This window comes from Zootoca vivipara, chromosome 14, assembly GCF_963506605.1.
Source record: "Zootoca vivipara chromosome 14, rZooViv1.1, whole genome shotgun sequence".
Lineage (NCBI taxonomy): Eukaryota > Metazoa > Chordata > Lepidosauria > Squamata > Lacertidae > Zootoca > Zootoca vivipara.
Genome location: NC_083289.1, coordinates 33,629,523 through 33,701,611, shown reverse-complemented (window position 1 = coordinate 33,701,611; position 72,089 = coordinate 33,629,523).

The window sequence follows — 72,089 nt, the reverse complement described above, 5'->3', positions numbered from 1 at the left end:
GCTGGAGTCAGGAAAATTGAGTAAAACGGCATAAAACAGTTTACCTGTCAACTCGGGACTCATTTTACTCAAGACATTAGGCTTGTCTGGAGGTCTGATCTGTTGCTGACCTTTAATAAATAGCAAGACAATAAACACAACCAAAGTTTCACCGGGAGAGGGAGAGAAGGATAAAGAGATTTTTGTCCCTTTTATATTCAGGCAGGGGGTGAGAAACCTTTTTCAGGCGGAGGGCTGTATTTTCTTCAGGGCAACCTCATGAGAGCCACAGTGCCAGTGGTGGAGGCAAAAGTGGGTGGCAGAATTAATGCAGATTTCACTACCAGGAGTTTACCAAGTGGGGCAAAGTTGCTATGCTAGCATTCCGGCATATAGGCTACTGTAGCTTACTGGGAGTGAGAGGTGCTAGTTGGTCAGGAGGTTGGCGTGGTGTAGACAAAGTAGTCTGATCAACAGACTGGTTCTGCTATTGCATTTGCCCGACACCAACCTCCCATTACCTTCCACTCTCCCTTCCGGTAAGCAAGAGTCACCCACTTGCCAGGAAGCTGGTGTTAGCTGCTCTCCCATACTCTGTGAGCTGCTTCTGTCTGTCATCTCACATCATTTCTCCTGAGAGGAGGGCACTGAATCCCTAAGTAACATCAGCAAACTTTATTTCTGATACCCAAACTGCAACACATTTTCATTCTTTCCCTCCCCACCTTTTTCTCCCTCTCCCTTTCTCTCCCTCCCCCCATATACATACCACTTTTCTTGGGTATCTCACCTTCCTAAAATTCTCATGGCTTTCCCACACTCGTGATATCTCTCTATTGCATGTCCCTATGGATGAACCATAACCCAACCATTCTGGGTCAGTAAACCCTCCCAACAAAGGAAGGCCAGTCTGATAAAAGTAGCATTATTTGTGGTGGTGGTTGTTGTATGTTATGAATTGGACTTAATAAGATACCACTGTATGATACCATTTTAAGTGATGCCCATGACTTGGTTTGCCTGTTGTTAGTCTGTGCAAATTACCACTTCTCAGACTCACAGTTGGTGTTTAAATCCATGCACATGACACTAGTCGCAGTCCTTATCCTGTAATTTCATTAAGAAATACTACTGTTTCTTGTAAAGGTAAAGGTAAAGGGACCCCTGACCATTAGGTCCAGCCGTGACCGACTCTGGGGTTGCGCGCTTATCTCGCATTATTGGCTGAGGGAGCCGGCGTACAGCTTCCAGGTCATGTGGCCAGCATGACAAAGCCGCTTCTGGCAAACCAGAGCAGCACATGGAAACGCCGTTTACCTTCCCGCTGTAGCGGTTCCTATTTATCTACTTGCATTTTGACGTGCTTTCGAACTGCTAGGTTGGCAGGAGCTGGGACCAAGCAACGGGAGCTTACCCCGTCACAGGGATTCGAACTGCCGACCTTCTGATAAGCAAGCCCTAGGCTCAGTGGTTTAACCACAGCGCCACCTGGGTCCCTGATACTGTTTCTTGTATTTCCCCTCAAACCAGCATCCATCTAATTTTGAAAATACAAGTCACACTCACTGCTCAGTAAAGCTGAGGTATGTACATTTGAGACAGCCATTACATATGCTCAGATGACAGCACTTGTGCAGGTGGCAGCTTTGTGAATCAGGGCTCAGGAGGCTGCGGGTACTGGAAAACCAAACAGGGAATGCCCATCAGGTGAAGTCATTCCCACCCACCTCTCTAGTGTGTACATCAATGTGTAAATGTGGCTTGAAACACAGTGTGTGGGGGTGTGTGACCTCACTGCATTTTAACAAAACAATGTGAACATATCCTTAATGTGTATCCCAGGCATCCTCAGACTTCGGCCCTCCAGATGTTTTGGCCTACAGTTCCCATCATCCCTGACCACTGGTTCTGTTAGCTAGGGATCATGGGAGTTGTAGGCCAAAACATCTGGAGGGCCGCAGTTTGGGGATGCCCGGTGTATCCTTTTACAACCAGAGGGGGTTTCCTTGCTCAAATTAGAACAAACAAACCATCAGAACCATCAGAACCTGTGAAGTGAAAGCTATTATGTTCCCAGCAAGAAGATGATTCCCACTGCACCCCCTGCAAACTGAAGTCCTTCCCTAAAGCCCTTACAGGTGAATGCATCAAAGTGCTAATGGGCGGTGAGTCAGAACTTGGATCTCCAACCAAAGAAAATCCTTTGCTTTCCAAAGATGATTTTAACCTTCAAGGCCAAATGTAACGGAGCCATATTAAACACACCACACACATTCCACATTCCACCCCCACATGAAATGGATTATTCAGATTAGAGAAGTTGGACTACATTTTGGCTAATATTTATGTAGTAATTTCTATCCCACCGTGAACAGCTCATGAGAGAGAGAGAGAGAGAGAGAGAGAGAGAGAGAGAGAGAGAGAGAGAGAGAGAGAGACCCTTATGCAACTCCTGACAGGAAACCATTTTTTAAAGTAATGTGGAACATTTTGTTTGTTTGTTTGTTTTTAATGTAGATTAATTTAATAGCAATAATAAAATGTTCTTTTTAAACGATGTGGCACAAGCCTGTCCAATTGAATAGGACATCATTAGGAAAGGGATTGAAAATAAAAACTGTTGATTTCATGCATACATACCAGAAAATGAAGACTTCCATCCTTCCGCCTTCTGCTGCTTCAAGAGTTTGATATTTCTGTTATGTTAATGTTACCTCTTATGCTAATCACTGAAAGCAATACATGGCTTAGTGATTCACTGCATCCATCCAGGATCCAAAACAGGCTTGTCTGGGGAGTTATTTAATGTTTTTTTTTAAAAAAAATAAAATAAATAATAAGAATAATAAAAATTGTGCCATTAAGCACTGAGAACTTTATGGCAAATATAAAAGCTTACAATTGTGTTAGAAGAACAGAAATAAAAAGGCAAGACATGAAGTACAGTATAGTAAACTAGGGCCACTTTATTAATTACAGCTTACTTAAGAACAATAGAATTTAAGAACTTCTAAACTTAAAAGCTGTGTAAGAGGAATGAGACCATGTGTGGGAAGCCCTTCTGATACTCTATCAGGCCCCTGTGCCTGTTGTGAATGGGCAAGTCTACCAGCAGGGAGTCAAGCTGGTATTAATCCCATCCCAACTCCTTCCCCCTGCCACCCCCTCAAAACCCCATAATTTGGAGTGGGTGGCACAGGTGGCGGTGAAAAGTTATCCATAGTTATCATGAGGTTGCAAAGCCCAGTGTGCAAGTCTTTGGAATCACTACTCACCTGAAAAATGACTCAGGGTACTTACCATTCTGTGTCCTACTCTTCTATTCCCCGCCCCCACCTGCCAATTTTGAGAGAATTCAATGGCTATGTGCATATTATCCTGGGGCCCAGGGGCGTAGCCAGGATGAAAATCAGGGGGGGGCAAGGGGCGGGGAGCAAGGGGTGGGGAGCAAGGGGCGGGGCCAAGGGGCGGGGCCAAGGGGCGGGGCCGAAATCGAGCTGCTCCGACTCCCTCCTCCCCCTCCGCGATAGGAAGGGACAAGGGGGAGCCAGGATCAGCCCGAAATCGGGCTGCTCCGACTCCCTCCTCCCCCTCCGCGATCGGAAGGGTCGAGGGGGAGCCAGGATCAGCCCGAAATCGGGCTGCTCCGACTCCCTCCTCCCCCTCCGCGATAGGAAGGGACGAGGGGGAGCCAGGATCAGCCCGAAATCAGGCTGCTCCGACTCCCTCCTCCCCCTCCGCGATAGGAAGGGACGAGGGGGAGCCAGGATCAGCCCGAAATCGGGCTGCTCCGACTCCCTCCTCCCCCTCCACGATCGGAAGGGACGAGGGGGAGCCAGGATCAGCCCGAAATCGGGCTGCTCCGATCCCCTCCTCCCCCTCTGCAATCGCTGGGGCAGGTGGAGGGAAAGCCCCAGAGCCGCGCAAAGCGGTTGCCTGGCTTTCCCTCCGCCCGCCCCACAGCCAGCCGGCTAGAAGGGACGTCTCCCTTCTCCCTTGCTGGCTGTGGGGCGGAGGGAGGGAAAGCCAGCCAAACGCTTTGCGCGGCTCTGGTGCTTTCCCGCCGCCCGCCCCACAGCCAGCCAGGGAGAAGGGAGACGGCACCGGGCGGGCAGTGGGGCAGGCTGGCCAGTGGCCCTGCTTCTAGGGGGGCAATTGCCCCCTCCTGCCCCCCCTGCCTACGCCCATGCTGGGGCCCCAGAGCTGCAGGCAAATGGGGTTTCAGAGGTGTTCCCCACAGCCCAGGGAACAGGTCTTGGGATCAACCCATCACTGTGAAAGGTGCTTAAAGTGTGTCACCTGGCTGAAAACATAACTGTTCCCCCTTCCCACACCCAACTGCAAAATAGGCTCTGATGTGGATCAACCCTCATACTATGTACAAACTGAACATTCTGCTGCAGCGCATCACTTGGAGGGGTCCCCCCACCCCCACCTCTGGCTAATATCCCCCCAGGCTAGTACCAAGGAGAACCAGGGCTTATCAAGAAACTACAGGATAGATATGCATTGTGGCTAAGGTCATGTGAACCCAACTAAAATACCAGCAGTAGGAGAGCCTTGGAGCCAGAATAAACAGTATTGCGAACACATTCTAGAATGCATCATTACAAACTAGTAAAAAGCTAGTTTATCCCAAATACCTAGGTATTCAATGAATTCATGAGTATATAGTTCCTTGTTACAAGTTAAAAGAAGATTGCCTGTGATTTGATGCTTTTGCTAGTCTTCCATTGACTCCTATTACTGCCCTCTGATAAAGAGAGCCTATGAAAGCTTATGGTGCAATATATTTGTTGGTCTTTAAGGTGCTACAAAACTCTTCATTGTTGCAACAGCCTGCCCCTCTTTCCCCTCTGGAATTCATTTCAGGGAGGCTTGCAAAGGAGAATTTCTGCATGGATTTGTGCTTTGGTGCTATGGCTGTAAGCAGAATGCATTTGGAAATGTCATCATGCTCTCTGGTGGATAATTTAGTAATAAATATCTGAGATATCGGTCAATACAACCCGGTTTTATACCCTGTTTTTTAACGTAATTGAGTGCTGCAAAGTTGGAAGAAGTTGTAGGCCAGCAAAAGTGTTTATCGATTGGAGAGCTGGACTTCCCCCACCCCCTTTTCTTTCTCTGTGCAACACTGAAAGAATGTATAAAGCTGTACATTACTAGAATTTGATCACTTAGCCTTTGTACTTGCAAGCTTTTGTATGTGGGTGAAAAACAACAACCCCTGAGGTGTCATATTGTGCAGATTTCTGCTGTGGGTCAAAGAAGGCCATTGTTTATCTTTATACTACATATGGAAAGGTGCAGCTATGGATTTCAGTGGGATTACTCTTGCAAGAAGCAGCTTGAGGATTGGAATCTCTTTATGTATCTGAAGATTGATCCACATATTTCTATTTCTCTGAAAAAGATACACCTTTTAAAAAACTATATTTTAGAACTAGCTGACCACAAAGTCAATTTGGTCCGCCCTTCATATACTCCAGATATAATGAACAGCCTTACCACTTAGACGTTACAGGCGCTGTGTTCCTTTGCCAATGATGTCAGCAGGAAGTCACTCATTAATATATGGTCAAAGCAGGATAACAACAACATTATTACAATTTGTTAATTCCAATATTGATTCTGGGGAAGCAAGATCTGGCTACCCAAAACAATACAAAGCTTTTGTATTATTTTACTGCATTGTTCCTTGCTACCCTGTGTCCCTTTGGGAGGAAGGGCAGGGCAGAAATACTGTAGAATGAAACCTTCTGTTTTCAGTCCCTGCAATGGTTGGCTACTCCTGGGGCCCATTATGTTATCCCTTGTATCAAGGGTGATTACCCCCCACACACCCCAGCCAGAAAACCAGAAAAGGACCTTCAAACATTTTTTTTCCTGACCCTCCCAAGACCTCGCTCACAACAAAGAGTGGGGAGATGGGCATTAGCCCTCTCCGCATCTGATCTGCATGATTAATTGAGGAGGGCTCTGAGCAGGTGGGTGCTAGGTGAGGAGACTATACCTACTACTGGCATGTCCAGTCCCCCCGTAGACTTGGATCTACTGGGAGAGATCTCTAGGTGAATTGCAGTAGATCAACAATGATTTATGACTCCGAATAGTTGAAAGGAATGCTTGCAATGGCTGGTATGGATTTGTGCATGGAAAGGCCCATGGGCTCAGGTAGGTTATGATATTTAATTTATTTGATTTTTAATTTCCATTTACACAAGTGGGCAACATAATACAGTCGTACCTTGGAAGTCAAATGGAATCTGTTCCAGAAGTCCGTTCGACTTCCAAAACGTCCGGAAACTGGAAGCTCCTGCAGCCAATCGGAACCTACGGAACCCGCTTCGGACATTCAGGTTCCAAAGAGAGTTCACAAACTGGAACACTCACTTTCGGGTTTGCGGTGTTCAGGAGCCAAAATGTTCGACTCGCAAGGCATTCGACTTCTGAGATATGACTTTTATGAATAAATGCACCCCTAGCCAACCTAGTTTTCTAAAGCCCCTCAACCTCACCATCCAGAGGTGACTCTTGGGTCCCATCACCATTTAAAGCACACTCATAGCACTTTAATAACCAAGGCTTCCCCCAAGGAATCCTGGGAACCAGTGCTATTTTTCTAGAAAAAGAGGTGCCAGAACTCACCATGAACAAACATTTCCCTCATTCTCTTGGAATGACAATGGTGCCCACCTGAGAGGTGCTGGAACTGTGTTCTGGCAAGTTCTGGCTGGGGAAAAAGCCCTGCTGGGAATCAAAGTTTGTTATGGGTGCTTGGGAATTGTAGCTCTGTGAGTGGTAAACTAAGGGCTAAGTTAATCTGTTTCAGTTTCTGGGAAAAATTTTTAGTGGAAAATCCTTTAAAAACTGCCCAGAAATACATTCTTTAAAAAATAAGAAAGGTTTTTTTAAGGGTTTTTTTTAGGGTTGTAGACTGCCATGCCTTTTCCCCATCCTTTCCCCCTTTTTAAAACCTCTAAAATAAGATGTCCAACCCCCACAACCTCAGCAGCCAGCATGTATGACTCCTTGCTGCTGCATGCTGTGGCTGCACATTTTGTTGACATCCCATTTCTCTGGGCGGGAATTGTACAGGAAGAAAGAAAAGCTATACATGGCGGTACACACCAGGGAGCCAGCATTTCTTTGCAACTTCCTTCCTTCATTGGTAATGGACGACTGGCATGCTTCTGTGGGCACTGAAACAAGCTCCAATAAATCCTACCAACATTTTAGGTACAGCTTCTTCTTCTCTGGTTCTGTGAATTATCCAGGATTTATATACTCTTTTCCTCCTGCCACCACCCAGTTTTTGTTTATGACTTTTTGTCTGAAGTGAGTCTTTTAACCTTAATAGCCCGAATTGCCACACCTCAAACCACACCCCCTACCATTCCAAGCTTCCTTTATTAGCTTGGAGCTCAGATTCTGCTGTGCCCAGCTTTAAGTGTTACCCTCTTCACTGTGCCATATCTCTTTGAAATTGTACTCCTGAAAGGGGATAAATAAGAATCCTTTTAAATTCACAATAGAGATTTCTTTAGTGAACAGGTACTCCACTATTCCTGTTGCCTTGGGATATCCTGCTATGAAGCAGGATATCAGATGCTGTACAGGTGCATATGAATGAAATATTTATATTACTAAGCATGCTTCTGAAATAGTTCACTTTGTGGCCATGCCAGGTTCCCACAAATTCCCCTCTGTCTCTGAGCAGGCTGCTCTGTTCACATGGGCGCCATGAATAACCATGATTATCCAGACAATCTCTACCCACCATATATTTTGGAAGGTTGTTAGTTCACTATGCATTTGCACACTTCTTAAGACACCAGAACCATATTTTGCACGATGGTTCCTGACATTTAGGAGCATGGCTGGAGGGTGTCTGAGTTTTTCTTTAATATTTGGTTTAATAAAGTAGTGTTTATCCTTATTGCTGAAAAATTAACACATAAATTAAGGGTATCTTGGAATACAGCTAAACCTATGGATTTTGCCTCCATTTGAGGACATTTGTTATTCATATGACAAGTCAATCACAGTAATGTCAAGTCCTGATGAAATATGACTTTATTTGGTATTCATAACACTTGTTTTCTAGTCTCTTCGTATCAGGTCGTTTTTTGTTGAAACATCTAATTTACTGTGTAATCTCTTGAGAATGTGCTTTATTTTACGTAGCAATGAATGGCTATGAACCCAGTTTTTTGTTTCATATACGGTAGTTTTCTCTCTTTTTTGTTATTAAAGTTTTTAATTTTAAAAGGATTAAGGAGCAGGTTTTCATCCATGTTTAAACACAATTGGACACCCTTTTGAACCAAGATGGTGGATCAAACCTTTCAAAACTGCACAGATCTTAAGCACTCATTTCAAAACTGCGCTAATTTCTTTTGTTTCTTGGGACCAATAAGAGCGGGCAAGGTAGTCTCCTATTTAGGGCAGTTCCACCCCGGTTATCCATCTTGTTTAGCTTTGCAGCACCCACATTCACTTCCACTAAAATATGGGCTTCACCTGATCACCCTTTGTGGGTTGAGTAAGAACTTTGGGGGAGCTGCTGATAGTCTCTTGGGATTCCCTGCTTTCACCTGCTTCATACTGTGGAGAATCTTTTACTTTATTTTATTTGGTTGATTGGCATTCAGTTTGGGCAGGTAAAGAAAGGTCAGGTCTGAAGTTAAAGATTTATTTTAAAACCATCGAAGTTGATGGCCATTACTGTCTCCTTTGCAAGTGAATGCCATAGTTTAACTCTGCACTGCATGGCAAAATACTTTGGTTTGGCCGTCCTGAACTGTCCATCAACATTAAACATCATTGGATGTCCATGAGCTCTAGCATTGTCAGACTTCAATAAACACATTCCAGCTGGACAAAAGCACTCAAAGACACTGCAAAGCAGGGTCAGTTAGGGTCAGTGCCTGATGAGAGTCCTCCTGAGGGCCAGATGCAGATAGTTGGGGGCACCTATTAGTCATGGACCTGCAGTCCCCCATCTCTGGGGGGTGGGCCAGTTCATGTGGGAATGTTGAGGGAAGGGGCAACGTGTTTCCCTACCAGTGCCTTTTTTCTGGAGGTACTCACAGGTACTGGCACCTTTTTTTCTAGAAGAAGAACACTAGTGGAAAATATGGCAATAATTGCAATAACTTCATGGTGAGTACTGGCACCTTTTTTTCTAGAAGAAAAGCACTGGTCCCTATGCATCCCAAACATACCGCCCCATTTGTTAAGTCTGTGGCAACCAGAGGTGAGTCATGAACTGGGAACCAGGGGCTATGAGACAAGCTAGTGGTCAGAACCAAAGACCGAGGCAAAACCAAACTAGGACAAACCAGAAGACAAAGAATGAAAAATACAGGAACAAGTCAGGAAAAAATGTGTTGCCCAATTACCCCTCTGTTTCACTAGTATTACAAGTATACATATGCTGATATGGCTGCATTTTTTTTAAAAAAAAAAAATTCCTTGACCTGTCCTCTTTAATCTGTAGTAAGTCTTACCCGACATAATTGCTCTGACTACACAATAACAAACCTTTCACATTTCCTAAACAATGAACAATCTTTGCTCGTGATTTACAGCAGAAATATTGAGTGCAGGGAACATTGCTATCTAGATACCGGTAGTTAAATGAAACTTCAGTGTCAACAATTTATAGCACTAAACTTACTGTGCTCATCTTCTAATTTATCTGCCTTATTATTGACCCAGGCCTGATTCGTGTATTAGATGCAGAGATTCTCCTTATTGCATACTTCTGAAGCCAGCAAATCTTAACTAAACTAACAACAACAACAAAAAGGATTGGTTCTTTGCCATGGAAAATATATAAACATTGAAAGCATTAATTTGATAACATTTGTAGAACTGCAACCCAGCACAGAACTGTTAACCAGTTTATCTGTATTTGATTCGTAATGCTAGGTGATTCAACACATGTGAAAACATATTCGTTTAAAACAGCAGATTAGATTTTGGGGGCTATTTGAACACCATAACAAACCATGACATTCTGTTAAGTGTGTTATCTTCAAACCTTCCTAATTTCCTGATATCCTCCTTGGTTTCCTATTTCACTGCAAAATATGGTTTGGCTTTAGAACCAAACTGAGTAAACTGGGGGATATTTAATGCTTGCAGAGTAGAATTGAAAAACACAGCCAGAATGTGTTTCCAGTTCTTGATTATTATTACAGTATTTTTAGATGGGCCTCCATACATGAGGACTGGAAGTGGCCAATGTAGTACCAAAAAGAGGGGGGCAGGAGTGCAGGAAGTTACAAGCCAGTAAGTTTACTATATATATATATATATATATATATATATATATATATATATATATATATATATATATATATTGGGGGGCATAAATATTTATTAAATATAAAACATCATTCTAAAGCATATATGCTGAAGGCATATTGAAAAAAAAGACATCCCAAAGAAGGATTGGTATAGCTTCTCCAGTAGTAAACTTTATCTTGCTAAGCCTCTGAAGTTCTATGAGAGTAGCAATGAGCTTCTGGAGAGGGACAATCAAGTGAAAAATGCCTGGTTGTTAAATTTCAGAAATAATCCTCTTTTCCAGAAAGCTGGAAAAGGTGCAAAAAAGGGAACTCCCTGTAAGAAAATTGAGGCCTTTGGAGTGAGAAAACCAACAACGAGTAATGGGGCAGGGACATGACAAGAAATGTAAAACATTAAGCATGGTGTGTAGAAAGTTTTAAGGAGAAGTTTATTCTCCCTCATAATTCTAAAACCAGGGGTCACCTAGAAAAGGTCAGTGTTGAGAGATCTGGGACCAGCAAAAGAAAATACTTATTCACATGGTGCATAATTAAACTATGAAATTGGCTTCCACAAGAATTGTTGACAGCCACCAACTTGACAGCTTTAAAACGGGATTTGACAAATTAATGGAGGACAAGGCTACCCATGGCTGCTAGTCATAATGGATTATCCTGCTCTTTGCACAAAGGATAGTGACCAAAGCTCTTGATCTAGAACAAACTCAAAGCCTCTGTTGCCTGAGAGCATGGTCTCCAAACCTTTGTGTAAAATCTGATCTGGGACTCCTCCAGACACTGATGAAATAGAACACACACAAAACATGGATTCCCTAACATTACATATGTGCTGTATATTACATTGAGGATCAGAAGTGCTGGTACTCTGCAAACTAGTTGCTGGGAAACAAAACCAGGAGAGGGGTGTTGCATTTATTTCTTGTTGAGCGCTGAACCAATAGGCCTTTTATTTGATCCAGCAGGGCTCTCATTCTTAAAACCTTGAAGCATGCAGAGGGGATATGTAGGCAACTTGTTAGTTTCACAGAAGACATATGAGGTCAAAAGAACCCAGGTGTGCCTTGTGTTTAGTTGCTTATTTGTATTTTAAAATTGTTTCAGTACTGTTTCTGTAAGCTGCTATAACTCTATGTTTCATTGCAACTGACATGAAAGCAGTCTAAACATTCAACATTGATTAGCATCTTAATTAGGTTTTGGTACTTTGCTTGTTTGTTTGTTGTAAGCAGCAATAAGTCACTAGCTACAATGCAGATGTGAAGACTTCTGATCAGCTGACAGTAATTGCATTTACAGATGCTGTATGAGCTGAATGTACTCTTAAAGAATATTGCTCTTAAATACTGCACAGGTTATATTTTATTTTATTTGCAACATCCATTTTAAAGGGGAAAGGGGAAACTTGGCTGCACAATTGTTAAGAATCTGTTCCTCTATTTTTGCACTGATTTCAGTTTAAAGTACAATTAAGATGATAAGGGCTGCTCCCTACACGTTTGCGCAAACTAAACTCAAAACAACATAGTTTTGAATACCACCCCAATCTTTGAGCAATGAGAGATTCCAGGAGTTACAGGCAGTTACATGGGGTTTGGTTTCCTTGGAATGAGGGCAGCAGATATATGCCTTATTTAAACATATACACAACCCGAGCCTAAGATGGAAAGGCTTTCAACATTAGCACCCCAAAAGATTTTGCTTCTCCCATAGTCACAGGATTGGAATCAAAAATAAAGCAAGCATGGCTCTGACTCCCAACTTCTGCCAGCAGCCTACTCTCACCTCTCACATACTCTGGTGGTCCTTAGATGGCAACTATGGCCATTCTTTCACAAAGGAATTTGCCTGACTAGTTAAACAATGGAATCTGCAATTAGATTTTAACCCTTCCTAAACCAGGAAGGACCCCATAAACCAGGAAGGACTCAAGTGTCATGCAGGCTACCTCCCCTCCACAAGAAAGTCATAATACTACACTGCTCTAAAACTATTGCCCACATTTGCTTATTTTCCTTATGAGTGTGTAAAAAAAAAAAATCAGATCTGGCTGTAAAATTGTAAAAGAACATGTGTTCAAAAGCGGCAATGAGGAAATGTGAGGAAATGGATAAATGTTTATAATACTTGGGCTGAAATCCTGCCCACAGTTAATAGTTCCATGGAAATCAAATATCTTGCTGAATGCAGTCTAACTAGCATTATGGGATGCTTCCTTCATGCACTGCTCAAGAAATTCTGCTCAACTTATCACAACTCATTTATCCCCCCCCCCCTTGAAATTCCTGAGATCCTCTCACCAATAGCAACCTCCAAAATCCCCTTGAAATGTTCGAGCAGAAAAAGCAAGGGGCTCCCATGAGGCATATTATCAGTTCTGTTGAAACTCTTACATTCCCCTTGAAATCCCTGTGATGTTTTACCCAAAGCAGGAACCACCAAATGGGCCTTGAGTTTTTGTGCAGTGTGTTTTTGGGTGGGGGGCTGCATGTTTCAATGCTTTCACTTCAGAGTCCTTGAAATGATAAAATATCACCCTGGCTTACTTGGAAGAAGCTCGGGATACAAATGTCTAAGCAGGAAAGAAGGCTGAGCCTGAAACATAATGGTGAGCTAAATTCTCTCTATCCTTTCCACCAATTGAAACAGATATTCTACGGTGCTCTTCCAAAGGGATGTTATGGGATCCCCCGAGAAATAGGAAACTAGCAAACTGCAGCATTTCAGAGAAGGCTCTATAGTCCCAGGAGTCTTTGGTTCCCCCTGAAAAAAATTATGGCAATGGTAGTTTACTCTTCTCAGAGCTACAATTCCTGGCACCCTTAATATACTACAGTCTCTAGGAATCCTGTATGGTGTGGATGTGACCAGAAAGGATTGTCATTCTTGACAATCCGCATAAATGTGGACAGCATGACTATGAGCTGTTTTATGACCATGTGTTAATTTTAATTACCATACTTTTCCAAGTATGTTGTTGTTTAGTCATGTCCGACTCTTCGTGACCCCATGGACCATAGCACTCCAGGCACTCCTGTCTTCCACTGCCTCCCTCCAAGTATAAGACGAGCTTTTTTATTTAAAAATCATGTGGAAAAATTGGGGTGGTCTTATACATGGATATTGCAGAGGGTGGACTGGTTATAGGCTCTTGCTGTGAGCAGGCGATTTTCAACAGCAATCGGGCTGATGATTGGTGGCTTCAGCAGCGCTTGCTATTGTCAGCGTGGTTCAGATGGGTGAGTGATTTTAGGCACACACACCCCAAAAAAGCTGCAAAACTGATGGCAATCCCCTCCCAAAAAAGGTCAACAACTCTGGGCAATCCTCCCCATTTTCTTAATTAGGAGTCCCCCCAAAATAGGGGGTGTCTTATACATTGGGGCGTGTTATACACTGAAAAATATGGTAATTATTTTTAACTGTTATATGCCACTTTATAATAATGATTTCAAGGTGCTTTGCAAAACAACAACAACAACAGAAACATACACACAAAAACACCAGTACAATGACAAACACACACAAAAGTACCACTTTAAAATATTGCATTCCCCAAACACAGATCTCCCTCAGTTCATAAGTGCCATTCTACAAAACGATGCATGATTGAATTGCTCTGTCATAAGTCAATCATCTCCCCCAGACCCACACACGCCAACTGTAATCTGCTTCAGAATAAGCCAGAGAATGTTTCCCATAAATCACAATAACGTTTGCAACAGAATCTACTTTAATAGGCTTGCCTCCTATCATATTGTTGGATCATTAGATGGAGTGTAGACCAAAATCATCCAGTCCTAATCCTCCAGGCATAGAGGGCCCCCATGTGTTTGTTCTGTAAATGCACTGCTAATTGATGCTCCTATTTCCTTTTCTCAAAGGGAAGCTGTTTTCTGTTTAGGCAGCCATTTAATGCATTGAATGCACAGGTCACTCTGTGCATTCTGACACTGCACATGAGTTCGAACAATCTGCAGATGTGTTAGATTCCTAACCAACTCAAAGCATCACAGCGGCAGTCAGTGAATCAACTCATTACAATTCAAATTATTAATTTTTTTCTTAGGGGCAGAAAAAAATTATCAAAATGATTTTATTTATTTAAATCTATTGTATTTATATCCAACCTTTTTCTCCAAGGAGCTCAAGGCGATACACATTGTCTCCCACTTCCCAACATCTCATTTAATCCCTTATCTGAAGAGCACAGTTGTTGGGCAGGGGCATAGTGGGATACCCTTAGATACTCTGGTTGCTTTTTTGTTGTTGTTGTTTTAAATGGAAGTATCATTTCAGTGCTCCTTCCTTAGTGTGGTGGAACAGATTCCTAGCTCAGTTGAGCCTAAGGAAGACAAAAGGAAGCCTAACACCAGCTAGCTATTTCCCCACCACCACCTTTTCCCGCTCAGTTTTCAACAAGCTTAGAAGAACCCCTCCCTGACTTATCCTTGACCCTTCAGTGCTGTCTCCAAGCTGAAGTACCAGTTCCTTGCTTGCTCTCTAGTTTCATCATCAATGCCATCGCCTGTGAAAAAGGACACACACACACACACACACACACACACACACACACACACACGACTTTTCACCTGGCAACAAGGCTAGGATTAAGAACAGAACAACATAACAGCCAAAGAGCCCATCTAGTCCAGCATCCTTTTCTCACACTGGCCAACCAGATACCCCAACAAGGAAACAAGTAAGCAGGACCAGAGTGCAACAGCAGTGAACTTCCCAGCTGTGATTCCCAGCAGCGAGTAATTCAGAGGACTACTGCTGTAGATAGTGTAGATAGAATATAGGCATTGAGGATACTGATAGCCTTACTCTCCATTAATTTATCCAACCCTCTTTTTGAAGCCATCTAAGCTGGTGGCCATCACTACATCTTGTGGTATTAAATTTCATAGTTCAGTATGAACTTTTGCCTGTCCTGAATCTTCCAACATTCAAGTTCATTCAATGGATTTAAGTTTTATTATTGAGAGAGAGGGAGAGGGGAATATCTCCTCTATCCTCTTTCTCCACACCCTGCAGAGTTACATACGGTACACTTCTATCATGTCTCCCTACATCATTCCTGCCACCCCCCTGCCAAACAAAATCACAAAGTTGTAAAGTTTTCTCTTCCACTCTTGGTTATGGAAACACCTCCACATTTTTAGGCCTGATATTAATGTTTGTGGGCTTTTTAAAACAAAAAAACCCCATTGCTCTTCTGTATAATATTAGATCCTCTTTGAACACAACTCTGTTTCCCCTAATCATGTTATTAGTCTTATTACCTGATAAGCACCAACATAGTTAACCAGCGTTAATTCCACTATATTTCTCATTACCGTGCCACACAAGGGGCTGCTGCTGCATCCTAATGATTCTTCAGAATGTTTGAAGCTTTGGGACTTATTTCATCTTCGAATAAGCCCTGCCAACATCCAGTATCTTGAGGAAGGAAGTCTTGGCCTAGCCAATCTGTGCATTTGCTGTAGTAAATCCCCTAGTGCATGACAACCATAGAATCATAGATTTGGAAGGGAAACCAAGGGTCATCTAGTCCAACCCCCTGCAATGTGGAGGAGCTTACAGCAGTAACACCCCAAAAGGTCTTGCTTCTTCCATCGTCAAAGCTTTACATCCAGCCTAATCTAATCTGATTCTCAGCCTGCAGCCTGTTTTTAGCTCAGCTCTCACACAACTCAGTGCATGGAAAGCAGATGTTCTGCCACTGAGCTATGGCATTTCTCAATGAAATTGTGTGCCTCAGATTTCTAGTCTGTGAGTAAACAAGGAAGCTGCCCAGCTGGTGAATGAGTGGAGAAGACAACTGTACTCCAACAACATCTGGAGGCTATAGATTCCTAATTCTAGATAACACATGCAACTGGGTTCACAGAATCAACTTGTTCAATCATTGGAGTGTCCAGTGTGCTGGTCTCCTGGAGCTTTCCCCTCCCCGCCACTGTATGCTGATTCTTCCTAACTTCAGTGCGTACTGCTGCCTTTTCAAGGTCCACCTTGAGTTTTGAGGATCCTGGTGACAGTCTTATTCTCTGAGGATGTTTCATCCAATTTGAAGAGTTGGCTGGCCTTTACACTTAGAGCTTTCCCCAACATCTCTCTAGAATTTGAACACCCACTGTATCCATCAATCAGTGCCTCTCCTACAGCCAACAGTGGTTTGCAACCAACCTCAGAGCAATAGTAAAACAGCAATATATAGCAAGTATAAAATTACAATGTAATGAAAGGTTATTAATTGAACTAAAATTAAACTGATTTATGGTTTACACTGTTTATCTGACAACCATATTTGTAACTTCTTTACCTCATACATACATACAAGAAATAAAGAAATAAAAGTCAGTCCCATGTTGCAGTGGAAAATTAAAGATGAACCACGAGTCTTAAAATGCTGCAGTAGTTTTTAGACATCTAATTGTTTTATGGGGAAATGGTATCCCTCAAACCAAGTTGATTATGCTGGTGTGCTCCGTATGTTTCACATTCAATATAAATGGTTATTTAAATAATGAGATTGTAAAGTCATTCCTATCACAAACAATCTAAAAATAGCGCCCCTTACATATTCCATCAAAGTCTTTCCTTCTCCTGATCTTCCTAATTGATAGATACAAATGCTAAGTGTGTGTGTGTGTGTGTGTGTGTGTGTGTGTGTGTGCTTCATCAATATAAATGATTATTACATTATGAAAATTGTTAAGGCTACCAACTGCACTAATAAGGTGATCAGAGCTACACACTTCGCCTTGAGAACACTTGCTAAAACTCTACCAAACTTGTGTTGTTACTGTCATGTATAAATGTCATAGTGAGAGCTGTTTTGTAGCAATTAAAATTAGGCTTTGCAATTTATTGTGTCCGTTTAGCTCTGCCTGAGATAGGTTTGGGGGAAGAGCTCTATTAAAAAGCATCCACCTAAACTAGAAACCTTGCTTTCGCACATTCAACCAAGATAATAAATGGATAATTGTTTGTAATGCCGGCCTAAGATACCCTGATCTGTTTGTCAGTTTGCAATAGAGCTTTTTTTGTCCTCTCCTCTGCTTCGTCTTTAAACTGCCTTGTGTTTCTCACCTCACACCTTTTGGGGAGGAAACACACCCACATACTTTTACAATTAAGTGATCATATGCATATGTGTTTGCATGTGAAAACCTGAAATCCTGTAGACACTTAATTGGGAATATAAGCCATACTATCCTCAATGGGACTTCCTTCCATAGCTGCCAAGTTTTCCCTTTTCTCGCGAGAAAGCCTATTCAGCATAAGGGAATTTCCCTTTAAAAAAGGGAGAACTTGGCAGCTATGCTTCCTTCTCTATGTGTGTGCACGTGTGACATGCACACAAATACTCTGAATCAATTTTGAAGCCATTTATTGTATTCCTACACACAAAACTTATAATGCAATTTAAGTAGTTTCTTGGATTAAACCCGTTTTAACTTTCTGCCTGCCTGCCTCCTGTTCAGTTAGTATTGCTCTTTGTTGTTGTTGTTGTTTAGTGGTTTAGTCGTGTCCGACTCTTCATGACCCCATGGACCATAGCACGCCAGGCACTCCTGTCTTCCACTGCCTCCCGCAATTTGGTCAAACTCATGTCCGTAGCTTCGAGAACACTGTCCAACCATCTCGTCCTCTGTCGTCCCCTTCTCCTAATGCCCTCAATCTTTCCCAACATCAGGGTCTTTTCCAGGGATTCTTCTCTTCTCATGAGGTGGCCAAAGTATTGGAGCCTCAGCTTCACGATCTGTCCTCCCAGTGAGCACTCAGGGCTGATTTCCTTAAGAATGGATAGGTTTGATCTTCTTGCAGTCCATGGGACTCTCAAGAGTCTCCTCCAGCCCCATAATTCAAAAGCATCAATTCTTCGGTGATCAGCATTCTTTATGGTCCAGCTCTCACTTCCATACATCACTACTGGGAAAACCATAGCTTTAACTATACAGACCTTTATATACTTTTATATGCCTGTTCTCTTTGTCCATGGAGTTTTCTTGGCTTAAAGCCCTAAACAGTGCCCGGACACTGAGGTCTAGCTCCGAGGGCCTTCTGGCGGTTCCCTCATTACGAGAAGCCAAGTTACAGGGAACCAGGCAGAGGGCCTTCTCGGTAGTGGCACCCAGCCTGTGGAATGCCCTCCCACTAGAGGTCAAAGAGAACAACAATTACCAGACCTTTAGGAGGCATCTCAAGGCAGCCCTGTTTAGGGAAGCTTTTAATGTTTGATGGATTTCTGTATTTTAGAATTTCTGTTTTCTTGGAAGCCGCCCAGAGTGGCTGGGGGAACCCGGCCAGATGGGCGGGGTATAAATAATAAATTATTATTATTATTATTATTGGCTTGCCAGTTGGAGTGGCTTGCCAGTTCCTTCTCCAGGTGGATCACGTTTAGTCAAAACTCTCCACTATAACCTGTCCATCTTGGGTGGCCCTGCATGGCATAGCTCATAGCTTCTCTGAGTTATTCAAGCCCCTTCGCCACGACAAGGCATTGATCCATGAAGGGGAGTATTGCTCTTAGTCTTAGCTAAAAAATCAGACATGAGCAAGCACTTTGGATTCTTCATGCTGTACTGCAAAGTAAATAAATAATGCCACATGGGCTTTGCATGGACAGACACCTACACTCACACAGAGGAGGAGTCATGCAGAATGTAGGTGTGTTTTTCTTCCCTCCTTTTTTCTTCTTTTTAATCTACCTCAGTAATGGGAGGATATTGCTTAAATATAGATACACCTCTGCATAAAGAATAAAATGTATGATACAGGTTGTCCCATAAATGCTATGTGAGTAATGCAGACATGGCATAAATAATTGGGAGTGCTTACATCCTGCCTCCAGATATTTTACTGCTCCTGAGTTAGAATTGGTTGTCAAGTGCAAGGCAGGGAAGACTGTGCAAGGTGCCCTATTCTGTCATGTGGTAGGTATTTAATGCTTGGAAGAACAAGGAAGGGACATGTGCAGAGGGAGGGACACACACACACACACACACACACACACACACAGCTTGAGGGGGAACAATCTGATGATGGGATGGACAATTCTAGCAAACATTTAAAACATGGTGAAGGGGGCATAGGAGAGAAGATTAGCCAGAGCACCCTTGGTTTGGGCCCAGCTCTGGTGACCCTTTCAATTCTCTGTGTGCATCCCCCCTATTCCCCCCCTTTGTTTTTCCTTGTTGTTTGGAGTCTTTCCTGGAGCCGCAGAGGTACATCTTAGAAACACCTGATGCGACCATTGTGAAGGCAAACGGGAGGGAGGGAGAGGCGAGAGCAAGAAGGCAGGCAGGCAGCAAGCGTGCACTGAGCCCGACAGATGTCTGTATTCATTGATATTGCTGGCACGTGGGGGCCGTTTGCTGGTTCCCCTTACTTCTCCGGTGCTCTCCCGGAGAGGAAAGAAGAGGCGCTTTGCAGCCGACGATGAGATCTTGGCAGTTAATTGCAGTCGTGGGAGATGCCCTTCAGGTAAGGGAGGGAAGGAGGATTACTCAAACAATTTGACGAGGAGAAGCAGGAGACCCCCGGGGGTGGGGGTGGGGGTCGTGCACAGATCATAAAGGCATCCCTAGCAAACGTTGGAAAGTATAGGCATGTAACACGCTGGCGGAGGTGGCTTGGAGTGGAGGTGTGTGCGTGTTTGGCGATGGGGAGGAGGGGGAAGAGATGCACACATGGGCATGTTAGGCTGCTGTTGTTCTGTAGCTGCCTTACTGTGGCGTGCCAAACATTAATGCAGAGGATGTTTTGTGTGTCTGCGTTTGGCTTCTTAGCTATGTGATTAGACTAGAGAGGGATTCTGTGTGTGAGAGAGAAGGCTTTTCTTTTTCTTTTTTTAGAGCATCTCGTGGAATAAAGGAACACAGAAGCAATATCGGCAAGCGTACCGATGGGCTTCTTCACATTAGGAAAAAGGTATTGAGAATGTGCATGTGCTGCAAGCTTTCCAAAACGCGTGTGCTTCTGTTTAGCTGAGCAGGTGTTTTGCAGGTTTTCAGTGGCTGAGGAAGGGACGGCTGGAGAAAGTAATGAGAAGCGGGTGGGTGGGTAAAATGTTCTTCTCTGGTTCTGACTGAAGTTTGCCTGAACTTTATCCTTCGGGAAGATACCTGACTTCTTTTTCCACTGGACTATGTGTGGAAACTAACGGTTATTCATAGGACACAGTACTTCCTTCTCTTTATACGTGGCTCCTTCTGCCTTGTATGCAAACAACTTCATATTTTTTAATTATATGGTTGGAGCATTGGGTTCTTAGATCTACATTTTGAAAAGTTTAAAGTGCTGGGCGGTTAGTGATAGGCTTAGGCATGTCAGCGCAAGGACACTTGTCACCAATAACATTTGTTACTTTAAACAGGGGGGTGGGGTGGGGTCATCATTTTCATAGTTTGGCCATTGGATGATTTGTTGTTATTTTGGTGGTCTAAATGCTTATGTTTGATATGCAGCAGAAATCAGTTGCAGGTGTACTCTGATTCAAAACAATTGACCTGAACTATTTATACCTTATAGAGGTGATGGACTATTGCCTGTGTGCTTCTTGATGCAATAATAAGGTGTTGACTGCATGCTATTTGATGCTATTTTGTTTGATAGAATGTATGTGTGTGAATATATGATACTATTTTCCGAAACACACACACACACACACTCAATAGTGACCAATACAGTCTGTGCTGTATATATATTTTTTGCGCTTCTGAAAGAATGAGAATCATGACATGTTCAATGCCTGCAGTAATTTGATATTACGTAAATTCTCTAAACTATGGTTACAGGTAGGTAGCCGTGTTGGTCTGGATCGAAGTAAAATAAAAAAATTCCTTCAGTAGCACCTTAAAGACCAACTAAGTTTTTATTTTGGTATGAGCTTTCGTGTGCATGCAGGTATCTGAAGAAGGTATCTGAAGAAGTGTGCATGCACACGAAAGCTCATACCAAAATAAAAACTTAGTTGGTCTTTAAGGTGCTACTGAAGGAATTTTTTTATTTTACTTCTCTAAACTATGTTTCAAAAAAAACCTCCCCTGGCACCGTGTATTAAATGATTCTTGCTCTATGGACCATCTTTCTTTTAAAATTACCATTCAAAGCATTGTGAAAGATAATGGTGTAGTATCAAAAGAGGTTTGTTTTCATTGTTGTTGGGGTTTTTTTTTAACTCCATGCAAAAAAAGAAAAGAATACAGTATATGCTTTTTATAAGCTTTGAGTTAGCTGTGGTAGTGCAGTCATTTCCCACAGAGTGAGGAAAACCCTCCCATTACTAAAATGAATTGCTGATAAGTATGAAGTACTTTGAGCTGGGTTGGCATGTTTGATGCCTTTCTGTTCATTTCAGCACTGTTTGTTACTGCAAAAATTGTGTTCTTTGACAGCCACACTTTTTTCTGTTTAAGCATTGTTTTGTTTTGTTTTCCAAAAAGTGACATATTCTCCAAAAAGTGACATATTCTTCTGTGGATGAGCAACTGGATCTTTATTTCCTAAATGTCAGCCCAGGGAGTTATTACCTGCTATGTTGGCTTTCGTACTGAAATGAAACCTGTAGAGATTTCCATGTTTATCCAAACACATTATTCAGCTATTGAGTCATTGATACCTCTGTCTATAAATAAGAATTATGCTAGTGAACTATTTACTGATCAGAATCTTATAGGTTCATCATGGCCTCCCCTTGCATACTTATTTTGGCAAATAAGACCATAAGTAATCTTGTTGATCCCCACCAATTTGATAGGTGTAAAATTGTGTCATAGACAGCCATGGTAAGCAATAATAGTAAATCAGTATTGTAATTGCAGGGTACCACTATTAAATGTCTCTCATCATGGACTGCCACTTCCCCAGAAGTTTATTTCAGGAAAAGTGATGTACAGTCCCATTTCTCTGAAATAAGTCAATGGGATTGACTCCTTGTTAAGTGTGTATAGGGTTGAAGCCGTGTTCTGATAATGAAGGCTAAGTAGTTAAAGCAGAGATGGGGTGGCAAGGCTAGGGAAAGAGATGTGGGTTCAGTTTACTGTTGGCCCAAACGCTTCAGCTTTGTGCCTAGTCACTGTATTTTGGCCTAGCTTACCCAATGGGCTATCTGTGAGGATAAAGTAGAATGACTTACTTATGGGAAAGGTGGAAACATATATAAAGTTCTCTTCAGTGAGTCAATAATAAACTTGTAGTGCTCGCTAAGAACATCATTTTATACTACCCCGTGTGTCATCCTCAAACCTTACATTGATTACATCACAGAAGCAAATATTTCACATGTGCAAAATAAAGTAAGGAACAACTTTGCAGTTTCTGATTTGGATTACTGGTACCAAAGGGTTTGGAGGGTCGTTTTATTTTAAAAGCTCACCTATGAGATGATAGTACTTAAAGGTCAAAGAAAGAAAGATCAATTTGTGGGGATGTGGTACCCCTTTACTGAAGATGTGAATATGCAAAGTGGTAATAGACCCGTTCTAAACCACCCAATACAAATCTGCTTGGCTCTTTTAGGCCTGATAGGGGTATGCATTCAATCCCTTTACTTTAATCTGCCTGTTCCTGCTGTAAGCAAGTCCTATGAATATACTTTGGTTCAGGGAAGGTCAGTGGATGCTGGGTGGGAGAGTGACAGATGTTCTGAACACAATAATGGCTTTATTCTGTATATTTTTGTTTGTTCTGAAACTCAATAAAATTATAATTAAAGCAATAAAAATAAAGCTTAAAGCTATATTAATTCCTGGTTTCAATTTTGGCTGTTTGTAGCATGACAAAATAAATGCAGACTAACAGTATTTTGGTGCTTTTACAATGGTGGTAAAATGATAAGCTACACTAGTTGTGGACTCCTGGGTTCCATTAACTTTTGAGAAGAATGTCCTGGTGTTTGCCATTCTTACCTTGATGGACCAGATATGTTGTCTGACCAACATAACAGAAGGTGGGAAAGGATACTGCTCCCCACGAGCTCTTCTTACCCACAAGGTTGCAATGAATTATAGTCACTGACCTTGCACTGAGGAAGTCCTTAATGAATTGTGCTTATGGGAGGTGCTAATTCATTTAATCTGAATGAGCTTCAAAATCACATCTCGTATTTCCTCCTCCCTCCTTCCTCACACACATTGTAGAGGGGCACTTTCCATTTTTGAAGCTTTTTTTTCCTTTTCATTTTAGCATTTCCTTGAAATTTACAATTTATCTTATCTGGAGATAATGTTCTTCATAATTAAATGAATGAGTTGAAGGTTATCTGTTTGAGGAAATGTCTAGTTCAACTCAGTGGGGGTCTACTCCCACATAAAAGTCTTCTGTGGGACAGTGTTATTGTCGTTACTATTCTGAAACTGTGTCCATTAAACATCTCCTGCAGCAGAAAATGTAGCACTGGAAAGCTAGGCAGCAAAGAGATGGTCTAGTCTTTTGAGGGAATGGTGGATCAGAATTACAGTATTTCTCTAAAGCCTGGGTACGTGTGGTATAGCTGCATTAGGACCAATGCTTGGTCAATCAGGTTGGATATAACTCCACACAATGAGGCAGGTTTTAAGGACTTGAGGATTTGTTTTGATCTCTGTGGGACAACCGGGGCTTTTTTATATGTGCAAAGGGAATGAAAGAGGTGCAGGTGTAGACAAGGAACTTTACACCAAATCTGGTTAGCTGCCTTTTCCTCTTGCTTTATTTTGCAGGGGCTTCTGGGAGTCTGATGCCAATGAAAGAAAGGGACATTCAGGTGAAGTGCTAGTCTTGATGTTCTCTTAGTTCCTTTTGGAGTTGATTATTATGTTCTCATTTATATGTGTTGGTTGACGTTTTAAGGTTGAAGGTTTATCTTAAAAATGATAAACTGGTTATAATAAAATAAAGGACACCTTACAGTATTTATAGTAAGGACCCACCCCACCCCCGCACTGGCAATAGTGACACAAAGGACCTCACAGTTTAAAAATACTGTGAGAGAATTCAGTGCTGTTGCACCCATCCTGTGGAACGCCCTCCCACCAGATGTCAAAGAGAAAATCAACTGCCAGTCTTTTAGAAGACATATGAAGGCAGCCTAGTTTAGGGAAGCTTTTAATGTTTAATAGAATATTTTATTTTAATATTTTGTTGGAAGCCGCCCAGAGTGGCTGGGGAAACCCAGCCAGATGGGTGGGGTATAAATAAATTATTATTATTATTATTATTATTATTATTATTATTATTATTATCTAAATCATGCTGGTTAAAGCCATGTATTGCCATAAAATATGTTTGTGTGAGAAGTAATTGGCTTGTTGGGGCCATGTTTTTTGAACATCACATTTTGAATAAAGGTAATGGATGTCATGAGAACATGTCTAGCTTCACCGCCCTGCTTATGAATTGCCAGTTCATACGAATTTCACTTGAAGGAAAGTCTGAATTGGCTGGAGTTTTAATACTCATGTTAATGATGCATTATAAAACAAGAGACTGGAAGTGAACTTTATCATTTTTTCCCCATTGAGAAGTTGAATTTCTTAGTGAAAAAATGATAAAGTTCTCTTCCATTCTTTTGTTTTATAATATCTTTTTCAATCTAGACACAGATCTGGGATGTTTTTTTGGGGGGTGGGAAAACTTTAAACTGTGGGCTTACACAGAGGACTATTGTTGTTTTATGTTTCGGTTTTTTTAATACTCCATTTATCATCTGGAGGGGTGATGGGAGAGGAGAATTGGTAAATGGTAAAGCTCGATTTGAGTTAAATAAATCCTTAATTTACTTAACAGTTAGGTTTAATGGAAGATACATCACAGCAATATTTGTTTTCATTTTGGTTGTCTTCAAAGGGCAGACAACTCTTCTCTTATTTTCCAATTAACTAATAATTTCATGCACATGAATTTTACTTTCAATGAGAAAGGTTTCTTGATAGTTAGGGAAGAGACATTGTTTCTGTATAAATGGGGGGGGGGTGTCAATTGTTCTCTATAGCTAATTTAGCATACTGTGCAGTAGTATAGAAACTTACTTTGTGAAAGTATTTGGAGAGAGAAAAATCTCTTGACTCAGCTTTTAAAATATATATTTTTATACAGCAGAACTAGATTGTAATTTCAAGCAATTAAGAATAACAAAAGAATCGGTTAGATTGCCTGAACTTAATATGCTTCCACTCTCCACCCCAGCACCATTAAAAAAAAGTGGTGGTTTTTTGTGGGGGTGGTAGGCAAGGGGTGTGTGTGTGTGTGTGAGAGAGAGAGAGAGAGAGAGAGAGAGAGAGAGAGAGAGAGAGAGAGAGAGAGTGTCAGGTGCTTGAGGAACTTGTTTTTCATTTTCTGCATTGCCTTTGCAGTTTTTATTAAAGTGCCTTGGGGTTCGGGGAGACAATGAAGTATTAGCATGAATACACCAACTGTTTATTTGTGATAACTTTTTATATTTTCAGTGTTTTCTTGTTATAAGCAAAAACAAAACAAAACCCTGCATACTTTCTCATTATAAATAACTCCACATACTTGCTTGGTATAAATATTAACAAAATAGCATTGTTAAAAGTTATGCTAGTTAAGAGATGCTCTGTCCACAGAGGCGATATTAAACCTGAAGCTTTATATCCCCTGTGATTGGCACATAAATCCCAAACCGGTTTGTCTGGAAATAAACCTTGTTGATTTCAGCGGAACTTCCAGTCAGGTGCCCATTAAGAGCCCAACCTTTAGATAAGCTGAAAATTGAATTTTTGCTACTCTTTTTGCACCAAATCTTACTTTCCTCTTGAGCATTGGATGCTGGTTGCCCTTGAGCCTTGATATAACAAATAAGCAAAAACATTGTTGGATCTTCGTTGTTTTGAAGACCTAGATCTTCTTACTTCTTGTAAATTTCATGCAGTAATCTTATTTCTAAATAGATGAATGCAACATATGCTAACAATATATATGTCATAGTGCATGCCAAAATCTAGGGTTGTATCCAGCCAAGTTCTACTCTGATTAGACTCATTGAAATGAATTAACCTAAGTCACATACAGTAACTTTATTTTGTCTACTCTGAGTAGGGCTAAATTGTATACAACCCCTGATGTCCATCGCCATTCTCATATTAAATACTGGCCATCCCAGCTGATTTGTGAAGGACTGAAAATTGATAGGTGTTTCCTTACTTTGGGGGCATTTTTGTTTTAATAATAAAAAAGCATTGATAGTCAATATTCATTGGTGTTTTCTCTGATGTTCACTCTCTGGGATTCTCAGCATCCACATGCAATTCAGAACGATCACTAAATTATTTCTCTTTACCATAACACCTACATATTTGTTTGCTGGACTTTACCTGATACTTACCTATTAATGCATGCATTTTATTAATGACATTTTTTGTCATTAGAATGAAGGCGGGGTGCAAGCTCCTTTCCAAGAAAAAAGCTCTTGAGTTTAAATAAATGGATAATTTTGATGTTATAACAAGCAGACATTCTAAATTTGCAGAAACTGCAAAATGGCTGGAGAATTTGAAAAGCTGGAATGCCAGCACGCTGAACAACTTTGTTCTTGAACTGTAGGAATGTACATGGCCATTCTGCATCTTCCCACTGGCTCAGCTACCAAGTGCCAGAAGCTTCATGAGTGCAAACTCAAATTGCTATAAATCTGGTGCGTCTTGTGATATGTAAGCAGAGACCTATGATTATGAGGAAGGAAAAAAATATTTAAGCAAGTGGTGTGTCGGGCCTCTTCACTCAATCTGGTCTTGGATTGACAAAAAAATAATACGTTAAAATGTTATATAAATTGTTCTAATTCTCAGCCTATTCTAAAGCATGTTGAACATGATATCCGCCCTGCAAAAAACAAAACAAAAAAACCCACAATATTCCCCCCCCCCAAAATTGGTACTGTTGACAGTGATGGGATAGCCTCATGACATCTTAATTACTCCCATGTGCCATGCCTCTGCTTAAGCAGCATACTTGGTGCCAGAATGGACAGAAAATGCAATTCCTGTGGTGTCTGAGGTCCTTACTGAGGATGTTGGAGGAACTGTGAAGACAACATTTCTGAGGGATGGTGTCATCAAAGACATCACGGTACCTGCCTGTGACTTCATGCGGGACATCATTGAGTCACATCGTTTGGTGACTCAAGAAAGAACATGGGAGCTCTGGAAGTAGTTGCTGATTATTACCCACTGGTCACCACAAGGTCCCAGGGTGGGTCACAATAATACAAAAACACAGTGTTTAAATCAGTTTAAATGGGGAATGGGGATCATGCACCCACATATCAAAGGGCAGGGTAAATAAGGTACACCTTTAGCAAGTGGTGAATGCTATACAATAGAGGTGTCAGGCAAACCTTGCTTGGGTGGGAATTTCTCAGTTTAGGGGCTGCAAACAATAATGCTGCCACCTGCTGAACTTCTGAGGGCAAAAGAACTACTGATAAAAGGCACTCTATTAATTTTAACACCAAAGAGGGTTTGCAGGGAAACAGGTGGTCTTTCAGATATTTGGAGCCTAAGGTGAAATCTAGACATTGTGTGTGTGTGTGTGTGTGTGTACACACACACACACACACACACACACAACTCTGTGAAAGTGCTTTTTTACAGCATTTTGAAAAATATATTGAATTTGCCATGAACTCGCAATCGCCATCTAGTGTCAGATTTGTAATGCACTTAAAACACACATAATATGTTATATTTGCAGCTGTATGTATAGCTGAGTCCTAAGTCATTTAAGGCTTTAAACAGGAATGCCAGCCCCTTGGATTGTGCCAAGAAATGAACTGGCAAGTGGTGCAGCTGTTTCAGAATGGGGGTTGTGAGATATAAATGGAGCCATCCAGTAATTTGGCTGCTGTGTGTTGGACCAGTTAATGTTTCTGAGTTGTCCTCACTGGCAGTGTTGTAACAATCCAATCTGGAAGCTACTGGAGCATGGAGTAGAGTGGCAGAGTCATCTTAACACCTGGATGCTGCTGAAATAGCATCCTTGGTCCTGAAAGAGAATCCCCTGTGCTTCTTTCATGAATACTGTCTCGTAAGTTTGAGGGGAGGGACGCGGGTGGCACTGTGGGTTAAACCACAGAGCCTAGGGCTTGCCAATCAGAAGGTCGGCGGTTCGAATCCCCATGACGGGGTGAGCTCCTGTTGCTCGGTCCCTGCTCCTGCCAACCTAGCAGTTCGAAAGCACGTCAAGTAGATAAATAGGTACTGCTACAGCGGGAAGGTAAACGACGTTTCCGTGTGCTGCTCTGGTTCACCAGAAGCGGCTTTGTCATGCTGGCCACATGACTTGGAAGCTGTACGCTGGCTCCCTCAGCCAATAACGCAAGATGAGCGTCGCAACCCCAGAGTCGGTCACAACTGGACCTAATGCTCAGGGGTCCCTTTACCTTTAAGTTTGAGGGGAAAGAGTGAGGTTTGCAGGGAGGGATGCATGGCAGAGGACAAGCTGCTGCTGAATTGCACCCAAAGGGAAGAAAAGAACTGAACCCAGTACAGAAGGTGGGGATGGGATACGGACATTTACATCCCAGAAATTAAGCATCATCACCAACAGAAACATATACAGTAAATGCACAGAGATGGATAATTTGTGGAAAGCAAAAGAATAAACACATTAGTATGTTTAGCTTTTTATGCAACAAACCTTGGTGTATCAATTCCACTCTGAAATGCAGAAACTATTAATATGTTTAGAAGGCTGAATGCAGTTTATTTGACTATGACCAAGTTGGCGATTCGGCCCTCCCCCCACTGTTTTTTTCAGTTAATTAAGTCCATGTTTTGTGAGGCTGCTGCTTTATTTGCATATCAGAGTTCCAAGAAAAGAAGCAACATTAATCATGGCAATTAATGGAGACACAGAATAGTTGTGCTGAAAAGATCTCATTGGAAGATCTTTCGGAGATTGCTTTCCAGCTATGGGTCTGAGTTCCGAGGGAGGTCAATCTGCCTAACTCACTTTCACTGTTCCTTGGAGCAAATAATAATAATAATAATAATAATAATAATAATAATAATAATAAAATGGTGGCAGGTGGGTAGGCATTAAACTTTGTCTGCCAGATTGGACAGTAACAAGACCACTCCCCCCTTTCCCCCCCTCTTCCCCTTGATACATTTCCTGCCCAAATGATTTATCCAAGTTGATTCTACTTAAATAATTGCTTTATTCTTAAGCTGCCATACACCATGTAAATTCAAAGAAATTTACATTACGTTCTTCAAAGAAAATTATCACAGTTGTCAAACTACAGTACTTCTTTTGTGTTGCCATTTTAGAGTACATAGTCACCTTTGGGAATAAAGTCATCAAGTGTATGTATACCACAGATCTAAGACTGTTGTCCTGGGAAATTGTGGAATGCATTATTCTATGAGGGGGGTGGGGAGAAGGATCCCTAACCAAGCTACAGTTCCTAGTAGTTTAAAGTAGTATAAAACCAATCTGTGTTTGTAGTGTAGCTAATCTCTTGGTTCTCTAAAGGGACAACTCAATAGTTTTATATTGCTTTTTCTTTTCAGGGTTAATTTACTCAATATGTTTGTTTTGGTTTCCCATTATGGGATACTTTCCTTGATGTGAATCCCATTCATCTAGTTTGCAGGGATAGTGAATGTATGTGTCCTGGGCAGACGAACTATACCCAGCTTAGGTTTTTCATCCTTTATAACAACAACAAAAATCTTTGGAAATGATCCAACCACAGTTAAATATTTATAAGCCCAATTTATTCCAATGGGAAACAGTTAAGCACCAGTCAAACTTTCCCATTGCAATAGCATACATGCTTTAAAAAGTTGGATTGCTGCCTTAATCAGAATCAGACCATTGTTTCATCTGGCTCTGTGTTTTCCACATTGACTGGCAGCAGCTTTTCATGGGTTCAGGCAGGGAACATTTTAAACCCTATCTGGAGATGCAAGGAATTGGACATTGGACTCTCTAACATCATGGGTAGGCAAACCAAGGGCCGTGGGCCTTCTAAATCTGTCCCACGGACGGTCTGGGATTTAGCATGTTTTTACATGAGTAGAATGTGTCCTTTTATTTAAAATGCATCTCTGGGTTATTTGTGGGGCATAGGAATTTGTTCATTCCCCCCCCCCAAAAAAAATGTAGTCTGGCCCCCACAAGGTCTGAGGGACAGTGGACCGGCCCCCTGCTGAAAAAGTTTGCTGACCACTGCTCTAAATGCAAAGAAGATACTTTACTATTGAACTACAACCATTTCCTTAATATTTTGTACCCATAAAGAGCACAACGTCTCCCCCACCAGAGAGATACTGCCCCTGCCCTGGCATCCCATGCACCTTTAGTATTATATTAGTCATTATCTCTATTCATACCCCATTCATATACAGTTGAGGGCATGGAGAAACAGGGCACAGAACAAATGGGCCAAGAACCAAAGCAAAATTCCTGCCATCCAGCACAAACCCACCCTATGCAAGTTCCATCATTTTACCCAAATTGTGCTGTTTCCTTTCTGTGCCACACTTTGGCATGAAATGATTTTAGCAGAAGTTGTAAAACAATGGCACTTCCTCTTGCAAAGCCCCAAGGACGATGATTACATTTCATTGTACACATATAAGCCTAGAAGCTTTACACAAGCATTAAACAAATAGATGGGAGACTATAGCATGCCTAGCCAAACAGAAAGAAAACACATCAGCGTAATGACAACTTGCAACAAGCTGAGAACAGACTTCTGGAAATGCTGTAGAAAATGAGATTGAAGGGTGTGTATGTGTGAGAGAGAGATGGCAAAGGCATTTGGAAACAGTCCCTAAGCGGTATTTGCTGTGTGCTCCCTCTCCTCAAAAGAAATTGTCAAGATACTCATTACTCCAAGGCATTTCTAACTTGCAACAGCTTTATAAAGTATTTAATATTTTCATATGCTTCAGTATAAAGCCATCTGTCGGTGTGACAGAACAAGGTATTGGGAACAAGAGTAAACATATGTTTATGGGAGCAACTCCATGAAATGTTAACAAGAAATACATTGAGAAGCTCATCAATGTCTTGTAGCAAAGAGGCAAGGGAATTGAGAATCATGACATTCATCTTCTGTGTTCACAATTATAAGGGTTTTCTCTTTTTCTTTTTGTTCTAATTTCTTTTTGTGAAGAAATATTTTTTAAAAAAATGGGAAAAAAGGAACAGGTAAATCTCGCAAGTGTGACAGGAAAGTCGGACGAGATAATGCCCATGGTTCTCTGCACTTGTTTTTCCATTTCAGCTCTTATTAATCCAGATTTCTCTCATTCAGCCACCATAAATGTGGGAAGAAATAGAATGCTTGTTGAAGTTTATGTTTAGTGGTTTCACACTGGGTTTTTAACAGCCACTTTCTCGGCACCAAATAGTTTATTCTAAGGAGCTGCTTGAGGATTCATTAGTAGTGCACTTTGGATTAAATGTTCTGATGGTTCTGTAGCTGGATAACACACACACACACACACACACACACACACACACACACACGTCTAACACTTTCCTAGAGTGATAAGGTAGTTTAATGTGCATTTATTTTTTTCTCTCTTTTTTCTGGTGAATGTAGAATGGTTTTAAGAGATTATCCTAGATGCCAAATTTTAAAATGCCTATTTTGTTTAGTTTTTGAGTGCTTGTTTTCTTAAGTTGCCACTGGACATTGCTTTCTTCCCCCCTCCCTCCCCATTCTTATTTTATTTTATTTATCAATTAACTATTCATTGCTTATAGGGGCACGGGTGGCTCTGTGGTCTAAACCACAGAGCCTAGGGCGGCTTAGTCATTCTGGCCACATGACCCGGAAGCTGTATGTGGACAAATGCCTCGGCCAGTAAAGCGAGATGAGTGCCACAACCCCAGAGTCGTCCGAAACTGGACTTAACTGTCAGGGGTCCCTTTACCTTTATTCATTGCTTATTTTAAAATATTTATACACCACCAGTTCTTGCAATATAACATGGTGGTGTGTAACATCATATACAATAAAATATGAACCAACATAAACACTACAAAATGATTTGGCTGAACTAAAAACAAACAGTTTCATGGGCTTGTCTACATTTTAAAAATAACATAAGGAGAGCCTGCTGGAACAGGCCAATGGCCCATCTAGCCAAGCATTCTGTTTTCACAGTGGCCAACTTGATACCTCTGGGGGAAACCCTCCAGCTGGACTTGAGCACAATAACATTCTCCCCTCTTTGTGGTTTCCACCAACTGGTATTCATAGACCTACTGCGCCTACAGTGGAGGTAGAACATAGCCATCACAGATACTAGCCACTGATAGCCTTCTCCTCCTTCATGGTGGGGCTGGCATTGCCAAGGAGGTCATATAGGTGGAGGCAATAAGGTCACATGGGTGGGGACAAGTCGTTGTGGTCTCCTTCCCAACTTCCTCCCATGCAAAAGTGCACACACAAAAGCATTCCAGTTGTATAAATACAAAGCCTTTCATTAATCTGAAAAAGTGTCTAACCTTGGGTAAGAAGGGGTCACAGTTTATAGTGTGGAATAATGACCGTTCCACATATAAAAGGGGTGCACATTTTGTGCCGTCGCATGTAGAACCCTGGGAGCCTCAGGCAGCTCCCAGCAGTTTGGAGGCTGGCACCACCTTCCTGGGCTGGATACCTGTGGTCACCCACCACGCCGCCAGCCGGGGGAGGTTTTGCCAGGGTGGGATTGGCCAGGTAGGAGGAGGTAACTATCCAGTGCTCACAGCAGAAGGAGAGACATACCTGGGAAGCAGTCGACGGCTCCAGAGCTTTCCCACCCTCCACTCCCAAAACTAATGCTTATATTGCAGGTTAACTCCCTTTTCTTCCACAGGCAAACATGCACGCAGGCGCTGCTACGACAAGGCCGCTGTTGAAGGGCCAGAAAGGAATTTCCCTGCATTGGCAGGTTTCACCTTTCCCGTAGCAATTCGTCACAACTTTGGCGGTTGCATGCCTTGGGTGGAATCCTTTAGACATTTACCAAAAGGGGGGGCATGGCGGTGATACCAGGATTCCCGTTAAAGGGATCTAGGGGGGAGGCATTGACCATTCGCCCAGGGGGCGTCATTGCCCTCCCCCTCCAGCGGCGGCGAAAAGGGGGGCAGGCTATCTGCTTGAACATATGTTCTCCAGAGCTAGCTCAACCCCCATATATGCTGGATAACCCAGAAATTACCCAGACCCCTGGCTGGGCGGCTGGGAGGATAAACGCCCAATGCCTGTGCCAAGGTCTCCCTACATATGAATCTTAATAAAGTTGTGGCCAATTTTAATCCCATAGAACATTGTCTGGTGTCATTATTCCGCTTGGGGGCTGACTGGGGTTTTGGGGGTCTCCGCCTGACCACACAATGTAACGTTAACCACATATTATTCAGAAGCAAGCCCCACTAAGGTGCCACACAAAAACTGTTCCCTCTCTGTGTTAAGTGGGGCTCAGCAGCACTTGATTCACAATTGCCCTTGGAAAAGTTTATGTAGGCAGCTGTATAAAATAATAAAGCTCTTCCTGAGCATCAGCATGGTTCTGTGTGTCTGCAGGCGCAGAACAAAATAAATGTGTGTGTGTGGGAGGGGGGAAGCAACTGTGTGCTCTCAGAATGAGCATATTATTGAGGAATTTCAGGCTAGCTTTCTACCAGTTAGAATATTCTGTAGATTTGTAGACAGTTACCACCCCAACCCCCAGTGAGGACCATTTGGAAATGTAAATACCTTTCATCTCTATACTCTGAAATAATTAATCTAATAATAATAATAATAATAATAATAATAATAATAATAATAATGCCTTCACCAAAGTTAAATTTTGATGAATGTATAACAAACCAACCTTTAGGGGTGGAAATAACTCACAAATTGTGTGAGGTTTTGGTCAACATTGTGAAACTAGATCAGTGGCTGGGAGGTTTACTTTAACATGCCGGTCTAATATCCCCGTGACAGAATAATTCCCCTACCAGATGCAGTTATTATGAAATTACCTTCACAATGCATTTGGGACCCTTGATAGAAAGAACTACATGCTTGTGCAATGTTTTTGCTCTTATGAATCTGAATCTGAGATGTAATGTATAGTGAATGTCCCAGTGAAATCAATGGAATTTAAATGTATGAGGCTTAAATACGTAATGGATTGTGATCAAAATAATTTTAAAAGAATGATAGCGGGTAAACTTATTATTTGTTAATTTGAGAATTCAGATAAATACAGTGTCTATTGAGTGTGTTTGCTGCAACAGTGACATCTTGTGGTTATTCCCACCCAATAGTTTCTATTGCATAGAATAAAACTCATTCAGAAAACAGAAGAAGCAGAAGTTATTATAACACAAACCTTGTTATTTACATCTTGTGCAAACTGACTTAAAATGTATAAATAGGGACTGGCCTCTGAATTAGTATATTGGGCACAAGCTCTTTGCCTCAATTACGGGTTGCATTTTAATGTGAAGCTTAACTAATTCACATTATTTTTGTATGTTACTTATGAACCACTTCCCATTAAAATATATTGAAGTGATTTAACAATAAATACAATTTCAAGTCTAATATAGAGTGATATTTTTTTTTTTAAAAAAAAGTCTTAGTGGAAAAGGAAGGTTTTCAATAAGTGATGAAAAAATAAGAGAAGGAGCACCTGCATGTAAAGGGTGGGAGAATGCAATATTGCATACAAAATGTTTATATGAGGAAGAAGTGCACACTAACATGCTGATACACAACTTTTTGAAAAAATAATAACCAATAATTACAAATTAAAGTGGAGAGCTGAACTTAAGATCGGAAAAGAGAGAGACTGAAATGGGCAAATGCATCTAACACTATTCACAGTTAGGGATGTAAGAAGAAATTGTTTTCCATTATGTCCTGTAGTTTCATATTCAGCACTGTTTCTGTTTTGCTGCAGTTTGTCTTCTGCCCCCCCCCCCCGGTCATTCACTTCACTGACTGTTGTGGCAAAATTACGTAATTAGAAATAAATAAATATTTCCATTACCTTATTACAGCCCATTCATTTCAGTGCAAAGGAATCACAATGCAGGTGGGGTGGGGGTGGGGAAGGCATGCAATCAATTGCATATCATTTGGAGACTGAAAGCAGCAGCAATGGTGAATACTGATAATATTTGCTTCATTGATTTCCATTCCAGACATGGGACAAATAATTACTGCTCCCAATTTCTGCTCCCATTTCTATTAGAATTCTTGAACATGCTTACTCATGGTGCATTTCTTTGCACATCTACTCAGAAGAAAGCTCCATTGACCCGAGAGGGTAAGTGAGTATAGGATTGCAGCCTTACTCTCACACATTAAGAGTTGTGTTGTGTTTTATGTGCTGCTGTCATCATGGTGGTTGATTGATGTGTGTGCGTGTGTGTGTATGTATGTGTGCATATATTTATGTATAAATCTTGTGAGCTGCTTCCTGTATCACCAATGCAGAAAAGTGTGGTTGAAAATAAATAAATAAATAAATAAGAATAAACAAATCATGTTTTCTTAGCATGCTTAGCTGTGCCTTTATTATTATTATTATTAAAATCAGGGCACAGCTAAGCATGCTAAGAAAACTTGTTTTCTGGATGACATTTCCCTGTACTTAAAGTGGGCTGCTTCTCTTCATTGCACCATTTTAGGATGGATGTAGTAATGATAACACTGAAAGTAGTAACAATAACATTGTCATTCTCTCAATTGAAAGAAAGAATTAAGCATGGAGCAGTTGCTCTATCTTCAGAGGTTATATGAGTTGTAGATGAATTCTGGATCCAGCATATCCATTCCTCCTTTGCTTGTTTTGATTTATGCCGCTATGTAAGAAGCACTAGACAAACATACTAACATGCAACAATTGCTATCCTACCAATCAACTGCAAATATTATGGAGAAAACCTCTATCATAAAATTAATTACATTAAGCATACTGATCTTATGCACAGACGAGAAAACAAAATGACTCCAAATATAGTATTTTACGTCGTTATTTTTCCCCAAATCGAGGGGCGGTGTGTGTGTGTGTGTGTGTGTGTGTGCGCGCGCGCGCGTGTGTACCACAGAACTCTGCCCCTCGATCCAATGTAAATCACACACATGGCTAGCAGTGGCGTATCTGCACAATTTTTATAGGAAACTGCCTTATACTGAGTCAGAGCATTGTTCCACCTTGCTCAACATTGTCTACACTGACTGGTTGTGGCTCTCCAGGGTTTCAAGCAGGAGTCTTTCCCATCCCTACCTGGGTATGTTGGAGATTGAACCTTGGACCTTCTGCATGCATGACAGATGTTCTACCACTGAGCTAAAGCCCTTCCAGAATTCCAAGGATCAACGGAGGCCATCCATCCGACAGATCTTTATCTCCTTTCTTGTCCCCACGAGCCCTGAAGCTAGTAGCCCTAGGACTCTTGACGTACAGTTTTAAAATAACTGTACTTGAGAGACATAAGGAACTTTATAATTAGGGGTGGGATAGCCATATATTTCAGGGAGGGGAAAAAGTGGTGTAAAGGAATACGAAGATGTTTATTATTATTGATAGGTATGTGGGTATTTTTCATCAGCATCTCCTATGTGGTTCATGATACAGTGCTCAGCCTTGTAATCTCCCACCAAGGGAATGATTCATGTTAAAAGAGATCAATATGGTATGAAGTATTTCAAGTTCTCATTATTGTAATGTGTCGGTATCACTTGAGTCACCCCAGAACCCCACACTGGCTGATTTGTTCACTGACTTATTGTGCAATCTTGTCGGGCAAACTATAATTTCACTTGGAATGTGAAAACTCTATATTTACAGTTCTGTCTCCCGCTCTCCGATCATTAGGGCATTCAGAAGTAATCAATATTTTTTGCTTTTTACTAACAGCTGAATGAAGTTGTCAAGCAGTTAGATTGCAAAGGATACAAACAAAGGAATATGGAATCATAGGGTTGGGGAAGAGATCTTGCCATTCAAAGGAACAGTTCGCAGCCCTTAAATAATATCTGTTGGTTCCCTTTTCATTAAATACACACACACACCCAAGGGTGGTAATTAATTCCAAAACTTTCTGAACAACAACCTGTTGCTTTCTGTGATTATATGCATAGGAAGGTTATTCTCCCAAGGTTTTAGCTGCGCCAAACTTGATGCAACTGTTTCACTACATTTGTGTGCCATTTCTCAGCCAAACCCCTTAATGCATTTTACCGTTTTACATAAGCGTTTTGCATTATAAGAGACACAATAGAAGAAATGAAAACTCCCTCATCACACTAGCTCTTGTAGACATCTAATGAAGCTAGACATTGGAAAATTCAAGGTAGACAAAAGAAAGTACTTTTTCATGCAGTGTGTAGTTAAACTGTGAACTCCCACAGAAGACAGTGATGGCCACCAACTTGGTTTAAAAGAGAACTGGTTAGATTCACAGAGGAGAGGGCAATCAGTAGCTACTAGGCAGGATGCCTGTGCTCTGCTTCTGAACCAGTTGCTGGAAAGCACAGGAGAGAGTGCTCTTGTACTCAATCCTGCTTGCATGTTTCCTACAGCCATCTGGTTGGCTCCTGAGAGAATAGGATGCTGGACTAGATGGACCATTGGCCTGGTCCAGCAGTCTCTTCTTATGTTCTTAACTGGATGGGAATTGGAAATTAAGCAAATTTGGCTCCAAGGGGACTTCCAGATATCCTGTTCATTGAACATTTATCCTGATTTGCTTGCAAGAGAGATTAGATGATGTTAACTGCTAAATGAGCATTCCTTCAGATTTGTTTCCGGGGAGGCTAAGTGATGTTGCATCAAAGCAAGCATTACTCCACCCATTCCAGTGTATTTCCCCATTATTTTCCTTTTTGCAAGAAATCTGATCTTTTGGGGAAGAGAATTTGTTCCGCAAAAGCTCCAAATCCAAATTGTGAAACCTCAATTTAATGGGATGTTAATGAATCTTGCCCCAAAATAGCAACAGCCTGGAACCACCCCAAGTCTTTAGTGTTGTTACATAATGGAATTACTTCATGAACTAGTGTAATTGGTACCAGCCAAATGTGACATTGGAGGCCTCGCTGCCTGACCTTTCGGCAGTTGGAATGGCCGCTAATAGAGGCAGGTCTGGAAGGTGAAGGAATAAATGTCAGGTTTATAAACAGTTCCTGTGTTTTGCAATTAGGAAAAGGGTATGATGGTTGTCCCCAGTGATGAATGACATTCACAATGACCAGTGCTATTCATTCTTAGAATTGTTGCTGAAAGCAGCCTAGCAGGGCTGGGAGTTTAAGTGGAGAAAATCCTCTGGCATCTCCGCTCCTTCTTGCCTTTTGACTTCTCTCCTCTCAACCTATCGCTTCCATCCCTTCTACAAGCTGTTTTTTCACCTGACTAGGGGAGAATATGTGACTTACTCAAGCTATACAGTGGTACCTCGGTTTGCGACCGCAATCCGTTCCGCGGAGGCAGCCACTCGCCGAAGCGGTCGCTTGCCGAAGGCACGCTTCTGTGCGTGCACAAAGTGCCAATAGAGCACATTTGCGCACGCACGCGCTGCGCAGATCGCTTCTGTGCATGCATGAGCTGCACAGATAGTGTGTGCACATTTGATGCTGTGGAACCCGGATGTAAACACTTCCGGGTCCGCGGTGGTCGCTTGCCAAAGCGGTTGCTCGCCGAGGGAGGCGTAAACCGAGGTTTCACTGTACAGTATATAAATAAAATGTAGAGGGAAGAATTGCAGAACATGTAGTACGGGAGAAAACGCTTTCCTTTTGGTTTCCCTCTACAAACAATCAAACTCAAATTTACCTGGAACATGTATATACTTAGTGGTGGTCACATACTTGGGAAATTCTCTCATGAGAGCAATGCTTTGGCCCACACCTGAACAGCTTTATAAGTACAGGTAGGTAGCCGTGTTGGTCTGAGTCGAAGCAAAATAAAAAAATTCCTTCAGTAGCACCTTAATTGCTGCCATCAGCAGCCATTAACACCCATCTACAGGTTTACCACTCCCATCAGCCCATCTCCCATTCCCACCCACCCCCACCACCCTCTGTATATATATAGGGTCTGACACTTCTGTTTCTAGTGTATCTGAAGAAGTGTGCATGCACACGAAAGCTCATACCAAAATATAAACTTAGCTTTATAAGTGTCCAACAAACTCCCTTTCTTTTGTTCTGCTTATATTTAATGTTTCAGTGTAGGATATTTTATTATACTGTACTGGTTATGCATTGGACTCAAACTGCACATGCAACAGGCCCAGCAGATTGTGTTTTCCTTTTATTGTACCTCTGGCCATGAATACGGTAGGAAGGAGGCTAAGCCCCCAGAATTATTGTTTGTTTTAAATGACTCCTCCTCATGAGTTGCGTTTGGATTATAGATGTAAGAAGCCATCATTTCTCTGCCTTGCCCTGTATTCCTTGCCTGCAGTACTGTTTTCATTCTGCTGCAGTTTGTCTTTTTACCCCCCCCCAAAAAAAAACCCCCACACTTTAATTCATCTTGTTGTCTGCTGTGGCGATGTTTACATTAAATAATTGTGTAAATTCTGTCAGTTATGTTGTCATTCAGGTCCATGCAAAGAAGGCACATGCAAATGTGGGAAATTACATATCATTTGCAGATTGAAAGCAGCAACAACAGGGGATGCTAATTGCATTTGCTGGATTGATTTCCATTCTGGACATTGATGAATGAGTGAACAATAGCTATTTCTATTGAAATTATTTTACTTCCCAAATTTGGATATCTTTATTTATTTATTTATTTATTTATTTATAAAAATACCTGAATTAAGAGTCAAATTACAGTTTGCTGCCACAATTCCACATTATATTATTGAGTGTTTAGACAAGACAGGGTTTTTTTTAAAGAAAGAAGAAATCAGTTGAAAATAGGATAGTGCTTTCCTTTCTGTCAACAATATCAAATCCTAAAATTGTGTTTGTGTGCGGACACATGGAAAGTTAACCATTCCTCAATTGAAGTTGTGTGTATATGTTTGTTTGTTCATCAGAATAACCTTCCAAGTTCTCAAATAAAGCCCTGAGCATTTCTTCTCCCTCCCTCTCTCCGTTGCCATGGCATGTGGGCTACTGCAGTTTCCTGTGCTTAAGTCAGCACTGCATAACTGGTGGATCAGTCTCTGAGCCGGGTTTAACCTGGGCCAAAAGATACATGCTTTATATCATCATGATTCAAAAGTCCATGTGAAGTTTGGAAGAGGGGATGAACCCAGTGCAGTTCCCATCTCTCTATTTTCCCCTTTCATTAAGAAAGAGAGAGAAAATACGCAACTCGTTTCTTTTACAAGGAAAATGGTAAAATAAAATCTTACTCAAACACCCACCCACCCACCCACCCCCCCACACCCATCTTGTAGCATGGTGCCATCTAGATGTTGAACTCCAACTTCCATCAGCCCCATACAGATTGGTCCAATGGTCTGGGATGATGGAAGCTGGAGTCCAGCAACATCTGAAGGGCAACACTTTGGCTACCACCACCTTAAATATTGATTGTGACACAATGTTTTGTGGGGGCTAAACCCTAATTGTCTATGGATGGGCGAGCTCTGGTCCACAACACCTCATGCTACATTAGTTTTGTTGGTTCTTTTAAATTGTTACCTTCAATGACTGCTGTATCAGATTTTATAATACATTTGTTGTATTTCTGGAGCTAGGCTTTCCTGCTTATGATCCCCACTCCAACAAAACAGTCACCTTTTTATTGACAGAATTATTCACACATAAATACCGTAGGAAATAGGACCTGAAGCTTGGTCATTAGATTCTAGAACCTGACACAACTTTTTTCGTAACTGGATCTAGGCCTTAGTATCAGTGGCAAACTCCACCTGTTAAAAGTAATCCCTAACACTGCTGAGCAGCTTGCTGTTAAAACAACAACAACAACAACAACAACAACAACAACAACAACAACACTGCAGAAAGCTGCAGACATAATGGAGAAAAGTTGGGGTGGGAAAAATTAAACTTCAGCAAATAATTCAAGGAAAATCTCCATCCCTGCCTTTCTACGGCTTATTTCCACCTGCCAGTCAAAAGCAAAATGGAATTCATTTGTAGATCTGTCAGTTTATTTCGGGATTCTAACTTGCCATTGTTACAGGGCAACTGTTTTAGTGTGAATTAAAAGGCTTTGCTGGAAGGGGGAAGGAGGAATGTAGAGACAGATTGGTGTTCATCTCTTTCTGCAAAGCTGAAAACAACCATGGTTCCTTCTCCCACCCCCATCACGGTGCCTTCTGCTACCATGTTCTTCCTCCTCCAAGCTGCTTCTCTGCCCCCCTCCCATCTCTCTCCCCCCACCAATGATTCTCCTGTTCAGCCAGGCTTTCATGAGTTGCTGCTGAATTTTGTTGAAATTGAAAGGGTCCTTCTTGGTAGTATGTCAGGATTTTAGATGATTAGAGAGTTTCAGTAAAAACAGGTTCAGCTTTCTGGTGAACAGCCACTCTACCTTGGACTTACAGAAGGTTAATTTGTTCATGCTGTGCTCAAGGATTCGCCCTGCCTTTCCACCACCTCTGGGTGTCACAAGGTCATAGAAAACTGCCTTATACCGAGTTAGACCATCAATCCATCCAGCTCAGCATTGATTACACTAAGTGGCAGCTGCTCCCCAGGGGTCTAAGCATGGGACATTCTCAGTCAGTAGCATAGTGGCAAATTCAGAACTACAAGGTCCTTTCATGATAGTCATAGCCATAAGATTATACAACCTTCTAAGGTTATACAATAATCTTAAAATCACCTGGATCTCCCTCCTCACTGCCCCTCGCCTCTCCCCCACCCCCGGTGTCCTGTGAGACGATTGTGCTCGCAGTGCTCACAAAGGGGGAGAGAAAACGGGAGGGAGGGAGCCATACACAGAGAGAGGGAGGAAAGGAGGGAGGCCTGCAGTAAGTGGAACGAGGGGCCAAAATCTCCCTCTTTCTGGGAAAGAAGGAAGGGGGGAGCAGATAGAACAGTGTGCACCCAGGCATGCATTGTTGTTGCTGCTGCTGCCTGAGCCGAAACCAGAGGCACAATTCTAGTCAAAGGTGATGCACACACAGCCGTCACATGGCCTCCCGGAGGAGAATGAGACGATAGAGCCATGGTTGGGCTCAATGGTTGGTGTCCTGGACGCTCAGATTTGCACTGACCTCTCCCCAACCTCAGCCTCCCATTCTGTCTGCTTCTCCTTTCCTGCCCCGGGCAAGTAGCAGTGGTGGTGGCAGAAGGAGCAGGGCAGTGTCAGGAAGCTTGCCCACACTGGCGTCCACCACCTGAGAGGTGCCGGAACATAGTTCTGGGTTGCTCCAGCTGAAAAAAAGCCCCTGCTTATAATCATGCAATAATAATAAAGAGGGATCTCCCTGTGTTGCCTTTCAGCTAGGTCTACTCTGTGCATGTACATGGGCAAATAATATGGAGTTCTCCAATATCATCCCTCAGACTGACTTAGGTTGTTTTTGCATGGAAGTTTCCACCATATGTAAAGGAACTTGAACACCATTCTCATGAAACTGAAACACATTCAGTATCCCTAAATGCTAAGCTTTGGAACAACAACTCTGTGTTCTTGTGTGATCCTGGGAGCCAATCCTCAGTGGTTGATTCACCTCTTTTTCTCTTTGAATGGCTCCAATCTGCACACAAGGGTGGCCGAAAAGCTTCCCTTTCATGCTGGTTGGGCAGATGGAGACAGGAAATCTGCTGCAAGAATAGTAATGGCTGTTTGATATAAACACACACACACAAATATTTGCCCATGGAATTTATTTATCTAGCTCTCTCTGATCCAGTCATCCCTCCTTCACCAGGTGTGGAGCTGGTGGACTTCGTTTTCGGAAAATAGCCTTGCCAGACAAATTTGAAATTCCACCCCCATTGTGGTTACCAGCCTGATCTCTATAGGGAGCTCATTCTGCAAAAGGTTGTTGTTGTTGTTACTACTACTAGTAGTGCAGCTACTAATTTATTCATTTGTTTATTCATTTTTAAAATAACATTTATTAGTCATTGTTCACCATAAGGTCCCGGGGCAGGTTACAACAATATAATAATACAATTATAAAAACAGAGAAAACTATTCCAATGATGACAGAAGTGAAACACTTCAAATAGAACAGAACAGTATGCACTGAACAAAAAAAGTGGGTTCTACAAAACCTTAACCATTAAAGATTGGGATGAAGAATGAAGCATCTGGTGAAAGTTGTGCAGTGAATATTCCAGAAGCACCTCTGTGGTGAGGGAGTCCCACAGTTTCCCAGGCTGCTATTCCTGGAACTTCTGAGGGTGGTGGAACTACTAAGAGATCACCCTCACCCTTTGCGATAATAACACACAAGAAGGTCAGTGGGGATGACTATTTGAAGACTATTTGTGTAATTTATTGCAGTTTAATCTGGGTACACAAATTGGCCTTTCTTGTTTCCCCTCCCCACACTAACACATATTGGCCTTTAGACAATCAAATAAAGAGGCTGGTCATTAAGTACTGATAATGATCAATTTGTCATTAGACTGTACTGCAATGTTGCCGTATTCTGCAGTAATCAGATGAAATGAGTCTTAATTGCACAGCATTTCAAATTAACCTTAAAGGGGGGGGGGATATGAATGGGATTGTATAGCTCCAGCCTTGCATAGAACTGCCTTCTGCAAGCAAGAGAGAAGGGGATATAAAGGAGAACATTATTCAGTGTCACATTTCCAAAAATATCTGGGATCAGAGAGGTTTCTCACATGACAACCAGCTCTCCTACTAAAAAATACAAGATGAAATAAGCTTCTAGTCTCATTACCTTTTTATAAGAAACAGGGGTCCTGACTGGTCACAGTTGATGCCCTTCATCAGGCTAACACTGCTTATATTTTATATCAAAAGTTGGCCTAAAAACATGACTTCTTTTCTTAGGTCACAGAGGAAGTGGCATTTAATTCACAGATCTGGCACAGCGAGGATTGTGATTAATCCCCCAAACTGTTAAATTTCCTGCTAGCTTGTGTCAAAAACTGAAAAAGATGTGAAGGTTCCACATGAGTAGAGGGGAAGAGGGGGGAGCAAAATAATTCTGTTCAACATCAGCTCTTGCTTCCGCGGACAAAGCCTTTTAAAGAAAAATAAGACTTGTTCCGATTCCCTCACAACTCTTGGATACTTTCAGTGTCGGAAACACTGCTGGCACAAGGCTAAAAAGAGATGTACCTCTCTTTTCATTCAACGGATGCCCCTCGTTCAAGAGTGGAGAACCTTTCCCAGCTTTTTCAAGGTCACATAACCTTCTAGCCAGGATGGGGCAGAGGTGTTTGGGTTTTTTTTTTCCTTGCAGAGCAATAAATGTTAATTCTCCTTTTTGTACAGTAAGAACATAAGAAGAGTCTGCTGGATCAGGCCCATGGCTCATCTAGCCCTGCATCTGTTCACTCAGTGGCCAACCAGATGCCTGGGTCTGAAACAGGACCCAGTCACAAGAGCACTCTGTCCTTTTGCAGTTTGGGGCGACTGGTATACAGAAATGTTACTGCCTTTGACTTTGGAGGCAGAGCCTAGCCACCATGGCTAGTAGCCATTGGTAGCCTTATTCGCCATCCTATAGTAGGCTTTTCCCTAAGCACACTCACACATCCCTCTTAATCCCTCATCCAGGCACACAAGAGGCATAGTCAGAGTTAAAGGGCGAATTCTAGCCAGGCAAAAGCTCTTGAGTAGCAGGCAAAGCACGGTGAGTGTGACTTGGGAGGATGTGTGCTCTTTTAGGGTCTTAAGGGCCAGAGAGAGGGGCATGGAGGGTCACATTTGACCCCATCCCTTCCTTAGTCCTAAAGCATGGTTAGTGTGGATAATGGGTAGGGGGATTAACCCTTCTACAGGCTAGCAGGTGGATCAGAGAGTTATTTCTGTCAAAGAATGGGGAAACAAGCTCTTTGCAGCTATTCCTTCTCTAGCTACGGAATTGGCCAAACTCTTCTTTGCCTTGCAGTGGCATTCTTGCTTGTAGGCTAGTTGTCCTTAGACCTCTGGCTGTTTTACATACGTATGCCCTTCAAGGAGCTCAGAGGAGGACATGGCCTTTCTTCCCATACCCATTTAATCCTCTGTGGTTGGTGAGAGGCATGTGGGTCGGTTCCCTTCTGACGGTACCAAATTGTAAAAACAAAATGAAATGGACTGCAAGGAGCTTGCAAATGGTCCCTCCAAGCATGGATATTAAAATGGCCAATGGGATTAAATCTAAGCATATGTAAGCCACATTCACCCCAGCATATTAAAGCACTTTAAACCACCATGGCTTTCCCCAAGTAATTCTGGGAGCTGTTGTTAGTTAAGGGTTGGTAAAAGAGGCCCTGTTCTCCTCACCGAGTTGCAATTCCCAGAGTTCCTTTGTAAGAGGTATTTCTAATTTATTAAATAATTATTTATTGATTGCTAATTTGTTAATTGATTACCATTTTCCTATACAAGTTCTTCTGAGCACCAGTAGTTTGTGGTAAGCAATTTCCCATTTTTCTACACTGCCTGGGATTCCCCATCTGCCCCTCCCCTGGCAGTGCTCTAAAAATCAAATTAGTTCTGCACTTCATAATTTTTTTCCCCGCAACCTGCCATGAGTGATGCAGAAAGGTCTCATATTTTACAATATGCTTGCAAACAAACCTATTATTACAAGCTAGCTAGGTGAAAGTGATGAAAAGGTGACTCATTTTTTAAAAAAGAGACTTTGTTCTCTGCAGCTCTGCTCGGTCTGCTTCAAAGTCTGTAACATTGATGTCTCCCTTGCTGATGAACAGTGTGCTTAATATATGCTGGCAGAAATCTATTATTAAGCCAGAAAAGGTTTCCTTCTAATACCCTTTAAAAATATGTTTGAAATTATATTAGATCAAACAGATTACAATAAAGGAAGGAAGGATGGAATTGGGCATCAAAAGGCTAATGCAAAAGGCCTTTTCATCTCTCCTTAAAGACACAAGAATTTATTTTCATATAATGAAGAATGTCATGCCTTTTAAAATTAGCCTGTGTTCTGATAGTTAGGGAACTTTTAAGAGCCATTTCTTAAAGGACTAGTCCCTGCAGTAGTCTCTCTCTGTTTCATCCAATATTTGCAAGTTCTGCAAGAGATGAAGCTGCCTAGTATCTTAACATTCCTTTTATAGGTCAGAGTAAGTTACTGTAAGAAGTTTGCAAAGTACTTTTCTGTGGGCGAAATGTTGCAAAGGTAGGAACTGAAGAGAACTTTGAACCCAAACCATATTTTGAAGTGAACTGACCTGGCTTGCTGGTCCCGGATTTGTAATCTTACATGCAAGTCCACATACAAATCCCATCATCTGTGGCAAAGCCTGCTCAGGATGATGGAAGTTTGTCATTAGCAGCACTTGGGGACCCAACTTTGAAAAAGCTTGCTGAACTTCAGAAGTGTGCCAAGCTGCAAGGAAATGCAGACAGAGAAAATCAGTTCATGTAATCTTCTAGAAAGCTGCCATACCATCACATCGATCACTTGATTAAAGACATCTTGGTTGATTAAACCGATGATGTTCAGTCAATTGATGATTGATTAACATGTTAAAACGCCATATATTTTTATGTGAACAGTGAATAGTTCTATAACAGTCAATAAATCTGAACAAAAGGCATGCTTTTAGATGTCTACTAATGCACTCAATAGGCTTTTTACCTATTTATTTTTAGAAGAGGCACTTCACACACATACACACACACACACACACCACTGGTATGCCTCTTAAGACAGAACAGCTGCTCATGGGAAGGGAGCCACATGAACAAGCAGATTCTGTTGTGTTTGGTGGCTACTAGTGTGCTCTGAAATAGGTCCTATTGATTTCATTTTGCTTTCTCCTGAATTAATTTATTATCTGCCTTTATATTACCTCCAAAAAGGGTTCACTGAGTGTTTCCCAAAGCAAAGCTAAACAGTTAAAACAGTAAAAGAAAATCAAAACACAATATGTATTATAAAACATTATTAAACATATACTTCATGTTACTATTTCCCCAAGAATGTAAACTTTAGCCTACAAGCACTGCAAATATAATATGCATGCACTTAAACACAGGGCAACAAGGAAAGGGTCCGGAGTGTGCTCTTTAGCTTTCAGATTTGAGAAATAGGAGAGGAGTGAAGATTTTGGGAGGCGGGGGGGGGGGGGAGATCCAAAGAAAAGGGGAAAGAGGGTCTTACATAAGTAAACAAGGCTTTTGCTGTGAGTAATTGCTAGCTATATTGACAGATATCTCTGGCACATACTGCAGAGGACACCAAATGAAGAATGGATAGTTCTGATTCACTTAGGGTGCACTGATTGACAGGGTGACGTGTCCTGCCCCCCCCCCCAATTATAAATCTTAGTATGTCCACGGCTTCTGGCAAAGAAAAACTGGGCAGGGTATCAGTAAAAAACACCACCACCACCACTGCCATGCCAAAGCCATTTCTGAGGGGTGGGGTTGATTGGCTAAGAGAGAGGATGGGCAGAAGCTCCTCCAGGAAGCCTCTTGGAAGGTACAAATGTATCAATAGTGATTGTGGGTGATAGTTCTAGTTACATGTAGGTAGCCGTGTTGGTCTGCCGTAGTCGAAACAAAATATATAAAAAAATTCCTTCCAGTAGCACCTTAGAGACCAACTAAGTTTGTCATTGGTATGAGCTTTTGTGTGCGTGCACACTTCTTCAGAAGTGGGTGATAGGGCTCAGAACCTTAGGAGCGCTATGTCCCACTTTGCACAACAGAGGTGCCTCCATTGATCAGTCAGGACATAGTTTTTACCTGCATAGTCTATTCAAATTACACTATCTCTTCAGATCGAACAGATGTTATTTATCCTGTGTTGCACCTTTTGTTTGCTTAGTTACTAAGGCAAATTGAGTAGAATAAACTTTTTCATAATCTTCCCGCTCCCCTCCTTCTATCAATTAAAGTGACAGTGGGATACAATGAAAACACAGCAATTTGTTAACATACATTCCAAAAGAACAAAAAATAAAGCCTGTGTGACAGAAAGGCAAAAGGTGACATTCCTAAGATGTCGAAAACAACTGTCAGGCACCAGTTAATGTGAATGGGAGATATATATCTAACAGTGATCTCTGCAGGCTGTTTTTCTATTTAACCTCCGAAAGCAGCCTTTAAACAATAATTGGCCAAAATGTGTTGGGTTGCTTTGAAAATAAAATCCAGGTTTTTCAGTGTCTTGAGGCATGCTGTCTTTTGTTTTGGGGTTCATTTTGTATGCTCTCTGGCTTTTACGTTTTTTATTCCTAAGATGTCGTCTTACGGAGAAAAATGAAAAGAAACTGGCTTGATGTTTGGATTAAAAGGTATAGGAAAAATATAGCTGGCTGGTCCAGTGCTCTTTAGCACTTACATTCCACCCTCCATTCCAAATTCTCTAGACCTGTTCTTCTTTCAGCAAATGCCACCCTGCAAGGAAATCTCATCTGGGTGTGTAAAAGTAGCTTGCCACAAAAAAAGATGAATGAAACAGAATGGTTTTGTTGCACAGCTGGCTCAAGATATTTTGCTGCCTGGGGCAAAGGACAAGATCCCCCCCTTCAGTTAAATTGCACTTCAACACCAGCAATGAAAGAGATCCTTCCAATGCACTTGAGGGCAGCAAACTATTTTTTGCAGGGTGTGTGGGGTGGGGTGGGGTGGAGAGACCACGGTTGGATTATTCCAACCGAGGGGAATGCCCAGGGGCTCAGGAATGGAAGGGGGTTGTTGCTGCTCTCATCCCCAGTATTTGCTGCCAGAGGTGAATGCTTCACTTTACCTGATGGTAGGGCCAACGGATTTGGGAATTTCAGCACAGCAATAATAAAAGTTGAAATAGACTCAAGCACTCTGCTTTGGTGTACCTGGCTTAATTGTGACACTTAGAATTTAGCCTGGTAAATAGGAGACTGAGATGAGATCTTCAGATATCTAAAGGGCTGCCACATGGAGGATGGTGCAAGCTGGTTTTCGCCTGCCCCTGAGGCCTAGTACCCAAACCAATAGCTTCAAGTTATAAGAAAGGAGATTCTGACAAAACATCAGGAAGAACTTTCTAGCAGCGAGAGCTGTTCAACAGTGGAAGGGCCTCCCAGGAGATCTCGTGGACTCTCCTTCCTTGGAGGTTTTTAAGCAGAGGCTGGATGACCACCTGTCCTGTATGATCTGGGTGAGAATCCTGCATTGCAGTGGGTTGGACTAGATGACCCTTCGGGGTTCTTTTCAACTCTCCAGTTCTATGATTCCATGATTCTATGAGCACATTAAATACTACCCCAAGCATAATCGCCCAAACATGTGATGGAGAATGGAAGAGCCTTAAAGAATATTCAGTAGATTAACAAAACCAGTGAGATGATGGTCAAGGATTTTAAGAGCAACAGCAGCAACCCTTAAATAAGGTTTGTTTATTATGCTAATTATTAGTGCTGTGCCAAAATCTCTTATTTGATTTCTCAACAGTTTAATTCCCTTGTGAAAGGTAAGCACATCAAAAACACCACACTCTGGCGACGTGAATTTCACAAAATATTTATCTTGCCTTTGATAACTTTTCAAATGCAATTTCTTTTCTCATGCACAATGTAAAACAAAAACATATACAATTCTCATGCACAATGTAAAACAAAACATATACAACTACTACTATTATTACTAATATATTGCAAGTATAATACATATAAGAGAGTCAAGACCCATATGGTACAGCATTTCTGCAGCATAATTCTATATGCATTAATATGTAAGTATTTTTATATAGTTATATTCATTGGTGTCTGTATCTGTTTCTCTACTTGGTTATTGTAGGAAACTTGGAGTATATAAGTGCATGATACTCAAATAACATTATACATATATACAAGAACATGTATAATATGCAGGAATTGCTACTATTTTTAGCAGATTGGGTTTTAAAAAACCCCACAAAAGAGAGATGAGAATTAGAAAATATATATGCAGAAAAGACATGCAGTTTTTCAGAAAGTTCCATCCGCAGTATAGTCATTCCTTGCAAAATTGGTTATTGTGGAAAGCATTCTCAAAAGGAAGCAAGTCCGGAAAACAGCAACAGTGGAGCATCAATGGATGTGTAACTTGCACTCACGCTACACAGAATTATTTTCTTGCAGAACTCCAGTGTATGTCTGTTTCCTTTTCTCTTGTTTCCTAGCCAGCAATATTTATTAGGCAGCGTGTCTTCTTGTGCAGATGTTAGCAGCCAAATTGCAACAAGCATTGGTGATGGCTCTGAAGGAGCCGTTGTGGTCTATCAACTTAATGAGCCATATGTAGAGGGAGAGTTTTACACAATGGGCTAGAGTCGTTACACTTGGCTTGGTAACAGATACAAGTTTTCAGAATTAGTATGCATGCCTTCCAAAGCACATATTTACCTGGCAACTGAAGGCACTCAGAAGAAACTGTCACAGTCTGATAGGTAAGTCTCAAAATTAGTTTGTGTACCAAATACATATTTAACTTCTAGACTGTAACAGTCCTAAAAGAGCATCCATATGCTATTGGTCTCATTGAGTTGACTCTGAACACATTCCATTACCCTCCCTTTAAAACACTAATACCAGTAATAATAAATGCAGGGGTAAAATTGCAACATGTGGTTGTAGGCACCTTCTGCAAAACCTGTGCTGCTAAGTGCAAGACAAAGCCACTTGTAGGGTGCTGAATTAATCCACACGGAAGTCCAGTGCCGTCATAGTTTCCATCTTTGTAGGTTACAAAACTGGGTGAGATCAGTTCCCTTTAAAATAATTACTGTACCATGCCTAGGCGTTGAGACAATAAATAAGACACATTGTACAGGATCAAAGAACCATGAATGGGAGGGAGATCGTCACCAACATTGTTCAGCAAATGCGGTGCTATAACAGTTTTCATGCTTCTGGTTGAGATCTGGTGTGGTGCAGTGGTTAGATGATAATGATAATTTATTAAATTTCTATACCACCCTTCCAACCCTCATTTGGCCATGAACCTTAGTGGATTATCTTGGTTTAGTCATTATCTTTCTCAGCAAAACTTACCTCGCAAGATTGTTGTGATGATAAAATGGGGTGTGAGGAGGTGGAAGGGAGAGAATTATAACAACAACAATATGCTGGATTACTACTGTTCTTGGTAGTGTGTTTGCATTTGGAGTTGACGTGTTGCCTTGCCGTGGAAGTATGCATACTTGACTGGGAGGGAAGAAAAATATATAGAGGCAAAGTTAACAGAACTAATATCTGTGAAGCAAATGCTTGATCACTAGAGCAGGTGCTTCTCCTTATGTTCATTCCCTGCCAAAGGAAAATGCCTTTTTATGTTCCCCGTCTCTGTTGTATCCTGCCTTAACAGGTCCCTTTGTTCCACTTTATGCACACAATCTAGTAAGCATGCATAAATCATACTGTGGAGTTTATCATTGCAGCCCTGTTGTCCACCATTCCCTGATACATATATGTATTTACTCTATACCCTTGGAATGTCTTAAGAGGGTACCAGAGAATGACACACAAGTCAGGCATACTCAAAGTAGACCCATTGGCATACATGGACTTAAGCTAGCCCATTGATTTCAACAGGCCTACCCTGAGTTTTGTTCAGTTGGATAACATCCAGAAACAATTAATGAAAGCCCTGTTTAAGTGGGTTTTAAGCAATCTGTGAAAGATGAAGACAGTTCCAGTACCCAGAAGACTCTCACCTTGAAGTCAACCAGAATGATATAAATATCATAGGGAACCAAAATGAGTATAGTACAGGAATGATTCATGGAAGGACACATAGTGATGTTTCACACATCAGTAAGTAAAAACCAGCATGCTTGAACCATAATCTTGGACATCAAATCTGCAACCTCAAGGCAAGAGAGTCTAAAACTTGTGTTCTGATGCTGTTACCATTCCGTGCTGCTGATCTAGAACTGAAACACAAAGATTATCTATTTCTAATATCAAGCAAGGATTTGGTTCTTGGTTCTCTAGCTCCCAAGTTGTCAGAGGCACGTGATGCTAAGCTGATGTGTGTCTGGTTAAGGCCTGAATGGGGGACTTCCTGAGAGCCCAGTGGATACCACCATGTTGGAAGAAAGGTGAGGCATAGATCTAACAAGCAGTTGCCTCAGTATTTACAGTCTTCATTTTCATATGGGGTGGGAGAAGCACATTACATTTCAAATAGTTTAGTAACTTTCAAATACAACAGCTGCTGGGAACTGCAAGTGGAGAGGTGCCTGTTGTGTTCAAGTGTTGCTTGCTGGTTTCCCAGAGACATCTGAATCTCTGCTGTAGGGATGAGGATGCAGGACTTGATTGGCCTTTGGCATGATCCAGCAGGACCCTTTCTTGTTCTTACATTGTTTCAAGGCCACTATCCTGTGTGCCACTTCTCTTCTTTTTTAAACCTAGGGTCCTCATAAAAAGCTGCTTGTGGGAGCAGTGGTCCATCTAGCTTAGCACTGTATATGCTGGAGTCTCAGCCCTACCTGGAGCCACTGGGGATTGAACCTGAGACCTTCTACATACAAAGCAAATGCTCTGTTCAGATGCTGAATGCATCCACATAACACACTAAGCAAAGCAGGCTTTCAGAGAGGAGCTTGCTGGTGCTTGACAACTCCCCATACTTTCTTCTTCTTCTTCTTCTTCTTCTTCTTCTTCTTCTTCTTCTTCTTCTTCTTCTTCTTCTTCTTCTTCTTCTTCTTCTTCTTCTTCTTCTTCTTCTTCTTCTTCTTCTTCTTCGTGTGCCATCTAAGCTAGGACTCTTGGGTCAGCTCTTTCTTCACTAACCTATGAACAGTAACTCAGAACAGTGTTCACAGCTCATGGTTAGTGAAGAGAGAGCTGCTGTCCTCTTTCACATTTATAGTTGAATCTTATTATTTAGGGTTTAAGGAAGAAAGTTAGAGGTTGCTTTTTTAAACACATAGCACACACCAAAGAGAATGGTGGAGGGGAAAGGGCATTTGTGTTGTGCGAGGGAAATTACAGTTTATTAATGGAACCAAGAGGCACTGAAATGTAGCAAACTACTGGACTGCCAAAAAACAAAGTCCCAGAACATCTGCATACTCAGTAAAGCTAGGGGGGTGGCATAATGAATTGGAGACTTGGGATAACAGGGGGCAAAACTGTTTTAAATTCTCAGAATGCTGTAGCATGTTTAATGGTGATGGCTGTAAGGCATACAGTGGGGAGAAAAGACCTTAAATAATCATGTTGAGATAAACAAAAGTCTGCACTGAATTAATTTCTCCCCTAGTAAAATGACTAAGTAACATATGGCTAGATTCCTAATTTGCTCGTAGGATACTTTAATTATATGACTGATTGGGAGGAGTCTGGTCCCCTCAAAGACTGCAAGGTCATGGGCATTACCTGAAGGGCAAAAGAAAAGTGACTGAAATAATAGCCCAACTCTGGTGACAGCCTTAACACACACACACACACACACACACACACACACACACACACACACACGTTGTTCTGTTTGCAGAGGAGAGCCAAACAATTGCATGCTGTAGTAGCTCTTCTCTAACCAATATTACCTCTCAGAGCTTGGCTACCTTTCAGAAAATTATGCAAAATATCCAGCTGCTTCATAACACCTGGGGGATGGGAAAGGAAAAACAAGGGAGGGATTATGCAGACCACGGGAAATGATAGAGCTAGCAAAATGCATTTGCAAGGGATTGCAAACTTTGTCCTCACGACTTCACTTTGTGGTGTGGAATGTGGCTCAAAGAGGCAGAATACATTAGTCTTCAGTATTGTTCCCTCCCCCAACCTTCCACATGTGTTGAATTTTGTTAAATATATCTCATATGTTGGTATTCATAACCCACATATTTACTCACTTCTGTGAGAATCACCTGAGCAGTATACAGTATACAAAGGGCTGTCTAAATGGCACCCTTCAGGTGTTGCTGGACTCTAAATCCCTTCAGTTCCAGATGGTTTGGCCAATTGTCAGGGGTGATGGGAGTTGTAGTCCAGCATTATCTACAGGGCACCACATTGGCTATTCCTGGTCAAAACCAGCAACATCTGAGAAGCTAAAGGATGGTTGAGAGCTGGTAAAGGTTTGAAAGTTATTGACAAGTTGTGTCTTGAGTGTATCTGGTGTTTCAAATATAGATTGCAATGATTGTTTAATTTGTTAGAAATATGACATGTTAAGTAATATTTTGTATTATTGTATGTTGGAAGATGATGCTTTGCACTCCTAGGTATAGTATATTTGTTTTATTCTGTTTATTTGTTCCATTTGTATTTCATCAGTTCTAGTGAACCCAGGGCAGGTTCCATCTTATGCATTATAGAACAACACAATAAAGCAACTTTGAATAATTAAAACCATCAACTAAAATATAGCCAAAAACATAACAGTATGAAAAATGGAACAAAGTTGTGTGCTTCCTGCATCCCTGCATTTATTTTATTATCTTTTATTAAAATAAATCCCTGTTTTAACCAGTAGTGAGACCTCCATTGGTTTATGTTGTAATGAGGATTTGTTCTAACAACAATCAAAAGTTTTACTGAAGTTTAAAAATAAAAATACAGCTTCTTTTAGACCAAAGAGCTCAGAAATATCCTTTGGACTAATTAAATTACAATATAGTTTATTTGCTGTTGATGTGTGGACAGATTTCCTAATCAAACAATCACTGTAATTAGAGTCATATATTTGATGGCACACTCTGGGCTCCATTCAATTACCCTCTCAAATAAGCTCTATTCATAAAATACTTGTACAGAAGTCAGGTACTCAAATCAGTGCAGCATGTTTTAGAGGAACTAATGTAATTAGAATAATGTAATTACAGTAGATAAACAGAATTTGACTATGATGATGGGAAAGCAGTGTGTTAACTCTGCCTTTGGTTGATGATTTACAATTATAACATCCCATGGCAAGTAGCAAATTTGGTATTTGGCTGCTTTATTCTTGGGATTTTTGCTGTCTTTTGTTTTTGGATATCATAAATTCACCCTTGGTAAATCACATGTTACTGCTTCTTTTCCATAATGGAGCCATACTAAAAATAACCATGTTGGTTGGAGGCGGGGGAGCCAATGGTATTTCATTATGAAATATATTTGAGAACACGAACAGTGTAAAGCAGGGGTCAGCAAACTTTTTCAGCAGGGGGACAGTCCACTGTCCCTCAGACCTTGTGGGGGGCTGACGAACTATATTTTTTTGGGGGGGAAATGAACAAATTCCTATGCCCCACAAATAACCCAGAGATGCATTTTAAATAAAAGCAAACATTCTACTCATGTGAATACACCAGGCAGGCTCCACAAATAACCCAGAGATGCAGTTTAAATAAAAGAACACATTCTACTCATGTAAAAACACGCTGGCGATTGTGCCGAAACCGGCCCCTGGGCCTTAGTTTGCCTACCCATGGGGTAAGGGTTTGCCAGGGTTATGCAGACAGTCTGACCATTATTTAGATCCATTCCAAACTAGGTTGACAGGCCTAGTCATGGGACTCAGTCGGCCTTAGGCCACGATCACACCATACATTTAAAACAATATTGTTGTTGTTTAGTCGTTTCCGACTCTTCGTGACCCCATGGACCATAGCACGCCAGGCACTCCTGTCTTGCACTGCCTCCCGCAGTTTGGTCAAACTCATGTTCGTAGCTTTGAGAACACTGTCCAACCATCTCGTCCTCTGTCGTCCCCTTCTCCTAGTGCCCTCAATCTTTCCCAACATCAGGGTCTTTTCCAAGGATTCTTCTCTTCTCATGAGGTGGCCAAAGTATCGGAGCCTCAGCTTCACGATCTGTCCTTCCAGTGAGCACTCAGGGCTGATTTCCTTCAGAATGGATAGGTTCGATCTTCTTGTAGTCCATGGGACTCTCAAGAGTCTCCTCCAGCACCATAATTCAAAAGCATCAATTCTTTGGCGATCAGCCTTCTTTATGGTCCAGCTCTCACTTCCATACATCACTACTGGGAAAACCATAGCTTTAACTATATGGACCTTTGCAGGCAAGGTGATGTCTCTGCTTTTTAAGATGCTGTCTAGGTTTGTCATTGCTTTTTTCCCAAGAAGCAGGCGTCTTTTAATTTCGTGACTGCTGTCACCATCTGCAGTGATCAAGCAGCCCAAGAAAGTAAAATCTCTCACTGCCTCCATTTCTTCCCCTTCTATTTGCCAGGAGGCCATGATCTTGGTTTTTTTTTGATGTTGGGCTTCAGACCATATTTTGCGCTCTCCTCTTTCACCCTCATTAAAAGGTTCTTTAATTCCTCCTCACTTTCTGCCATCAAGGTTGTGTCATCTGCATATCTGAGGTTGATATTTCTTCCGGCAATCTTAATTCTGGCTTGGGATTCATCTAGTCCAGCCTTTCGCATGATGAATTCTGCATATAAATTAAATAAGCAGGGAGACAATATACAATGTATATTGTATATTTAAAACATTACTATACTACTTTAAGCAGTCCAGGCTTCCCCAAAAGAATTATGGGATCTGTAGTTTGTTAAGAGTGTTGACATTTGTTTGGGGGCCCCCTATTCCCCTCACAGAGCTACAGTTCTCAGAGTGGTATTATAGTCAATCCATCTGCATGGGGAACTCTAGGAATTGTAGCTTTGTGAGGGGAATAGGGGGCCCCCAAGCAACTTAAGACCCTTAACAAGCTATAGTCCCCACGAATCTTTGTGGAAAGCCCTGACTGTTTTAAGTGCTATCATAGTGCTTTAAATGTATGGCATGAATGTACGGTATCCAGTAACTTATATAATATTTTAGTGAATCATTGAATCCTAGAAGGGATCCAGAGCAAGCTTTCATGATATGCTTTTTTAATGCTATATCTATTCCTTTGCATATGTGAATCTGTTCGTTTTAGCGCCACAGTGGAACAGCTTATGCAGGCGTAGGAGATTTGAGCTTCATAAGCAGCCATAAGTCAGCCCTTGAACATGGTGGCTCAGTGTTTTCTGCTAACTTTCCATCCAAATTGCATCCTCTGTTGCAGAAAATTACATGCACACACAGCAATGTGCTTCCAGATTAATTGTGCATAAAAAGAATGTTATGACATTCCCATCCAAGAACAGTTTGTGAGTTCCTTGTTTTCACAACAACTTGGATATCAATCTGGTTTGAAAAGTACACTCTTGATGTGTCCCCAAGGAGTGTCTGGATGTGCAGTTGGCAGTATTAAATATTTTGACAATGGAATTTTGGAACTTGACTTGCTGTCATTTGGCCAAAATTCCTCTCTTGGGTGAGAGAGAATAAATGTCCTCATTAAAACTATGCAAATCACATTTGATCATGTCCTTTAATAATACCCCAGGCATGCACATACAATATGTTTTATTTCCATGTGTATATGCATGTGAATGGTGTACAAGTTTAAAACTTTCCAACAGCACTCTAACCAACTATGTCCAGAAATACTATCTTATTGGAGCTGGGGTGGGTTGGGAAATAGGATTCAATCACCTACCAGTAAATTAGAGTTGCGCAATTATAGTTGTCTGGGAAGTCTTGCACAACACACCCACTTCCCCCCAAAACCAGACTTTTTGTGATCAGGAAATTGAAGGAGAAATGCACTGGAAAGCATGGGATAACACTGGCTTTGATACAACTTCATCTAACCTTCCTCTGAACAAATCAGAATGAAAGCTCATTAAATAGCCAATGCTACCTAATCTCCTTGCAAACAGTTTAGGATGAATGCTCAATAAACTATCTGTAAGCATCCTGAACTACTCTGGTGTATGACTGGATTGGAAGCTACATGATAATTGTATGCATGTTATATTGATTTCCCTTTACTGTATAGAAGAAATATGATAGGGGGGGGATGGGACACAACTGCTTCTGCCCCTTGCCTAAGAATTTTATACCCCTTAGCACCTTCTGCAGGAGCCTGTCCCTCAGCTCCATTCTTCTGAGTTACACAGCTAATTAACTAGCAGTAATTGAGAGCACCTGTTTTGCATGTAGGAGATTCCAACTCAGTTCTCAACACCAGTTCCTGGTAGGGCTGGGATCCCATCCCTGCCTTAGAAAGGGGTGAAGTACCCCACCTAGGGTTGCCAGACTCAATAGAGGACAGGATTTCTGTGCCTTTAATTGCCCTGCTCTCTTTTGAGTCTGGAAATCTTAAAGAGAAACCAGCAGACTCTTTGTTTAATTTCCAAGCAAAGGGTCTGCTGGTTTTTCTTTAAGGTTTCCAGACTCAAAAGAGAGCAGGGCAATTAAAGGCACAGAAGTCCTGTCCTCTATTGAGTCTGGCAACCCTAACCCCACCCCTCCCAGGGGAAAGAGTCTCAAGGTCGTCACTTCCTATGGGATGTGACTTTGAACCACATGGACCAGACTGCCCAGTTGGAGCTGGTGGACTAACCTACTATTTAAGGTTCCTTTGCCCCTTATTCTCCCTCTCTCTTTTTTCTTCCATAGGAGGAGGTAAACAAGCTTAAGCTTATTTCCTCTTGTGTTCAGTATGGGCAAGTAAGGGAAGAGATGACCTTAATTTACTGCCATCCTGAGGTATTATGTGGATAAGGGGTGGTGTTGAGTCATCACCCATCATCATCAGGCATAGCGCCTGTCCTGTGCACCATAGTGAATGCTGGAAGGTAAGGCCCATCTGCACAGTTTGGGCTTCACTTACCTGGGGCTCTCTTAGCCAGGAGGGAGACCTTCTCTCAGTCCCTGACTGTTGGGCAAATAATGCTCTAGCAGACATGCCCAAGTGGTGAGGGAATGCTTCACTCATATGTAAGCATTGATTCTCCCTGCCCATACTTATTTTATTGGGTGAACTGGCAGATTCTGTGTATTTTAATAAATATAACCTCCCTCATTGCAAGAAGTGAGGTTACAGGGAACCAGACAGAGGGCCTTCTCAGTAGTGGCACTCACCCTGTGGAACGTCCTCCCAGCAGATGTCAAGGCAATAAGCAACTATTTTACTTTTAGAAGACAACTGAAGGTGGCCCTGTTTAGGGAAGTTTTTAATGTTTGATGGTGTACTGTTTTTAATATTTGGTTGGAAGCCTCCCAGAGTGGCTGGGGAGACTCAGCCAGATGGGCGGGGTACAAATAATGAATTATTATTATTATTATTATTATTATTATTATTATTATTATCACTTAATGTGTTATATTGTGCCTTCTTTCTGGGTGTGGAGGCAAAAGCCCATGACAGACAAGTGAACAGACTCTGCTAGTCAGTGTCAATAGTCCTGAGTTAGATAGACCAATGGTCTGCCTTGTTATAAAAACAGTTTCCTAACTATGTATTTCACTGGGTATCTCTCTCTCTCTCTCTCTCTCTCTCTCTCTCTCTCTCTCTCTCTCTCTCTCTCTCTCTCTCTCTGTGTGTGTGTGTGTGTGTGTGTGTGTGAGAGAGAGAGAGAGAGAGAGAGAGAGAGAGAGAGAGAGAAGAGAGAGAGAAGAGAGAGAGAAGAGAGAGAGCTTCCACTAATACCATCACTCACATCAGAAGTCAATGCTTCGTATCAATTAATTTCCAAAAGAGACATCACTTTGCAGAACAACTCAATATACTTTCTTTCATGGTTTTAAATTTTATAACTTTTAAGAAATCAAGTATTTCAATCAATTTTATTTTGCTAATGGATTTGGTTATAAGTAGTTTGAAATCCAATTGCCCTTGAATAATAAAATCCATCCAGGTAGACCTTAAACTAACTTTTCCTTTTAAGCAAGTTGTATTTGGAAACAGGATTTTTAAAGCCATATTTATTGGGTGACCTTCAGTACTGAGAATGATTTGTTGTGCTCCTGTTATTTTATAATTTGTGTTGCCATGTACACACACACAGACAGACAGACAGACAGAGACATTGCACACATACACACATACATTATTGTGATTATTGTGTTCATACTTATGTAACCAAAATGCACCTGATGCATTCTCAAGCAGCAGTAGACTTCGGGTATTCTTGAAGTACACAAAAATACAAATGTGAAGAGAAAGAACCTCTTCCCCCCCTCCATGTCCCCATAATAATTCAGAACAGTGGCAGCATATCTTGATTATTGAGAGACAGAGAGGAGAGTAAAACTGGCAACTAGGTAGGAGGGAGGAACAGAATGGAGTGGCTAGAACAACAGGATTCATATATTCTCTCACCCCTCCCCATTTCTTAGTCAATGCACAGTAAACACCCTGAAGTAGTTTAACAATAAAAACAAGAACATTGGATTTATATGATTTAAATCGTGTCCTCCCTCAAGGATGACACATGTTGCTGTGCGACCTGGCAGCCGAACCCTGTCTTGTGGGTGGGTGCGATTGGATAGCCACAACACCCTATTGGTAGGTCCCTTGATGCTGCGGTGAATCAGACCAATGGGACGCTAGGGAAACGGATCAAGGGACCTATGTATCCCCATGCACGTGACTCGGAGCTTCCTCTTTTGGTCAGTGCATCATAACACCCACCCAGCTCTCCCTACTTTTAGGGCTTGCATGCTTGACCTTGCTATGCCATCGCGTGTCGTTGGGGCAGTGGCACGGCAGGAATTTTCCCCAGTTGGCTGATTGGCTGGTGCCATTTGGGTTTCGCCTGCCGTGTAGCAAATCATCACAACTTTTAAGGTTGCGGATAAGCTCTGGTTCAGGTGATAGGGATGGGGGAATGCTCTCACCATCCCTATGTGAAGGGAATCCAGGGACTCAATGGTTTGGTCAACCCTGTGAGGGGTTGTGCCCGTGCCTGAGTCCAGGGGGACATCTGGGGGGTGGACATAGCATGTCCCCGGCTTTCCACCATTCCAGATGTTCACCCTAGGCTGACCTATGCTGGTGCCCTGGGTCAGCGCTACCCGCAAGGGTGCAGGGGGCTATCCGAACCAGAGCATACACAACCACTCAGCTGATGTAATCAATAAAGTTGTGGCCTAAATTCTGCCAAAAACCAAACCAAAATTTGAGTCTTGTTTGAATTTATTTATAGGGGGAGGTTTAAAGGTCTAAACACACAAATCCAATGCAGATAGAAACTAGGATAACAATTGCCACTTAAAGGACTTGTTGGAAGAGAAAGTTCTTAAATTGACATAGAAAAGACAATGGATACAACTCCTGTCTTATATTCAAGGGGAAAGAATTCTAAAGGGTTTGGGATGAACTTCCTGATCATATGGAACAAACCTCCTGATAACAGGAGGAGGCTCTCACTTGCAGAGTGCAGCGATCAATTAGATATATAAGAGGTGAAGTTATATTTTAGGTTTCCTAGTCCTAAACTGTATAGGGCTTTGTGCATCAATACCTTGAACATAGCCCAGTAGTAATTTAATTAACAACTAATCATTTCATTAATTAAATTAAAGCAGAATTAATTTGCTGCAACTGTATGACCAACATAGAGACATGCGTCTCTGGGCAGCAGACGAATAGTAAAAGCATGAACAGTAGCAACATTGTCAACCCAACAGCAAGCATGACAGCAACATAAATGTTGTGAGGTTTTTTTTCCCCCTTTCAGAGAAAGTAGTAAAATTAATAGCATAGATATGCAACAAAACACAAATTGTAAATGAGGCATATAATGCAAGTTGTATAAGAGGCCCGGGTGAATAACAAATGTATTCAGCTGGTATTGCAAGGTATTGCCAGGAGAGATTCTCTAGCGAAGCTGTTCCACAAACAGGAGGCCACCACAGAGAAGATCCTTGGTTAGCTGTTGGGATTTTTTTTACAACAGAGCCTCTGCCAAGGACCTTAAGAATTGGTGTGTGTGTGTGTGTGTGTGTGTGTGTGTGTGTGTGTGTGTGTATTTCCTGTTATCAATTCCTCTTTACAACAAAAGTTTTAAATCAGTGCACAAAAAATATTAGCAGGAGCTGCATTTAAACAAAGGACATGTTAAGTACAAGCTGTGCCATCTGCTATAAGTGTCTATTGAGTAGGAAGTTGACAGTTATTGCATAATCAGTTGCCGATGACAGTTACAGTTTGGCCATTCTAATTAAAATCTAGGATGTCTGTCTTACGACGGGGAGGGGGGCGGGATGCTTAAGAGCTTTTCAGTGTGGTTCTTTTTGCCTCCACTGCCGGAAGCAATGTGCCTCTGGATATCAGTTGCTGGGAGACCACAAGTGGGCAGATTGCACTGTACTCAACACCTTTGACCTGATCTGGAAGGTGTCCCCCCCCCCCCATCTGCTTATATACCACTTGATTGTGGGTGGGGGAAACGGACCTTTAAGCAGTTTACACAAAGAATAAAACGATAAAACCTTCAGTAAAAGCAGTTAAAAGCCATAACTGAAAACTTTAAAAAAGTTAAAATCAGTGATAAACTGAAGACATGTTCTGCATGTCTGGGTAAGCTTATCCAGGGTATCATTGGCTGAGGACCAAAAATTATTCCTGGAGTGAAGCCACCTTTTTTAGCCCAAAGAAAGGAACTGGGGACCATATATGCGCACCATGGGCAGGGCCAGAGGCAAATGTGTCCAAGGAACATGTTTGATGCTTTGGTATGACAGGTTTACGCTTAAAGACATGAATGTCTCTATCTAGGCAAGGAAAAGACAGTTCAAGATTATGCAGAAACAGGTGTAGAACACAGCTGGTGAGAAGGGCAGTCTAGGGAGAGGGCATGGTCTGGATCGACTCTCATGGGCCAATTACAGAGGCTTGGATTTGGTTCCACACTTCCCTTACCATTGTATAAAAACAATAAGCAAGCAAAGGTACACACAACACATACACACGTATTGCTTCTTGGTTTTTCTTTTTCTTCCTCTCTCTACTATGTTCTGATAAACCAACAAATATAGGGGAGTGGGAGAAAATGAAAATGGGGAAAAATGTGGATGTTTCTAAGGAAAACTCCCAAGACACTTCCTGTGCAGCCACAATAAATCATGCTAATCAGATAAATTGGAATGGTCTTCACTAAACAACACATCTCTGCTTTGGCTTCTCTGTTTTTAACATTCATGCAGAAATGTTTTGTTCAATATTCAGTTTAACTGTCACCATGAGTTCTATGTCAAACCATACAGAAATGTTCTTCCTTGGAGGTTTGACCATATGGGCACCATCCTACATTAATGCAGAGGGTGGACTAAATCACCCTCCTTCTCCCTTCCAACTCCCTCTATATGAAACATTTAGAAGTATTTTAGAGTCCTTTCCCCTTAATATACACATTTTCATATGTTGTGTTGCCTGACAGACAATTTTCTTTCACATAAGACACTTTTGTACGTTGTTTTCACTAATAGATAAATTTTTATGCAACTTTCCCCATATGTATAGATTTATAAACACTTTTTTGATAATTGCGTCACAAATTTCAGAGAAGTGCATATTTTGCAGAATGGAAGTGTTTCAGTTTGCATGCGGTTTTGGAAAGTGTGAATTACAGATTTCTCCCTTGTCCCTGTTTGGGGGTGGTGTTTTGATTTTTCTTTTCAGCATCAGACCATATTGCATCCAAAATGCTTTAGAACTTCCATTGCCTCCTCTTACTTAATTAGAAACATATTTTGAAAAACAGTAATGTTTAACACATAGGGAAACTATATGAGATTTTAACCTTTTATATGGACCAATGAGAGTGCTTGTTTTGGCAGGTTTCTGAAGTATGATGAAATGGATATTAATCTGCTTGGATCTGTGCCAAAGTGTAATATTCTTTCTCTACAACCTGTTTTATTTACAAGGGCTACAACCTCCCAGCAATCCTCTTTGAAAAATGATTAAAGCTAATCAGCTCTATGTGAGTTTGTTTTTAATGCAGCACTTGCAACACTTGGGCCTTCTGAACTTCAAAATGAATTCTATAAAACCAAACAAAAGCACTCTACAGAAGTAAATATTGTTCACAAAATATAGTGGTGCAGTCAGCTAATTGCATGAAGTTGTCCATGGATCACATCTGCCAACAATAGTTACACTCCCATAGTAGACCCATTGAAATTAATTGATGTATTTTAGGGACCGCTAACCTGACACTCTCCAGGTGTTGTTGAACTGCAGTTCCCATTAGCTCCAGACGACATGGCCAATACTCAGGGATGATTGAGGTTGTAGCCCAGCAACACCTGGAAGGAATTTGGTTAACTACCTCTGGTCAACTCTGAGTAGAACTTATTTGGATTGAACCCAATACAGCTGGTAAATATTGAGCTTATATGTGAATGAGGTCCGTAAATTGATATATGCTACTCTAGCTGTTCTCTATAGTCTACCCATTCCATTTAGACTAGGGATAGGGAATTTCAGGCCCAGGTGTGAAATGTACACACACACTGCCCTATTTTTCTGGCCTTTGTACTCTCTTGAGGACACCTCCCCCTCACTGATCTTGCTTTACAACCCCACTGAAAGGCTGTTCAAATGGGTCAATCAGCTCCTGGAGGGCAGTACCTTGCTAGCTAGCCAGGACTGGCTGCTGCCCTGCCTGGCCGGGCAGCAATGCTTAAAAAGCTGACCGTGTGGGGACTTCTGCAGTATGGTCAGCTGAAGAGCAACTTCCCCTCCATTTACATTTCAGGTCAAGTACTTATCATGCTTCTAAAACGCATTTTCCTTTTCAGGTTCTGCTTTAATGTTGCTTTTCTCTACTCTAGGGTGTATTCAGTTTAACCATTGGTTTCTCTTGCTATGGTTGCTAATGATTGCTGCATTTGGAGCTGGGAAGGAATTTGCCTGCAGACAAATTTCCCCATAGCAAAACATTACAACTTTTGGCTGTTAAAGCATTGGGTGGAATCCTGGTCTTTAAGCACTGGGTGAAATGGTGCCTCACCTGGTACTGAACCAGAAGTATATTCAGGGTACCCTATTAGAGGGGTCTCAATGGATGCCCCTGTCTAGAAGCCAGCATAGGGCAGATGGGCCATAGGGCTTCCAGCAGTGGCCTTGGGATGGCCACCTCAGTAGGTTGGTATCTAGGGGAGACCATAATCCTTGGCACAACTCTGAAGTGGTTCCAGCTCTCTGGCAGGAGGCTGGAATGGATATACAGCCAATGTCAGAGCCAAAGTTCCACCTACACCTGTAATCAATAAGTTGTAGCCATTTTTAACCCAGATCATTGTCTGCCTGTATTTGTAACTGTAGGGGAGGGAGGCACTGAGATTGCAAATGCAAATTTTGAAGGGTGGCTATGTTTCAGTTCATGTATTGTTTTGGAATGTGTGCTTTGGCAAGTTCACCTTTCAATGCAAACCGAGTTGAATTTATCTCCCATCCCTAGTTTTGGTAGAAAATAAAACACTATTGTGTTTGTGTCTGCTCTTTATAGAGAAGTGAATGTTTTTCCTTTTTCTCAGCATAGGTACTATGTTCTCCTTTGCTTATTCACTTGCGACCTGGGACCTCCATTTCTCCTCATGGAGCTCTGTTGTCAAGTGCCCATTTCTTCTCTGAAGTGACATTAACAACACAGTGTCACATCTTGGTGGCATTTATTTTTTACCTTGGCACACTTCAGCTGGGTTTTTCTTCCTGGAATGAAAGTTAAAAGTGTCAGGATGTCAGGCTAGGGAAGGAACATTTCTGAACACGAACATTTGTCTTCCTCTTGACATTTTACAAAGGCAGTTGCACCAGTGACTTTAGACTCCCCTCCTGCTTTTGTCCTGCAGTTAAACCTCTTTGATAAGGTCAGGTGGAAAACCTTATCATCATCATCTTCTCCATCTTCTTTTCCCCTGCAGTGGCTTCCATATAAGACATTCATCATAAAGTATTTAGATGCAATGCTCACAGATAGGATTAATTATCATGGTGAACCCGTGGCCCTCCAGATATTGCTGGACTACAACTCCCATTATCTCTGACCATTTGGCCATATGTCTTCGACTGATGGGAGTTGTAGGTCAGAAACATCTAGAGCAGGCATCCCCAAACTTCAGTCCTCCAGATGTTTTGGACTACAATTCCCATCATCCCTGACCACTAGTCCTGTTAGCCAGGGATCATGCGAGTTGTAGGCCAAAACATCTGGAGGGCTGCAGTTTGGGGATGCCTGATCTAGAGGATCTCACCTCTGCTATAGGGTATCAGTTAAATTAGACCAATCTTCCTCTCCATCATGTAGTATACAACAGATGCTAAAATATGCCCTGAGAGTCTCACTAAAATTCTATCAGCTAGTTAATTGCCATAGGAAAGTGTGAGGGTGATCAGTATAGGTGTCATTTTAAAACACTAATTGTGTTAGCTGGTTGGATTAAAGTGACCCAACTCAAAACTAGTGATGCAGCCCTTTTGAGAGGGTCTTCTCCCAGCACTGCCTCCCAAAATAGGTCCCATTAATCTGGGAGAGCTCTTGGTCCTGCAATGTTTTGTCCCTTTTCTTTTTGGGGTGCGGGGGAGATGTTTCGGAGGCTGAAGAGGGGCTCTTCTTATGATGGCAGAAGTAGAGATGGCTGGGGAAACCCAGCCAGATGAGTGGGGTATAAATAATAATAAAGGCTTTCTGTCATTTCACAACACCCGCCCTTCCCCCTTTAGTCAGAAGAAGATGAAAAATCATTCCAGACTGGGAGTCTAAAAATATTCGGGGGTGGGAAGACACAGGAGTAGCAATTTATGAATTAAAGGATTGACCCACTCAACTACTCTATCTCAGTGGCAGGCAAAGTCTGCTGTAGTGCTTTTATTTTAAAGCCACTATAGCCCAAGTGAGTATTCACACACCACCCTCATACATAGTCTCTCTTCACAGCTTAGCCTGCCTTGAGTGTTCTGCAGACTGGAATGTATGATAATCTCATACTCCTGGGCATTAAGAGATTGCTGTGGGCATTGTACTTTTCATGCATAGACAAGCCCTTAGGAATGATTATTTCACAATTGATGTACAGGCAGAAGATGCTTTTTGTTGTCTTTGTTTCCACGTGGGGCTCAGTGCTGTTGGCTCTGTTCGACATTGTTTGCGAGAGGTAGAGGTAATTTATTCTGCTGTGTGGGTGTTGCGGAACTTGGGCACTTTTGAACAGGAGCCATACTGCATTTGATCTGCCTGGTTCAAAAGCATCCTGCCACCCTTCTGCTGTTTGCACAAATTCCATGCCACCCCTGTGAGGCTGCCGTAATGTTAGGTAAATATGGAGTTCTGAAGCATCTCTAGCTTGCAGAGTGTCCCTCCATGCTGACAGGGAAATCCACCCCCCCCTTTGGATTATATTTGTTGGAAGCCTGAATGTTACCTTGGCAGAAAGAAGACTTTTTATTGATGTACTGTATCTGCTATGCTAACAATGGGAATTCCACATGCCTTCTGTGGCTGTGTGATGGTGTTACAGGGAATTAATGTTACGGATTGTCATGGACTGCTGTCTGAAGATCTCGCCCTCTTTCAAACTGTGTGCAGCCCTCACTGTTTGTTTTGGAAATTGCCAGTCAAAATGATTTAAATGCAAAAAGACATATGTATTAAATACTAGATCTGTGTTGAAGTTCCCATGCTGGACAGTCAAGTGAATAATTGCCTTGTGTTTGCATTTTAGTGATATGTGGCAATTAAGTGGCAGGGCTGAGCTCTTATAGTGTGTTGTTCTCTTGGGGCCGTTCTGCATCGTGTGTGGCAGCAAAACCAGGTTTGCCAGTGTGGCAAGATGGACAGTATGTGGGGTAGCAAACCTTTCCCCAGCATTAGGGCCACATTCTCTTCTGGGCAGCATTCGGGCCAGGGTGTGTGTGCATGATAGTTTGGGGTGAGGTCAAATACAAAATTGGATTTAGCAACTAGTGTTCATTTCACCTTTGCATAGTAGGCTTGTTTCTGCACACACAAACACACACACACATCTTTCACCCAGGCAAACAAAAAGAATCCAGGACAAATTTTGTTAAGGCAGTTCTGTTGATAGTCTTGAGGGGCAGATAGAGAGTCTGGAGGGTCACATTCATACCCTAGGCTGAGGTTACCCATCCCTGCCATAGGTGAAATGTTCAATCACATTTTACATATCTGGTTCTGTTGTTAATTAGCTGCTGTGAAGCTCTTTTGAATCAGAACCATGATGGGAAAAGAGATTGACCTTTTCACCTCATGCCATAGTCCTCCCCGCCCCCTCACACACACAACCTCTAGATCTATTATTTCCTCATCAATGGGAAAGGTATGATTAGTAACAGCTACAATTGGTAAAAGCTACAATTACTGGAAGGGATGGGTTTTTACTGGGACCTTACCCTCCCTCCCCATTAGGATTACCCTCCCTCCCCATTAGGGATGAAGCATAAATTAGATTTCATATGCTTTTAAAGACAAATCTATGAAATTTGCACATTCCAAAACAATATGCAAACTGAAACACAGCTGTGCTTCAAAATTCACATGAATCTGAATTTTTCAATGCAGTTCTCCAACCAAAGTTTACAAAAATGCATATATTAGGTAAAGGTATGTGCAAAATTAATAAATTAGTGAGAATAACATGAAATGCATTCTATTAAAAAAAATTGTAGAAATGTGTACATTAGTCAAAACCGTCCACAAAATGTGTTTATTAAGAGAAATTCACACAAAAATGCTGAATATCTTGTATAAGGATTTCATTTTGTTTAAAAAAAGCCCAACCCAAATTGGTGCAGAACTGTAGAGAACCAAACTGAAGATTGGAAACTGGGAGAACCAAAACCGACAGATTCATCTGTCTCTAGTCACTACCCACCTTGGTCCTGATTCTAACCCCTGGCAGATGTTGTTAGGGAGTAAATCATGAAAGTGGAATCAAATCTTGTATTGTCTAGACTGGTCTTGACCAACAGGACCTCAAAAAGGAGCTATAACCACTGTTTGACATTCACATTTTTTACCTGTATTAAACATATGTTGGTCACATCCATCATGTGTTCTATGGATGTGTGTTATAGGTGTACACTTTAGTCAGTGTTGGGTATACAGGACCAACCCTGTCTCCCTATACAGGTGAAATGTATATGCTTTATAATATAACACATTTGGACTGCAGTGTATCATTCATTAATATTGCAGACCAACTGTTGCAGCCATAGCCATCCAACAGATGGACCCAATAATCAAACTTTTTTTGCACAGATATAAATTTAAAGATATTTAATTACTCCAATAAGAGCAAACACTGCGATTTTCCTTGAGTGAAATAGACACAAAGACAAACCAAACAAATGATATTTGCAAACACACTATATTCAGATAGATCTGAGATTCATTATTATGAAATGTCTACAGGAATTTCAAACTAGACCCAAACTCCCATCAATGGCTCTGGGTTACACCTAATCTAAACTTGCTGATCTTAGATAGGTCAGAAAATTTGTTCCAAACTTTGGCTAATCACCGAGGTTCAGAAAGCTTGCCCTTTCTTATGTATTTCTCAGAAGCTGAATACATATAGCGATATGGCATTTGAAGATTCTGCGACTTCTGCGACTACAGAATCAGTATGGAAGACCCAACCCACATTATCTTTCATTCACCACATGTATCTGTGCACTGTTTACAGTTTTAAGCCAGAAGTGAATTGCAACCTCAAAGGGGCTACTAGTAATATAGTTGCTTATAAACTCTTGATTTAGTGGAGCAAGTGGGACTACTGTTCATATATTTGGCTTGTAAGTAACTGAAGTGTATGGCTGAACATGGCCAGTGTGCCCTATTTACACTTGGGGACTATCTACACAGATGGTGGCACTGATTTGACCATGTGCTTTATGCCACATTAATTGCAATATAAATTAATACAAACTTAGAACTTCTTGTTCATTTTTTTTATTTTTTTTAACCACTGTTCATTGAATGTGAACTGATAGGATAAGGGCCAGAGAAATATTTCCAGTATGTCTCCTGTAGAGTATTTGTTGGTTTCCAGAAGGCTCTTCTTGTTGTTGGTATCTTGCTGGAGTTTGTCTCCACTCCTTGTGATTCCTGAAATAAACCACAAACATATTGTGACGATGAATGTAATCCATAATTCAGCTAAGTACATGTTTTTAATGTCCAATTAATTCATTTTCTACAGTCAAATTTATTTAGGCAGTGTACTTTTTTTTTACAATATAAGTGAAAAACCATAAATTTGAAGAAAACATGTTTAAAGTCTATTAATTACATTTCCATGATTTTGGCTGGAAAATGTTTCCTCAGATCTCCCTTCCCCGTCAACACACACTCTGATATAAAGAGGCTAAACCTGCTAAAGTTTAAGAACCTGTGATTTAAATAATTTCTCAAATACGAACACATTTCAGGGAGAACAATCATTTCTGCTTATTTGAGCAGGAGGGGGGGGTTGTTCAAAAACGCACACTATTTTCTGTGTATTTATCAGCTCAGGTGTACCTGCTGGGTTTTTGCAATTTTCCTGTTTGCTCAAAATATGCAAACAGGGCTATTTCAAATAGTAATGCAAATGTAAATCTTGGATCGCATTAGTAGTGATATTTGGAGGGGAAGAATATATATATATATATATATTAAAATGTTCCATTATGCTTTTGTGACCAGAAAACAAAACAAAAGATTGTTGATGAAAACAGCAGTAGTACTATGTGGAGGCCAGCAACTGAGCCTAGGAAGAGGGCTGTGCACACATTTTTTAAAGGCCTCAACTCTACTGAACTTCTTCCCTAAATTGAAAGACCAAGTATGTAGTTGCATGTAACTGTCGACTGCATGTTTTGCATTAAGTGTTTAAACAGTGTTTTGTATGTATGTGTGTGTGTGTGTGTGTGTGTGTGTGTGTGTGTGTGTGTGTATAATGGGACCCAGGTGGCGCTGTGGTTAAACCACTGAGCCTAGGGCTTGCTGATCAGAAGGTCGGCGGTTCGAATCCCTGTGATGGGGTGAGCTCCCGTTGCTCGGTCCCAGCTCCTGCCAACCTAGCAGTTCGAAAGCACGTCAAAATGCAAGTAGATAAATAGGAACCGCTACAGCGGGAAGGTAAACGGCGTTTCCATGTGCTGCTCTGGTTTGCCAGAAGCGGCTTTGTCATGCTGGCCACATGACCTGGAAGCTGTACGCCGGCTCCCTTGGCCAATAATGCGAGATGAGCGCGCAACCCCAGAGTCGGTCATGACTGGACCTAATGGTCAGGGGTCCCTTTACCTTTTTATATATATAATAGGTGCCAGTACTCACCATGAAGTTGTTACAATAAATACCACACTTTTAAACAACAAAACTAAGAAGTACCCCCCTGAAAAAAGCACTGTGTTTAAGACACAAATACAAGACCTTATGCAGTGACATGATTTAAACTGGCAACTGGGAAGCAGGATCTTTGGGGCAAGTCAGCTGTCAGGACCAAAGATTGTTCAGAATCACAATGGAATATGGGGGAATTGTCAATAAGTGAGCCATTGTTCTCTTGCCAACCTAGCAGTTTGAAAGCACCTCAAAGTGCAAGTAGATAAATAGGTACCACTCTGGCGAGAAGGTAAACGGTGTTTCCGTGCGCTGCTCTGGTTCGCCAGAAGCAGCTTAGTCATGCTGGCCACATGACCTGGAAGCTGTATACCTGCTCCCTCGGCCAATAAACAGTGGCGAACGGTGCCGCTTGGCTGCCCGCAGCAGCACCCCCTGGGGGCGGGGCATCACTCTGCAGCGCGCATGTGCCCTGTTGCATGCATCGTGATGTCACGACACACAATGTGCATGCCAGGACGAGTCAGGACGGACTGCACATGTCCACACATGCGCAGTCCGTCCGGGTTGGCACTGCTGCTCTGCTCGGCCGGCACGCTCTGAAGCAGAGTGCGCTCCCTAGTGGGTT